The 71,495-nt window shown below is 38.0% G+C and overlaps 5 protein-coding genes and 2 long non-coding RNA genes across 11 annotated transcripts in view; 4 read left to right on the top strand and 3 right to left on the bottom strand.

The window, feature by feature from the left end:
- The first annotated feature begins 7,217 nt into the window (after nucleotides 1-7,217).
- atf5b (activating transcription factor 5b) lies at nucleotides 7,218-11,887 on the top strand. Of its 2 annotated transcripts, none has more exons than XM_058414263.1 (4): nucleotides 7,218-7,453; nucleotides 8,316-8,551; nucleotides 8,894-10,034; nucleotides 10,341-11,887. In XM_058414263.1, the coding sequence occupies exons 3-4, from the start codon at nucleotides 8,899-8,901 to the stop codon at nucleotides 10,525-10,527; spliced, it is 1,323 nt and encodes a 440-aa protein (XP_058270246.1). In that variant the 5' UTR covers nucleotides 7,218-7,453; nucleotides 8,316-8,551; nucleotides 8,894-8,898; the 3' UTR covers nucleotides 10,528-11,887. The 2 variants fall into 2 exon arrangements, with proteins under 2 accessions (XP_058270246.1, XP_058270247.1); XM_058414264.1 differs by lacking the exon at nucleotides 7,218-7,453 and adding an exon at nucleotides 7,479-7,679.
- Nucleotides 11,888-13,941: 2,054 nt separating this feature from the next.
- On the bottom strand, nucleotides 13,942-29,987 carry zgc:113279 (uncharacterized protein LOC553749 homolog). 3 transcript variants are annotated; one of them, XM_058414021.1, is made up of 11 exons: nucleotides 29,563-29,987; nucleotides 29,142-29,263; nucleotides 29,025-29,049; nucleotides 28,895-28,941; nucleotides 28,520-28,817; nucleotides 28,243-28,432; nucleotides 27,539-27,644; nucleotides 23,347-23,493; nucleotides 23,179-23,239; nucleotides 22,551-22,735; nucleotides 13,942-22,099 (listed from the first exon to the last, which is right to left on the bottom strand). In XM_058414021.1, exons 1-11 carry the CDS (start codon nucleotides 29,786-29,788, stop codon nucleotides 22,094-22,096), a joined length of 1,413 nt encoding a protein of 470 aa, XP_058270004.1. In that variant the 5' UTR covers nucleotides 29,789-29,987; the 3' UTR covers nucleotides 13,942-22,093. The 3 variants fall into 3 exon arrangements, with proteins under 3 accessions (XP_058270004.1, XP_058270001.1, XP_058270002.1); XM_058414018.1 differs by having other exon boundaries at nucleotides 28,243-28,817; nucleotides 29,563-29,986; XM_058414019.1 differs by having other exon boundaries at nucleotides 13,943-22,099; nucleotides 22,572-22,735; nucleotides 28,243-28,817; nucleotides 29,563-29,985.
- Nucleotides 29,988-35,503: 5,516 nt separating this feature from the next.
- Nucleotides 35,504-37,417, top strand: LOC131367668 (uncharacterized). The gene is made up of 3 exons (XR_009206956.1): nucleotides 35,504-35,708; nucleotides 36,874-36,967; nucleotides 37,104-37,417. It is a non-coding gene; the product is annotated as an uncharacterized LOC131367668 (long non-coding RNA).
- Nucleotides 37,418-51,545: 14,128 nt separating this feature from the next.
- LOC131367636 (POU domain class 2-associating factor 1) lies at nucleotides 51,546-56,002 on the top strand. The gene is made up of 5 exons (XM_058413057.1): nucleotides 51,546-51,701; nucleotides 54,083-54,198; nucleotides 54,956-54,998; nucleotides 55,096-55,379; nucleotides 55,485-56,002. The coding sequence occupies exons 1-5, from the start codon at nucleotides 51,692-51,694 to the stop codon at nucleotides 55,758-55,760; spliced, it is 729 nt and encodes a 242-aa protein (XP_058269040.1). The 5' UTR covers nucleotides 51,546-51,691; the 3' UTR covers nucleotides 55,761-56,002.
- Nucleotides 56,003-63,534: 7,532 nt separating this feature from the next.
- Nucleotides 63,535-68,376, bottom strand: linc.pou2af1 (lnc RNA pou2af1). Of its 2 annotated transcripts, none has more exons than XM_058412855.1 (5): nucleotides 68,236-68,376; nucleotides 66,331-66,422; nucleotides 65,925-65,973; nucleotides 65,018-65,250; nucleotides 63,535-64,168 (listed from the first exon to the last, which is right to left on the bottom strand). In XM_058412855.1, exons 1-5 carry the CDS (start codon nucleotides 68,240-68,242, stop codon nucleotides 63,833-63,835), a joined length of 717 nt encoding a protein of 238 aa, XP_058268838.1. In that variant the 5' UTR covers nucleotides 68,243-68,376; the 3' UTR covers nucleotides 63,535-63,832. The 2 variants fall into 2 exon arrangements, with proteins under 2 accessions (XP_058268838.1, XP_058268840.1); XM_058412857.1 differs by lacking the exon at nucleotides 68,236-68,376 and adding an exon at nucleotides 66,617-66,638.
- LOC131367524 (uncharacterized) lies at nucleotides 65,358-68,320 on the top strand. The gene is made up of 3 exons (XR_009206945.1): nucleotides 65,358-65,471; nucleotides 66,892-67,031; nucleotides 68,183-68,320. It is a non-coding gene; the product is annotated as an uncharacterized LOC131367524 (long non-coding RNA).
- A 2,418-nt stretch (nucleotides 68,377-70,794) lies between the features above and the next one.
- Nucleotides 70,795-71,495, bottom strand: part of si:ch211-213d14.1 (POU class 2 homeobox associating-factor 2) — a 9,513-nt gene continuing 8,812 nt past the window's right edge. Inside the window, exon 5 of the mRNA XM_058412933.1 lies at nucleotides 70,795-71,495. This exon is cut by the window's right edge and continues 250 nt beyond it. Coding sequence (XP_058268916.1) covers nucleotides 71,386-71,495 — 110 coding nt within the window. The 3' untranslated portion in view covers nucleotides 70,795-71,385.

Raw genomic sequence — 71,495 nt, forward strand, 5'->3', positions numbered from 1 at the left:
CACTCCAAAGTGTTGGAAACATTCCTTTGAGATTCTGGTCCATGTTGACATGATTGCATCACGTAATTGCTGCAGGTTTGTCAGCCGCACATTCATGCTGTGACTCTCCGGTTCTACAACATCTCGAAGATGATATATTGAAGTCAGATCTGCTGACTGGGGAAGACTGTATTACGTTCATGGAACCAGTTTGAGACAACTTTGCAATGTGTTATCATATAATGTAGCCATTGGCTAAAATGTGGCCATGATGGGATGCACATGACCGATAACGATACTCAGATTGGCTGTGGCTTTTGGCAAATGATGCTAAAGTGGTATTACGGTGCCTAGAAAAGTGTCTTCACACATTACACTGACACAAGACAGATTGAGTCCATGGATTCATGATGTTCATGACAAATTCTGACCTTAACATCTGCATGTTGCAGCAGAAATCTTATTTTGCCAGACCAGGCATTCGTGAACCTCGAATTCATGATCTTGGATGACAGGAGTAAAACCCTGGTGTTGTAGCCAATTCCCTTCAAGGCTTGATATGCTTTTCTGCTCCACACAGTTACAAAGAATTATTTGAATTAACCATAACTTTCCCATCATCTCAATCCAGTCTGTTCTCCTCTGACCTCTCTCAGCTACAAGGGATGTTTTTCAGTGGATGTTTTTTCATTTTTCCACCATTCTGTACAAGCTCTAGAGACTGTTTTATATGAGAAACCCAAATCAACCGTTTCTAAAATACTAACACAAGACCATTTGGCACCGATATCCATGCTACTGTCAGATACTGAGATGATATTTTAACAAAATGCAGACCTGGAGACTGCATTGCCAGGAGAAAGGTAAAAAAAAATTGGACAAAGCCCAGCCAATAAGCTGAAATCCATTTGCAACTGATTTTCCACTTAAGGGCATTCATGTAATGTGTGCTATAGGCTCCTGGATTTAGAAATGTTTCCTGAATTGCGAGATCACAATCCGATTCTGTCAAATAGGCCAAACCTGCAGGCGCTGGCAACTAGGTTAGAGAGACTAAATCTTTCTAGTCAAACAGTGCAGCTGATCTTCTCATGGAGAAGCCTTCTGGGGTGTTACAACAACCACTGAAAGTGTGTCGGTGTCAGTGTTTGGGTAGAGTACATCTGACATAGTGTTTTGTCTGGTCGAATTCACAATTGGCTCAATACAGGCATCAACAGGAGGCAAACGTCCACCTGATTGGCCAGAACATGCACCACAGAGCAGTGTGGGTGAAGTGGGGCCTGAGAAGACGTAAAAGGATGTTAATACTCAGACATCATGCTCCGTCTTCAATGTACACTCTCTCAGCTCCTGTGAGCCAAGACATTTTTTCACCTAGACAGCAACTCAGAGCCTCTTGTGGCACTTAGTGGTCATCCCCAGACCTGATTGTTTACGAACAACAGGCTGTTTACATAGAGGACAGATTCAAATCTGCCAGCTGAGCATATGTGTTCTCTCTGGAACTGAAAACACAGCATTCTTAAAAGGGCCGGTGTCAAGGCAGTCTGCAAATAATTGATGGCTAGCATTGTTCACAGGTCCACCCTGCATGAGCTCAACCCTGTAGCAGAGTTAGCACTGACTGCCTACTGAGTACAGTATATGGCTATAGTACAATTCAAACCAATTGTAGAAATGCAGACATAAAAAAAACCCCTGTGAATTAACAGGAATCCAAGCTAAGAATAGCAGAGTCAGCATGGTATGGTATATAGAGTGAGAACCAACTCTATGGTGCTTAGCAGCATGTGTTATTCTCAAGCTTCATTAGCCAGTTAAGTAGCAGGACATATCAGAACGTGGCACGGGAGAAAACAAAATACATGAAAACAACACAAGAATCCAGTCAGTGAATTGGTAAATAATATCCATGTAAAGGAGATGAGGACACTGAGGAGAAAGTGTTCAACTTCCTGGAGCCAGATAAAAGGAATACAACCAACAGAGAGGGCTCTAAGAGCAGTAGAGCATACAAAGGGTAAAAACGGACTCCAGGATTATGAACAGTATGGTGATCAGTAGGGAAAATTTGCGGCCAGTTTGGCTCAGCATGATGCACCAATAAGTCAATCATTTTAATAGCATTTGATATGCTTGTGTCTTTAAGCATTCTTCAAATAAGTGAATTTGTATTGGTAAAACTATTACAGCAGACCCCACTATATCCTCCACCACTGCTCGATCCGCTCCAAGCACTGCTGCCCTGAATATCTTTCAGGGTACAAGAAAGGCAAGCATTAAGACTTTCTCTTCTGGCACCTACAGTAGGTGCTGGAATGAACTTCCCCTAGACGTCCTAGGAAGACGATGTGACACTGACCTCAGTATAAGCACAGTATACAACAGTTTAGTGCCTGAGATTTATACTGATCCATAATAACAATGTAAAGTGTATACTATGTATATATATATATATATATATATATATATATTCACAACCTTAGAAAATAAAAGTGAAAATCAAATGACTTGAAATTTAATCTGAACAGCTCTTTACAATAACAATAGACACTGTCACAAGGCACAGAAATCTGAATGTAGATTTAAATCCCTAATGAGAAAGCCAGCGGCAAGAGCGGCAAAAAAAAGAAAGAGAAGAAAAGAGAAAAAAAAAACCTCCCAGAGACGACATTAGGAAGGAACCTGGAGAGGAACCAGCATGATGGTCTAATCAGGCTAATTATTTTACATTATGGCAACAGAAGATGCAGCGAGGAAACAAACTTTGACAAACTATCGCAAGGTGCGATGTTGCAAAAGGAAACACGAAGGTGGTACGTAGACGAAGAACAAAAAAGCAAACTGAAAATAAATAAATACATAAATAGATAGATAGATGCATGAATCGTATGCACTGATACGTTTATGATGATTAGTTTCTTTATGCTATCAGAAGGTTTAACATTAACGGACACTTTTAATACAAGCTGTATTGAAATACTGCATCATTACAAACCCACTGTATCATTAAAATGAGTATAATTATTACTGTTATAATTATAATGTCACCCAGAATGCTTCATATGGTTACTCTCTTTTTATATTCCCCATTTATACTCACTGTGTCTCTCTTTAAAAGATAAGAGAGAGAGAGAGAGAGAGAGAGAGGTTATACTCATATAACTCATTCACTGGCTATTTTACAGAGCAGTGGAACTGGACTTTGGTGCCTGCTGAAATACTGACAGTCTTGCCGGGGTAAAGTCTATGTGAGAAGCATAGTGATTATAAACCTCATTGATTATGATGCATTTTGGGGTAAGACTATGACCTAGAAAGGAACAATCTTATATGACGCCGCATTTCGATGTTTGAGCGACTGCACATAATATTACAGTTCAATATGTACAACCACTTCAGTGTCCTGCGACTAGGCATGATGGAGTCTATGTGGGTGTGTGACCTTACTCCACATTCTCCATAATGCACCTTTAATGTTAAAAAGACAAAATAATTGTTCAATTTTTCTCCTTGCAGGGTCAGAAAGGGTGGGTCATGACCCCAGAAGAGAAAAGAAAGTCTGCAGAACATCCCGCAGAGGCTCGAAATATTATTTTTTTTAGGTTTCACCTCTCAGGATGTGTGAACTTTCTCACACCCACTCGCTGCAGATGGAGACGTCTGTAAGGGTGTGTAGCAGAACGATCTCGCTCATTCGCTCAGTTGATTTTGGGGTCTGGAGAGGTAATAGGGCGTTTAATAGTAAAGATTAAATGGATTTAAAATTTCACGAGTTACAGGGTGACAGTTAGTGATTCTTACAGCTTCTTAGGATGAATAGATTTTGGTTCTCTATCTGAAAAATTTATACTGGAAAAAGTGAACAGACAAAGCAAAATACAATGCAGTAATAAATCAGTGCAATAAATATATATAAATCACAAATATAAGTCCAATAAATCAAATCAGTATAAATCAGTATATATAGTAATATAAATCGGTGCAAATTTGTGTGGCTAGATTAAAACCACAAATATTGGTGATTGTTATTTTAACAGCAAGATTTTTAAAAAATCAAACAAAATTTTGATGAATATATTTCTGGCCAGTTTTGCTAACACTACTTAGAAAAATATATGTTATATGGTATATATGTGACACCTTTTTTAAAAAAAATATTTGGATTCATTCAGTCATCTTACATCATCTTACACATACACAACTATTTATATTCACCGGTTCTTCAAGGGTGTGTGTCATTTTGTTTAGGTATAAATTATGCAGAGCATAAGCATATGATAAGCGCTGTTAATAGTCAGTGGGCCGTGATCCAGTCCAGTATCATACAAAGATTTTTAAGGCTAAACAAAAGCACATTATTTACAGAACATTATGCTCTATCTATTTTATTTCTTCCTTCCTATATATACATCATGGGCTGTAAAAATTTAACTAATTATATTATATTATATTATATTATATTATATTATATTATATTATATTATATTATATTATATTATATTATATAAAAAAGCTTCACCTTCTAAACAATTTTTTTTATTGTTTATTTTTTTTAATCTTTATTTAAATGTATATTTATAAATCTAAATTATGAGTATTTAAACAGGTAATTCTAAGTAAATGGACTTTGCATTAGAATAAAAAACCGTGTGGGCATTACTATGAGACATTTACATTTTTTTTTCTTTTCAGCTTTTCTTTCCCCCCTCATTGCAATAAATTTTGAGTGATTCATTGCTGTGTTGTCCATACATCATCCTAAATTTGATTCCAGCATTTTATAGCAAAAGGTTATTGCAGCATAACAAAGAACATAACAAAGATTGTTTATCACACCGAAACAAACTCGCTTCGGTTTTCAGAGTTTTCCGACGACTAGACTAGACTACTGACTAAACAGACCGGATAAAAGTTCCACACGGGTTAAATGAAAGGCTGCTGTCTCAAACACACCGCTGCTTTGTTTATTAATAACTTTCATTTAGTCAAGTCAAATAAAAGACTAACCTTACGTGTGATTTCACACCTCATTTCACATGATAAAAACAGCCAACATATTCCCTCGCATATAACGCATTTGTTTGTTAATGGGTAATGATGAAGTTACAAAAATGGCAGCAAATGTCTAATTACACGTTTGGTATAATTGTGCACAATTATATATTATATATAACACGTAACAGGTAATTTGCTACCTAAGAAACAAAGGGTTCTTACAACCCACACGTGCATGTGTAATGTTACTCTGAGTTGCATATAAAACATTAATGGCAGCATGATTCTTTGGGAGCTGGTGATGAAATTATGGTGTAACCTTTATCAATGTACCAGCAAACCAGCGGTGTGCTCTTGCATATCACAGATCAGCTACTCTAGACTACTCTCAGCAATCCAACAATAATGCTATAAGAATATATGTATATATATATGTATATATATATGTGTATATATATATATATATATATATATATATATATATATATATATATATATATATACACAAACACACACACATATATACATATATGTGTGTATACAGATAGATAGATAGATAGATAGATAGATAGATAGATAGATAGATAGATAGATAGATAGATAGATAGATAGATAGATAGACGGAATAAATATAGATAATGCAGAAACAATGACAATGATACTATTGAACAATTATATTAATACTATATACAGTATTTATCTCATTATCGCTACTTCTTCATGAGAACTGAAGCTATATGATTTCTCACTAATGTATCGATGGTGTTATGGATAAGACGAGTAGAGAATAAGCACTGCACTTAGGAGTAGATCCAATTTACTGTAGGGTCAGACTTGCTGCGTAAAAAAATCATTGAGCCCAAATAAATAAGAAAATAGTTATATCTCAGAATAATAGGAATAAATAAATTATGATAATTAATAGAACAAAAGCATGATGATGATGATGAGTGGCAGTGGCAGCAGTAGTGACTTATTATTGCTATATAGTTGCTATTTATGTTGTACAATCATCATCATCATAAGTTTAATAATAATAAAAATAAACATAATAATTATTATTATTAGTAGGAGTGGTATTATTATTATTATTATTTATTAATAATAATAATTAATAATAATAATAATACTGTTATTGTTGTTGTTATACCACACATTTAATTTAATCTAAATTAAATCTAAGGTGTTTACAAAAGTAATCAATGGAAATAAAGTATGAAATGATAAATGAAAATAAAAAAAAATACTTAAATAAAGAAAATAAAATTACAAAATAAGGCATTCACTGAAAATAATGAGAACAGCCGTGAAACAATTACACTTAAAAATAGACAGACAGACAGACAGACAGACAGACAGACAGACAGACAGACAGACAGATAGATAGATAGATAGATAGATAGATAGATAGATAGATAGATAGATAGATAGATAGATAGATAGATAGATAGATAGATAGATAAAAGCCTGCAGGTGTCCTTAAGCCTGTCGTGTTTCCAGATCAGATTTCAGTATTATTTTGAGGTAGAGGTACAAAGTTATTAAGTTTTGGCACTCCATAAAGCGAACCCTATCAAGGCTTAATGTCCAGGATATGTCCGTCGTTTTCACCTATTACTGACCGTCTGGGAGAGTTTGAGGCTTTTAAGACACCATGCCACGTGCCTTGAGCTCGGACAGCCTCCCCCTCAGGCTACACTTCCCCGAGACGGATTGTCACATCAGGGAATGAAAGTAAATTTCCCAAACAAAAACTACTTTTTTTTTTTTTTTTTTCCTAGGGTGATTTTTCACTTCCCAAACAATATACTATAGGAGTGAAACTTCTCAACACGGAAGCGTAGGTTATGGACATGAGTGCCAACAGAGTTTGAACACAGGCAAAACTCCAGCAGATCTGATGCAACACGCCTGCAACCGGCTCCAAACTGTACAGCTACAGTGTCCTTCCTCACAGACGCTCATTAACTAGTCCTCTCTGTCTCACGCCTTTTACACGCACTGCTCTGATTTCTTTGATCAGCAATTACAGGCGTAAACCTGTATCCAAATGACTCCCATTTTTTTAATCATTCGCAATTCAGAAAAGATATACAGTGTTTTTTAATTTCTTCTTGAACTTTTCCTTCCTGACTTAAGCTTCACATATCCGGGATATAAATAGCCCTATAACGCGTTATAACGGAGTGTTGACGGCGGACGCTTACAAGCAGGTCAGTCGACGTTTATTACGGTTCAGAAAGACGCGGATTGATATGAGGGGGCGTGAAAAGGCTGTGTTTGTATAGGCGTTGTGCTCCACGGTGCCGAAAAGTTTTAGAAACGCTTTTTTATTTCCTCCTCCTTTTCAATAGATAGATCGTCTCTAACATCAAATGGTTTGAAGGAGACCGAAGCGATGCTTTATTAATGTGAACTCTTCCTGTTCCTGTGTCGGAGTTTAAGAGCGCACTTCAGCCCACATCAACATGGAGTAAGTGTTCACTTCTGTGTCATTTATTTCCTCCAGGCAGAAACGCCCTAGGTGCGTGTGTCAGGGTTTGTTTTCGCGTTGCGCTTTGTTTTTGCGGTCATTTATTATTTTTATTATATAGATCAGCGTAGGAAAAAAAATTAAACTTTATTGTGGTCATGTTTTGGCTTTGTGATAAAAAACTGGAGTTTGCCCATAGAGCCGATTACAAAGTTCAACCCTTTGGGTAAGTCCCCTCTTCTTCACAGATTTATCCATTACACTGGATACTCATCAGATAGATACGTTCGTCTAAACATGACCTATGTTTGTTTATTTATTTTATTATTTATTTATTATTCAACAGCTGCCCCCCCCTGTAATCTGCTCTTTTTCCGTTAATTACTCTGTTGACAGATAGCGGTTCAGTAACCACGTGACTTCTCTCTGCTCTTTTGGCTCAGATGATTTGTTTGTTCAATCATATGAACATTAATGGGAGTGCTAACAATATAATTAATACACCACAATAAATAAACAAACACTACACCACATCATTTAGCTGTTTTTCTTTTTTTTTTTAAAAAAAAAAAGCTTACATGTTGTGTTCATTTGATTCATTGATTACAACAAACAAACAAAAACAAGAACAGATTTATTATGTGCACTTGAGTAAACCTGGACTTGCTTGCTTTTCTGAAACTCTCTGTTCATGTAATGTACAATAAATATTCAGGCACAGATGAAACTGAATAATGCAAATCCATATCAGCAAGCAAAGCATTTTATGGAAGAGATTTGAACAAAACTATAAACCCCTTTAGAATAACCGTTGTAAGGTTTGTTTAACCCGGTAGGTTTGTTTCATTTTTGTCGTTTCTAGGTATCACTCTTTCTTGCCATTACGCTGTGTGAAGCAACCCTTGAATTCTGACACATTTGAGTACGCGATTGAGTACTTCAAGCAAATCAGAGAACGTTGTGGCAGCATAGATCCTTTTCTTCAAAATTCCCCTCGTTTGCAAAGCCGACCTCCGAATCCTCTCTTTCCCACTGGCTAATGACAGCCAATCCCAGAACGGAGGGGAGGAGTCTACACGGACGTACGGACGTACATTGGTAAGCAGAGAGATGATTTTTTATTTTACCCGATAGTCGGTGGACACCGCACTGCAGTAGATGTGTTAATGGCGTACCGTAAGTAAAGCTAATGACTTTAATTCATATTGTGTGTCCTTTGTTATGCTTTGCTGGTGAATGCATTTCTAGCTATGTGTATTGGATGGACAGTCTGAAACCGGTGATCCGATTACATGTCGGCTGGATAGGAGTTAGTGCATGGGTCTGTTTAGTGGTAGTAAGTCGAAGTGTTTGGACTCAAAAATGTCATTTTCTGCTCTCTAATCTTTCCAACGTGGTTTATAATTCGCCGTTATTCATTGTTCACTTTATCATTTTCAGATTGGATGACAGAACATTTTGACACCTACCCGCTTTCAACATCGACCGAATCGTCTCCTGGCTCATCGATTCCACCTTCCCCCTTGGAACATGATGTCCAGGTGCCCTCAGATTTGGAGGTCATGACCTCCCTCCTAAAAGAAGAACTTGCTCAACTCGAGGATTATTACCTATTTGAATCAGCGCCCATGAAAGCAGAGAAATGGCAGAAATGTGATAAAGGCTACCAAGCAATGTCTGCCCCGTCATACTACCAGTTGCCCTGCACTTCATACAATGTGAACCAGTCCGAATCGAACCCCAGGCTCGTTACCTTGGCAACAGGTGAGCTTGACCTGAGAGGGTTTTGTGGCAGCTCTGTCGGAAGATCTAAAACCTCCAGACCCGCTCCTTACAGCTATGTTCGGACGCACTCCACCAGCCAAAGGATAGCATCAAACGGTTGCAAAGACGTGGAAGTTTTTGAGAAAGAGACATGGACTTTTAAAGGGACTCATTCAGGTTATGCAGAGATGGCTTTAGACCAGTGTGCTGTTGACAAGATTTTTGGGAAGAACCACATCGGTACGAAAAAGGTTCGAGAATGTGCCATATTGTTAAAGGATGAGGAAAAGAGATGTTTCACCGAAGACGTTTTTTACCGGGCAGAGATGGTCAAAAGTTTTGATGGTGGCCCGCCACTGGATGCGCACCATAGAAGAGAAGGTCAGGCTCCTGGAATGAAGATGCCCTGTCACGGTCACGAAGGTGTTGGGATGCCAGTGCTGCACTGTAGTGAAAATGGAAATAGTCCTGCATTTAAACACCCAGAGGTAGCTGAGTGTTACTTCAGTCAGATTACCGCGAATTTAGAACCGTATCACGGCTTCATGAATGAGGTAGATCAGCCAGTCCGCTCTGGAGCTGTCGAGTCTATGAATAGCGGTTACTCAAGCCATGAATGCCTTGTAGATCAAAGCTTCGAATGTCTGTCCGGAGACAGTGTCGGATCTTCTTTGGAGTTTCCTGCACAGAAGCCAATGCAAAGGCTGAGAGAGAACCTGTGTGTGTTCAAGCCGGAGGTCAAAGTAAGTTGCCTGGAAAGGAGCCATGGAGAGCGCAAGCAGAAGAAAAGAGACCAGAACAAGACAGCTGCTTACAGGTAAAGTACCAAAGTTCTTTACCCCATGAGCAATCAAAACATTTTCAGATGTTGGATGGAGCCTTCAAGTAGATCTAATACCGGATGTATGTTCACCTGATTCCATCTGAGTTATTGTATCATTGTGACAATAGGTAGGAACTTTCTTTGGCAAGTGTCGGTTGAATCTCTTTGTTAAGTGAGGATGCTGTTTGTTTTTAAGGTGTTATCGCTCACCCTTCAGGTCTAGTTTGCCAGATTTGATCTATGCATTGTCCACACACACACAACAATAGCGCTGATCTGATCTGAACATATTAACACCAGGTATCGGCAGCGGAAGAGGGCGGAGCAGGACTGCTTGGAGGAAGAGCTTCACGGATTGGAAGGGAGAAACAGAGAGCTGCGAGACAAAGCCGAATCTGTCGAGAGAGAGATCCAGTATGTCAAAGACCTCCTGATTGAAGTGTATAAGGCTCGGAGTCAGCGCCTCAAAGAGGATTCCAGTGCCTAAACCCCGTCCTAAGCACCAGCATCGAAAGATCGAAGGACTTTTCTTTTTTTTTTCTTTTTCTTTTTTTTTTTAAACCAACCTCCGGTAGTGTTTTTTGACGGTCAAAGTAATCGGAAAAGAGCTAACGCTGGGTTTGCTAAATCGAATTTTAGCGAATTATGTAACGAACACTGTGATACCAGCTTTAGGCTGACCAGTATTCTTAGTATTCTAACGAGAGCTAAAGATATTATGCATTTTCATGATTCGGTTTCATTTCTTTCTTTTCAATCCTCTGTGCATATGAAAATCATTTATACCAAAAAAAGGGGGAAACCAACAGCTATACTAACGTATGCTAGCTCAGATGTGTGTTTGTTGTGTGGGGCATGATGGTACAGCTTAATTGAGGACTTTGTACGAATGTGATTACTGCTAATTTTTTTCTTTGCGCTGTAACTATAAAAGCCCTGTAATGTTAAGTGTAATTCATTTAAGTTTTTACCTTACATTTGTTTTGGTATTTTTTAATATTTTATTTCGCGTGTACGTCTTTATTTAACGATGCAGGATAGGTTTTTTGTTTCGTTTTTTCTCAAAATCACATTTAAAACAGTGTACATTATCAGCCAATGTACTGTGGTTTGAAGCACACTAGTAAGCTTTTAGATTTCTTGGTAACTTCACTGGCTCAGGTACTGAATGCATGTCGGAAATATTAAGAAGCATGTTAGGTTTACGATTTACTGCATGACTCTCATGATTATATGACTGCATTGTACATTACGACAGCAAGTAGACTTCGTTTCTTCCATCCAGACCCTTTTTATTGCCATTTACTCCGATCACAAGCTGCCAGATTATTCGTCCGTAAGGCATGGAACTGCATTAATCGGTATGAGAGGCCGTTCGCTTTCTTGTGCGGGTTTGCGGCAAACAATCACTGTCATCTTACGAACCAGCATAACAGACTGTAGGCCTAATGGAATTTATATTTTTAAGATATATATATATATATATATATATATACATATATATATATATACTTCCAGGTGCATATTAGGTCTGCTTTTAAACTCGTCACAATGCCGAGATCGGGAAATGCAGGAAATCCTCTGTGTGATGACTGAGATGAGCATCAGAGTCAAACAGCACAAGTGTGAACCAAATGATCACATTTCTGTATTAAAAATGATTGTTTAATGTCAACAAACACGCAGGATTATTTGTGTTCGAGTCTGGCTGGATTTCTTTCTATTGTTTTCTTCTATTTATGAACAACTCACCTGATTAGGATTATATCATGATTTCATAAACATAAATCAGAAATGTCTGGCCTTTATGGTATTCCTATTTATTCTGATTCACTTACAGATTTATTTTAAAATTTATTTAGTCGCTTACTATTTTAAGAAAAATAAAAATTAATCCGCCAAGCTCTACAAATATGTTCTATTTATAATATTTTTATTCTAATATTATTTATTTTTAATGTATTATTTTATGGAGCAGTAACTCAGGATCGAATCTATTACAAGTTAAGACACGAGTGGTCATAAATCATACAATAATATGGTTTTTGTTTTTTTTTGTTTTTTAAAAAAAGAAAACTCCTGGAATAAGCCGTGTGTAAAAAAGTTCTCTGACCCAAAATGTCGGCAAAAGGCATCAAATGGTCAGTTTAGTGCAGGTCCACAGAGCCAGAGGAAATACAGGCAGCAAATATCTTCATTTATAATCATTGTTCTGAAGGGAATGAGGTCTGTTTTTTCCTGCAGTGAGCAATTTTTTTAAGACAGGAAGAATGTTAGTGGAAGGGGATTGTTTTGTCATCAAAACTCACAGAAAATAATAATAATAATAATAATAATAATAATAATTTCTCCAAACATAAATAGAGAGAATAATGTGTCATCTAACATCTTATTAATTTGTTACAAACCCTTGTAGAGGGATCTTGGACTAATCCCCCAGGTTTACCTAGTAAATAATAACTAATATACCTAATACACTTCCACATATCACTGAAAAAAGAACAGTAAATTATATATAATAATAAATAATAAAAAAGAGGAAGGGAAATTATACCCAAAATTAAATTAAAGTTAAAAAATTAAAGGTAAATTATATATATAAATTTTTATTCCTTTTTACTTATACCTATTTACTTATTATTATTATTATTATTATTATTATTATTATTATTATTATTATTTCTTTTTGTGAAATTGTTCCAGTCTAAAATATTTTCATGTTGACGACCACAATTATGGAAAGTATTTATATATTTCTAACAATAGTAATATTTTTGGTGTGTACAATTATTTTTTGAATTCCGTTGGTGGTAAAAACAAAGAAATCTGTAAGTAAAATAGTGTTTTATCTAACTGATTATTGAGTCTGGTATAAAAATGTATTTTTACATTTTAATCTTGGGGTTTTGTTTCAAAACTAAAGATGCTCTTTGTGGTGAAAATTGGCAAATATAATCTAAATAAATCAGGAATATGACTTATGTTAAATGACCGTAAGTGATCTGAAGGCAATGCATAACTTACATTTACTATAAAAAAACAGCCTTCAATTGACTGTCTAAAATTGTGGACACTATTCATAAGCATAAATATAATTTCGAGTAAATTATTCCACGTTTAATGATGCGAGATCAACAGAGAAGGGTTTGAATCGGTGTTAAAATGGTAATTGTTGTACGTGAGAAACATTAGACCAATTCACAGCAGAGAATAATATCTTCATACTTTATTGTGCTTGGATTAGGGAGAACCTGGGATGAAAGAAGGCTGGGACTTGTTAAAATTGTTGATGAATCTTCTAAGATGCTGCGTTTACATCCTGGTGCAGTTCCTAATTTGTCCGCTAGAGGTCGCTTCTGATTCGGCGCTGTCTCAGCACCGCGCAGGTTGATGCACACAGAACTACACAGTCTGCCTGGGTCACGATCTGTTATGCTGTTTATAATTAAAACAAAGCAATTTTTTATTGATTAAAGAATTTTAAAATATTCTATGGGGTGTGTAGATTAGACTATACTCACTAGTCGGTGTAGGCAGGAAAGAAATTGATGAAACCAGGTACACAGACAAATCCATATTATTTTGGACGATGCTGAGAAAATATTTTGTCTTTTATTTTATTTCATTCATTTATTCTTTATTCCTAATTAGTAAGTAAAGATCTACGTTTAAGAAGAAAATTCTGAATACGTAAGGCTTTCCTTTTTGGTCAAGACTGACTGAAAACGACTTTAATGACCATTTGGAAAGAATTACACAATTTTTCTGAAAACATTTTTAATAATAATTTGGAGAGATTTTTACACAAGCTCTTTCATTTAATCCTCAATGGCTCATTTTAAATAGCATTTATTTAGAGAAAAATGGAGCCGTGCAGAAACATTTCCATAGCATGATAGATAAAAAAAAAAATTTCTCCAGATTTATCATCACATCATATCCTTAAATTATAAGAATCTTCTATGTTTTAGAAAATATTTGTCTTTCCAAATTCCAAACCAGTTGCTTCCAGCATTTAGTGTGAACATATGAAATTAAAAATCATATTGGAAACACACACACACACACACACACAACTCCATCAACTTCAATCTCTAATATTACTTGAAGACTAAACAAAAATACACTAACAAAAAATTGAAGTAAAATGAAAAAATAATAGGCGTAAGTAACTTTAAATACTTAAAGCTATAATGCCTCTGCTTCTTAAGACAATGTTTGATCATTTGCGACATATTGGAAAAGATAAAATTATAAAACGTACACACGTACATATTATTAACTTGATGCTTATTTTTGATTTCAGTTTATTTGTATAGCGCTTTTAACAATGGTCTCAAAGCAGCTTTACAGAAGTATAGAAACTGAGAAAAAATTAGAAATAAAATTGAAAGTAAAGCTGCTATTTTATCCCGAATGAGAAGCCTGAGGCGACGGTGGTGAGGAAAAAAACTCCCTGAGATGATCTGAGGAAGAAACCCTGAGCGGAACCGGGCTCAGAAGGGAACCTTGGGTGACACTGGACAGTAAATAATGTAAATGTAAATAAATAATGTCCTTTCTATACAACAGCATCCAAGAGCTCTTGAGGAACATATCGGTCAGTGTAGTTTCTGAGATCATTCTAGACTTAGCACTAACTCCTTCCTGCTGAAAGCGACGGCATTTTGAAACAGCAGTACAAAAATACAGTAGTGCATCATAAATATGTATAATATATTACTTTGGGATAAAGATATTAATAAGAGAACAGGTCATATTTTAGAGTAACATCATACATTTCTAATGAACAGTATTCCTAAAAAATTTTTTAGATTTCCTAAATCATTCACCAAGATGCTAAAATGTATTTACAGTGTGAAGTGTCAGAAGTGTTAGATTGGTGAAACACTCATGATGATCCAAAATGGACTCTCCTTGGACTCCCTGTCCACTGGTCTCAGACGCAGTTAATAATTTATCCACTAGAGGCCATTTCTTGGCACGGTTTCCCAGCCTCAGTAGTGTATACAGGTCAATGTACACCTACAGGTTAACACTGCATGTAATAAAGCAAGTGACCATGCTCAAAGAATTTAATATGCAAAGGCATTATGAACCCTTTATTAATCCAGTATATACACACTAATCAGGCACAACATTATGCCTAATATTGTGTTGTTCCCCCTTTAACTGCCAAAACAGCCCTGAGCCGTCAAGGCATGGACTCCACTAGATCCCTAAAGGTGTGCTCTGGTATTTGGCACCAAGATGTTAGCAGCAGATCCTTTAAGATTTAAAATTTAAGATTCACCTCCTAACAGGACTTAAAGGACACTTTTGATAGATACTGACCACTGCAGACCGGGAACACCCCACAAGAGCTGCAGTTTTGGAGATGCTCTGATCCAGTGGTCTAGCCATCACAATTTGGCTCTTCGTCAAACTCGCTCAAATCCTTACGCTTGTCCATTTTTCCTGCTTCTAACACATCAAAATTGAGGGCAAAATGTTGACTTGCTGCCTAATATATCCCACCCACTAACAGGTGCCATGATGAGGAGATCATCAGTCTTATTCACTTCGCCTGTCATATATAAATATATGCTCAGTAACCCAAAGACTTAACCGCTGAGGCAAGAGTACAATCCGTCAGTGTTTTATTGGCATGAATGTTATAAATTACTTAGCTGCCAAAGCAAACAGTGCAGGTAAGTTCAACTAAAAATTCTACACCTAATATACATACATCTGCGTTCATGCATGAACATCATCATAACAAACAAGTGGCAAGAACAAAAAGCTGACAGCTAAAAGCGTCTGAACCTATTGTACAGAATGTATATCAGGGCGTGTCTCTCTGTCCCTCAGGCTGTCACGTTCTCACACACACACACACACACACTACTGTGTAATGACGGCTGCAGTGTATGAAGTCTTTCTCCTAAGACGATTTAAAATTTCTCTTCTTCTGTGCAGCAGAGTGCAGCTCTGTCCCAACCTCACGTCTCTACTGTTCCAGGTTCAGCTGTATTCCAGGTTCTCCTTTCTTCAGTTTGCTGTGTTTCAGGTTCTTCTTTGTCAAGGTTCTCCTGTGTTCCAGGTTCTGCTGTATTTTAGGATCTCCTTTGTCCAGGTTCTCCTTTGTTCCATGTTCTGCTGCATTTCACATTTTCCTGTGTTCCAGGTTCTGCTGTGTCTGTGTTCTAGATTCCCCTGTATTCCAGGTTCTGCTGTATTTCAGGTTTTCCTGTGTTCCAGGTTCTGCTTTGTCCAGGTTCTGCTGTGTTCCAGGTTCTGCTGTGTCCAGGTTCTCCAGTGTTTTAGGTTCTGCTGTGTTTCAGGTTCTGCTTTACCCAGGTTTTGCAGTATTCCAGGTTCTCCATTGTCCTGGTTCTTCTGTGTTCCAGGTTCTCCTTTGTCCAGTATATTATTTTTTTATTATAAATGTACATTCTGTAAATATCTAAATGATTTGGAACACTCATGTATCAGCAGAACAGAATGGTTCTGAAAGATGATATTTGTATATTCATTGGACATCAAACCTGCAGGTGGCGCTCAAATCCGCATTAAAGAATTGAACGGTACCTCAGACATCATCAGAGTAGAACAGCTTACCAGCCCATGTCATGTCCCCCTTACACATTTTCTTATTTCCTGCTCTAGCACCACCATTTCCACTCAGCAGGGGCTGTTACTTCACTGATTAGTTGAGGCGAGTATGCACAGGGAAAACACAACATTTGCATAACAAGGACAAAGGGAACTTATGGGAACACAAACTGTGCTTTTAGCGCCATGCCACGGTTTTGAACCAAATAGAGTTATATATTGAGCAATTTAATGCTACAAATCTACAGGCTTAATGCAATCTTCATGCAGGGGGCAGAGCTTTCTCTTACAAAGCCCCAGAGTTATGGAACAGCCTTCCAATTAGTGTTGGGGATTCAGACACAGTCTCAATGTTTAAGTCTAGGCTGAAGACGCATTAATCAAGCTTTCCATGTAGAGTGGAAGGTTCTTGGGCATAGAGTGTTTGGTGTACTGGAATGTTTGGATGCTGTCACCTTATCACCCTCAGGTTTGCTGACTGTGAAGTGGTTGGACGCTTTATGTCCCGGGAAGCCTTTATGTCTGTCACCTTCTGGCTCTCCCTTTTAGTTATGCTGTCATAGCCAGTCTTGCCGGAGTCCCTGCCTGCACTTCACACATAACCTACATTGTCTTAAACATCACGTGATCACAAGCATACTTAACATCCTTCTCTTTCTCTCTCTGTCTTTCTCTGTCGACCTTTACATCCCACTCCTGATCTCCCAGTGTTCAGAGTTCCCAGTGTGACCACTTTTTCTTTCCAGACCTGCCTGATCCACCCAGACACTCTACCCCTGGTCGGAGTCTCGTCGCTCGGTGGGGCTCACTGATGCTGGGGATAGATCTACATGGTTAGCCTGTGACCCTGGGGTCTGCTGTGGACAGAACCACTTGCACACCGTCTCTGTACTGCCGTTGCATCGGTCAGCTTTCAGCAGGAAAGAATAAGTGCTAAGTCTGTAATGATCTCAGAAAACAACACTTACTGATTAGTTCCTCAAGAGCCCTTGGTTGCTGTTGTCAAGAGGACTTTATTTATTTACATTTACTGTCCAGTGCCACACGAATGAGGATGAGGTTTCCTTCTGAGTCTGGTTCCTTTCAATGTTTCTTCCTCATATCATCACAGGGAGTTTTTCCTCACCACCATCGCCTCAGGCTTGCTTTACACTTTATTTATCTTTTTCTGTGTTTCTATACTTCTATAAAACTGCTTTGAGACCATTGTTAAAAGCGCTATACAAATAAATTGAATTCAATAAAAGGAATTGAGTTCATGTCTAATTTATGTGTCGGAAGCTCACTTAATAACTCACCCAGAAATGTTCGTGACAAGCATTTAAAAGAGCATGGCGTGCAAAGCCACACGCCACAATCTACAAAAAAAAAATAATAATAAGTCCAATCTTAATATGTACCAGCTTGAGCGGTTTGAAACACAGCCAAACTTGTTTGGCATCAACGCAGACGTAGACAGTTCCATGTGATCGCCTCCAGGTCTCCGTTTGTCTTTTCACTGACTTACAATTGAAGACTATTACAAAATGCGCTCCTGCATGGTGTGCGGCTGAGGGTGTGTTTACTCGCTTATAGGTCTGTGCAGGTTTCCCATGAAGACGTCAAACAATACGAAAGCAAATTTTTCAAGCACACCTATATTTATTATTTAATTACATTGATTGCACTGGCACAGGTGTCACAAATGTACACAAACATCCAAGATGGTTAAGCTGAAAATAACAACGTGTCACATTTTATTCGATTTTGGAAGGTGAAGCATGGATATGACATGAAATAATATCGCATTCTGCATAAAATCCGAATAACAAATGCACTACAATCCCATTAAAGCAACAAGGCTGACAGTACAAATAAGAAAAATCCCCTTTTCCCCCACTTATTTAAAAAAATAAAAAACACCCCAGAACCAATGAATGTTTCTGTCTTAAATGATTGACAGGTAAATATCTGATATACCGATACAAAAGAAATGCATTTTTAATATATGATTTCAAAGCAAACGTATGCATAACCCCCATTTCACTAAACTAAATGAATATTACAACATTAAAAGTTTTAAAGAAATTAGGTTTTATTTTTATTCATCCCTCTGGGACACATGTTTCCCAATCCTGATCCTACACATTGTAGAGTTTTCCCTGCTCCCAAAACAGTTTATTAAACTAATTAGTAAGAGTAACGGTCAGCAGTCTACTTGGAGACCATGGCAGTGGCTTTGAACCGGGTTTTGCGCTCGGGTCTCGATGGCTTCGAGGAAGGAATTTGTGTCAAAACTATAATAAATTCAGAAATGACGCTAATGCTCATACTTATAAGTTGTTCGAAAGCTCCTGGGTACACAACTGCACTTGAGTAAGTGCACAGTTATAGAAGGGAAATGATTTCTCACTCTCCGGTGTCACTCAGATGAGCATGGGCTCCCTTTTGAATCTGATTCCTCTCAAAGTTTCTTCCTTATTTTGTCTCAGGAAGTTTTTTTTCCTTGCCAAGGTTGCCTCTGGCTTGCTCATTAAGGACTTTTTTCTTCCTGTTCCTTGTAAATCTGCTTTGTAACAAGGTTCATTGTTTAAAAAAAAAAATGCTATATGAATTAAAATCCTAACTGAATTGAGATGTTAGCAGTCACTGAGTTGAGGTGGGAACCTCAACTCAGAGAAAACCCTGCCATGTGTAGAACTCCAGAACTCTGGTGAAAACCTTAAAAGTTCCATGTAGACCCCTGAAGCATGGGGAAAAACTAAGAGAGAGTTGAACCCCTTTACAAAAAATAAAAAAATGAATACAAAGAACCATTTGCTATCCAAATAACCATAGAGGAACCCTTTTCTCTAAGAGTGAAAGCTTTGTATAACATTTCTAACATAAATGAACCGCAGCACCATTATGTGTAGGTGGTTTGACTAGTCTAACTTGCATTGGCGTAAAGGTATGTGTACCCGCATAGTGATGGATTATTTTCCCATCCAAGGTGCTCATCCACTCATGCCTAGTGTCCCTAGATTAGGCTCAGTGTTCACCCTGATTCTGACCAGGATACTGAAGATAACTTTATTTAAACATGGCACTTTAAACAGGAATGTACTCATGCAGTTATCCAATCAGCCAATCATGTGGCAGGCAAAGCTCTTGAGGTTAAGGGCTTCAGTTAATGTTTATGTCATCATAACATCATTATGGGGTAAATGTGTGATCTCTGTGACTGTGAGCAGAAGGTCTGCAGGCGTCAAAAACCTTGTTAAGGACAGGGATCAGAGCAGATTGATCACAGACTGACAGGAAGTCTATAGCAACTCAAATAAATCACTCTCTACAACCGTGGTGAGCAGAAAATCATCACAGAATACACCGAACATCAAACCATGAGGTGGATGAGTTACAACAACAGAAGACCATCAGGATCAGGTTCCACTCCTGTTATTCAAGAACAAGATTCTGAAGCAATCATGGGTACATGTTCACCAAAACTGGCTAGTTGAAGGCTGAAAAAAGCCCAGGTGAATTTTTTCTAATCTTCAAACTGTGCATTTTTGGTAAGTCTGTGTGCATGATAGCCTCAAAATCCTTGACTTGGTGGACAGGAGAGGAACCGTCAGTCTTTTGTAGTTGAAGTCCATCCACCTCAAGGGTAGATGTATGGGCATATGCTGAGATATTTTTCTTTTCACCACAACTGTAGAGTGGTTATTTTAGTTACTTTATCCTTCTTGTCAGCTTACCATTCTGGCTGTTCTCCTGTCGTCTCTTATCATCAAGGCACATCGACCCACAGAACCATCGGTCACTCACTGCTGTTGCTTTCTTACCATTCTATGTAAAATCTAGAGACTTGATTCTGAAATCCTCAAACAACTCAAATTTCCATGCACCATCAAAGTCACAGAGATGATACTTTTCCCCATTCTCATGTTTGATATGAACATTAACTGAAGCTCTTCATCTGCATGGTTAAATAACTGATAAAAATTGTTTTTTTTCTGCCACTAAATAAATTCACAAGAACTCATGACTCACTAGGCCTACAGGCGTTCCTAATAAAGTGGACAGGGTGTGTTTGTTTGCTAGTTTGTTTGTGTATATTGAACATTGAATAGCTACCACAGCAATAAATAAAGCTGAGTTATGGAGAAAGAGCTGCATTTACTTTGTTTCTGGTTGCTTGCAGTTCCACTACGGTAGCTGTGGTGCTAATTTTAACAAAACGTCTCGTAATCAAATCAGCTAACTTATTTAACATCACCTATTTATTCATAAATCATTCTAACTAAATAAATGTTTTTTTTTCTGAAATAAAGCATCGCTCTGATGTATAAATGCTGTATGTATACCGTGTTAAGCAGTTCTCCAAAAATCCATCATGTATATCCAAGACTACAATTCCCGAGACATTCCCAGTCATTACGAATCCCTAAATTACAGTTCATTATCAGGTTAAATGTATTTGTTGTGTTTATGTATTATCATGTATCATGTATTATATGCTATTTAGCCTACAAAGCAAGGATTTACTAATTGAACTAATGCTCAATGCTCTAAATGCAGAGGACGTAGCACTCAACAATGTGAATATATGAAAACGTTACACATGTTCAGGCATAACATTATGACCGCCTGCCTAATATTGTGTTAGTCCCCCTCCTTTTTCTGCCAAAACAGCCCTGACCTGTCGAGGCATGGACTCCAATAGATCCCTGAAGGTTTGCTGTGGTATCTGGCACCAAGATGGATCCTTTAAGATCCTCCGTGGGTCCCACCTTGCAACTTACAGGACGTAAAGGATACTTTTGATAGATACTGACCACCAGACCAGGAAGACCCCACAAGAGCTGCAATTTTGGAGATACTTTGATCCAGTGGTCTAGCCATCACAATATGGCTGTTTACGCTTATCCATTTTTAATGTTTCTAACTCTGAGGACAAAATGTTCACTTGCTGCCTAATATATCCCACCCACTAACCATCATGCCATGATGAGGAGATCATCAGTCTTATTCACATCACCTGAATATTTAAGCCTGACCGGTGTATATATACATATTTCTATACAGATGTTTAAAAAGAACAACAACTCTAATCTAATACAATGGAATCAAACAGACTTTTAAAACTGTTTTGCTATTTTAACATAGCAAACGGTGGAAGTTTCACAGAAACCAGCTGACGCACAACCATTTATGTTATCAACAAACTAAGAGGACTTGAAGGACCCCTTGTCGCAATAACACCAACTGGTTGCATAATACATAGCTTTAACCATACCACGATACAACGTAAACTATTCGTGTTTTTCGGCAGGTTAAAACTTGTATTCACCCAAAAACATTTACCGCCAGGTAACAGCACTGCATTGTTTGACCAATACCCGTCATTCCTGCCCAAAGTAGTTGTGTAACTGGACAAGCCACTTTTTAATTGAACAGGAGAAGAGGATCGTCACAAGCAGCGGCTCTCAATTTCTTTAGTTCTGTACAGGATAAAAGAACAAGATAACATACACAAGGGTTGATGATGAGTGTTTAGTTTGGCAAGAGTTTAAAAAACTTTCTTTTTCTCTTCCTTCTAGTCTAATTCTAGTCTAAGTCTAATATGTTTGTTATCAATGTCAAGGTAATATGATTTCATAAAAAATAGCCAGTGAAAAGATAAAATTCTATCTTAAATAAGTGAATTTAATTCATGTACAGTTTATGCCCTGCGTGTTAACTCTGCAAAGCTTTTGGATCGTTTTCTGGTTACTTTTAGCAGTGATGTTTGATTAAAAACAACAACAATACTTGGTTCACATTTTTAAAATGATGAGAACTGATGAGAACGTCTTGGTATGTGAAAGTAAGGTGTGTTGTTTTTAGCCAGCAAGAAATTCACAAGAACTGTCAGATCATAAATAATTGGTGACTCTCACATATGTGACTCACTTGGCTGACCGCCAGTCTTACCAGGCACTGCTGGTTGCATTCCATCTGCAGGAGGCACTTGAGGGTTTCCATCATTTGCTCTTTACGCAGGGAATGAACTCTGGCCTGGCTCACTGTCACACTCTTCTCCAAATCACCCACTATGCTCTTCAGAGCTACTGATGCAAGCTGCAGTGCACTGAGCCCTGGACAAGACAAAAAAATAAATTAAAAATCACATATGCCATTAACATTTACGCTTAACAACCTGATTCCTGAATCTAAATTTTGCTTAAATAAGGTGTTATTACCTTTAAAAACTCTCTAATCAAACTAGCTCATTGCTTTGCTTGAGTTACTGCTGAATGGCTAAGCAATAAAATGTTTAATTATTGCACCAGAACATGGTTAGTCTAGCCAAAACATGAGCAATAATATTGCAAATGTGGTTAAAAATCACTGCTCTTCTAGTATGAGTAGATTTTTCTGGATGGGTAGAACATGATCACATAAATTAACTAGCCTCTGTTAACTACAAGGTTAACTAGCCTCTGTGGTGGTTTGGAAAATATTTGTTATCCAGGGCAGGCTAGGTATTCTTAATTAAGTTATTGATTTAATTATTACGAAGGAAACCAATAAAATATACCGTTCACATCTTGGGCTTCCACATCTATATATATCCCACTTTTCATGCAGCTTTTCAGAACCTGTTAAAGAGTAAAGACTGTCACTGAATACATCTGTTAAGGTTCAAATCACCTATGGTCATGATGATAAACCGTAGTGTACTTATGTCATCATACAAATGATTTACCTCCAAAACCCTGATGTATCCATTTTCTGCACTGAGATGGAGGCATGTTTTTCCATATTTATCCCTTTCGTTGATGTTTGCACCAAAGGAAATTAAATCAGCAACCATGAGGTGTTGATTCTTCTGCGCAGCTAATTGGAGTGAAGTCTACAGAGAAAGATACGATGATATAAGTGATATGATGATGATGATAATGACATACACTATATTGGCAAAAGTTTTGAGACACCCCTCCAGATCATTGAATTCAGGTGTTGTTTTTCAGGGGTTGGACTCGGCCTCTTAGTTCCAGTGAAAGGAACTCTTAATGCTTCAGCTTCATACCAAGACATTTTGGACAATTTCATGCTCCCATCTTTGTGGGAACAGTTTGGGGATGACCCTTTCCTGTTCCAACATGACTGCACACCAGTGACCAAAGCAAGGTCCATAAAGACATGGATGAGTGATTTTGGTGTGGAGGAACTTGACTGGCCTGCACAGAGTCCTGACCTCAACCTGATAGAACACCTTTGGGGTGAATTAGAGCGGAGACTGTGAGCCAGGCCTTCTTGTCCAGCATCAGTGCCGGACCTCACAAATGCGCTTCTAGAGGAATGGTCAAGAACACACTCCTAAACCTTGTGGAAAGCCTTCCCAGAAGAGTTGAAACTGTTACAGCTGCAAAGGGCGGGACAACTCCATATTACATTCATGTGCATGTAAAGGCAGACGTCCCAAAACTTTTGGCAATATAGTGTATATGACTCTAACAGCCATAATATAAAAAAACATTCAGTGTTCCTGGTATGCAGGGGTTAGTACCTACTGGTGAACCAGTGCCAGGTTCATGGGCACCTACGGCTCACTGATGCATGCAGGGAGTGACGGCTATGTGAGGGTGTGGTAGCTTAGTGGTTAAGGTGTTGGCCTACTGATCTGAAAGTTGTGAGTTCAAATCCCAGGGCCACCAAACTGCCCCTGCTGGCTCCTTGAGCACGGAGCTTAACTGTCAATTGCTCAGTTGTATAAAAATGAGATAAAATGTATGTCGCTCTGGATAAGGGTGTCTGCCAAATGCCAGAAATGTAAATATAAGTCTAGCCCCTCTGTTCTGATCCCACAGAAGAGCTACTGTGGCACATGTTGCTGAAAAAGTTAATACTGGCTCTGAGAGAAAGGTGTCAGAACACACACTGCATCACAGATTGATGTGTATGGGGGCTGTCTGGCTACAGACTGGTCAAAGTGCCAATGCTGACTCCTGTCCACCTCCAGAAGCAAGTACAATATAGGCACATAAGCATCAGTCAAGATGTCAAGAACCTGGTCTTAGACAATCATGGTGCTGCTGACAGTTCACTGCGGTCATTGAGACATCTTGCTGTCATAGACACAATGGTAAACTTCACTCCTCTTTATGAGAGAATATGGGAAGCCATCTGTCCAGCAGCTTAAGGTGGGCAGAAATTGGGTCATGCAACAGGAAGGATGCCAGCAAATAAATTCTGAATGGCTAAAGAAGATGAAATGCAAGGTGTTGGAATGGAAAAGTCCAGACCTCAACCCCTCTTAAGTGAGCTGTGCATAAACAAATGCCCTCAGACATTAATGAACTGAAGCAATGTTTTGAAAAAAATAAAAATCTCCAAAGTTTCTCCAAAACAATGTACAGACCCCAAAAACGTCTACAGAAAATGTCTACTTCAAGTTATTGATGTGGAAGGTGGTTCTACATGTTACAGGATTGTAGGGTGTATTTATTTTTCCCCATCTGGTTTCCAAAATGTTGGTTAAAAAAATTAAACGTATTGAAATCTGTTATGAACCAAGGTTATTTGATTGTTTATAGTAATTGCCGAGGAAACAATTAGCCCTGAGAACTGAAGGAGGATGTAATTTCTTTTTCCATGACTAAGACTATTAAAACCATACTTCAGAGCTCTGCGTAGTAATAACTCTAAAGCTAAATGTGGCATAAAATGTTTATGTGGTTATTATTGTATATATTAAGTGGCAGTATATCCATAGGTATCCCTCATATATTTTAGTTTACATACATATATCAGGCACAACATTATGACCACCTGCCTAATATTGTGTTGGTCCTCCTTTTGACAGCCCTGACCTGTCAAAGCATGGACTCCACTAGATCCCAGAAGGTGTGTTGTGGTATCTGGCACCAAGAGGTTAGCAGCAGATCCTTTAAGTGCTGTAAGACTTAAAGGATAATTGTGGTAGATAGTGACCACTGCAGACCGGGAACAACCCACAAGAGCTGCAGTTTTGGAGATACTCTGATCCAATGGTCTAGCCATCACAATTTGGCCCTTTGGCAAACTCGCTCAAATCCTTATGCTTGTCCATTTTTCCTGCTTCTAACACATCAACTTTGAGGACAAAATGTTCACATGCTGCCTAATATATCCCACCCACTAACAGGTGCCATGATGAGGAGATAGACTTATTCACTTCACCTGGTCAGAATGTTATGCCTGATCGGTGTATATTGCATTTCACTGTAACAAATAAAATGTGAATGTGATTGATTTGAAAACTTCCCTGATGTTATAATGACTAATGTCCAGTATTGAGCAGAAAATCAGATAGAAGTGGCAAGATCAGCATTTAGAATGGATTCATGTAATTGTAAAATGGGATATTATTATTCAATTCAAAAGTGGATGAGATGAGAGGAAGGAAAAAAGATGTGGTGAGGGAGAAAAAATGATCACATATTCCCAAGTGTTTGGGAAGACTACGGAAAAAAATGAAAAAAAGGTATGGCACTGGCACTGGGGCATTAAGTAATCGGAGCAGTTGATATGAACTGGAACACAGAGATCCTAGAGTCTAGAGGAATAGCTGACAAGGACAGGCTGCAATGTTCTGGAAGAAAGCTGTGAAATGTCTGTGGGTAGCTCCTGCATCCAGATGAATACAAAATGTCAACTAAACTGGATGCAATCAGAGTACCCTAGAAGTACCAAATGGTGATAAATAAAGCATATGTGTATAAATGAATAGCTTCGGACATCAATGAACTGAAGCAATGTTGTAAAAAAAAGAGTGGGTCAAAATGTCTCTGATAAACTCTTACAGAAAAGGTTTACTTTAAGTTGTTAATGTTAAAGGTGTTTCTAAATGTTATATTATTATATAGTGGATTATATTTTCCTCCAAATTGGTTTCTGAAAAAAATCCTGGTCAGGGCTGTAGTAGATGTGGTGAACAATGGGAACAGTTTGGAATGCACCCTGGATAGGATTCATAAAACCAATTCATGTGTAGGGTTAGCATATAGTAGTCTGTCCACCTACTGGCTTGTTGTTGGAGGTCTGGAGAGTGGAGGTTCAGAGGTGTAGTCTTTATTTGTCACATATACATTACTGCACAGTGAAATTCTTTCTTTGCATATGCCATCTTCGGGGTTGGGGTCAGAGCGCAGGGTCAGCCATGATGCCGCACCCCTGGAGCAGGGTGGTTGGGGGCCTTGCTCAGTGGCCAAACAGCGGCAGCTTGGTGGTGCTGGGGCTTGAACCCTGAGCTTCCGCTCAACGACCCAGAGCGTTAACCACCCAAACTTGCCCTACTGATCAGTTGCCTTACTGATCCCAGTTTGCCACTGCTGTGCCCTTGAACAAGGCCATTACCCTTCAAATGCTCAATTGTATAAATGATATAAAAGTAAGTCACTCTGGATAAGGGCGTTTACCAAATGCTGTAAATTACATTAATTAGGACGATACCAGAGATCCCAGAGGAAACCAACAGAGATACTGGAAGTTCATGCGAAACTTCACACAGGGAGCTCAGCGTCGACCTGTGGATTAGGCAGCAATGCTATCCATCGCATCATTGATTTGCTTTCTAGCTGTTCGACATGTGGCAAGAATGTGCTAACTAGTAATAACAAGCTGTGTTGTGCAATTATATTTAAGACTGCAGTTAGTATGGGCAAGGGTAGTTTTTAAAACTACCATACTCATCCAGACTCATCCATCTCTGCCCTTGTCCAGATATTTAAGTGGTAATCAATAAATCTTACAAAATTGTGTTGTTCAAAATGAAAAAACAAAACACTAATTAGCCAAGTACAGTTGCAGAAGCCAGGCAAGTGTGTGTGTCTGTACACAAGGGTATGTAAGACAAGAGAGTGTATATACAGTAAGAGAGTCCTTATAGAATGTGTATGAGTTTGTCATAACATTACCCTTCCCTCTGCATCTTTGCTGTCCAGTTTGTTTAGATCTGCCATCCGTCTGGCAACAACATACACAAAAGATCGTTTTCCCTCATCAACAGCTCGGTGGAGGAGTCTGTTAAAGAGAAGGTATACAAATCATGGTACACAACACTGACGATATTATTCTGGTACTAGTATTCACTGAGCAGCAATAACAGTCCTCCATGGAAAATCTGTCACTTTGAAAGACACCCAAGAATGTGATCTTTGTGCCATGACTTGCAGCTTTACTCATTAGAAATCTCTCTCTCTCTCTCTCTCTCTATGTCTCTATGTCTCTATGTGCATGTGTAATCAAAGTTCAATATCAAACGCAGCATCAGTATGTACATCATGTTGTTTTCGCTTTAGGAGTGAAATTGCCAGACAAAGGATGTGTTATCCCATTGTTATTACTCATCTGGAAGGATCATCTGAGGATCTGGAAGTTTGCTAAGCGTTAAAGAATGAGCAAAGAAAATCTCTGTCATTACTCTTATTTGCCCATGGGCCATTCCAAATAATTCTCAATTATATCAAACAGACCAAGCACAAATCTGTCATGTCTGTTTAATCTTGTAAGATATCCAGCAAGAAAGGCTAATAGATGGCGAGCAGTCATGAGGGCTTGTTCGTAACTTAAAACTTGCGAAAAAAAAAACAGATTCACGTTAAAAAGTGGACAAACTTACATTCTTCCCTTTTCATCCTGCGTAAGAAGCTCTTGGTTGGAGATATTGTTCAGTACATGCATCTCTCTATTCAACTGGGTCCAGGAGTACGTCATGCTGTTCCACTGCTCCTGCACTGTGTAGGAATATGACAGACTTCCTATTTTGTGTGGTGAACCCCACCAGTCCATCTTGGTGCTGAAATAGATTTCTTGCGGAGACGGGACATGAACTTTGCTGTCACTTGAAGAGCAGGTTATTTCATGCTGCCTTTGGTGTATATAGTAATCTGACTCACCGCTGCTGGTTTTGACCTTAGTGTCTGTGGAGAGAGAAGCAGCCTGGCTACATGCCGAGCCATAAATTTCCACAGACTGCATAGGGAACTTTTTAGTGGCTGCATAGCAACTGGTTGGAGTTGAAGGTGGTTCACAGAGATGTTCTTGCTGGAGGACATTCTTGGACCAGAACTTGTTTCCTAGCTCTGGGGTGAAGGTAGCCAGGTGGTTACTTGACTGTCTGGAGGTCTTAAGATCTTCTTCCAACACCTCCACAATAAAAGCAAGCTCCTCTAAACTCTTTGTTTGCCAGTTTTTCTGTAACACAGACATATATCAAGCACTAGCAGTACAGCAATAATGCGAACAACGCAATTTGTGAAGAATGTACTTACCAGCTTGTTTCTCCGACAGCTACTGATATTTACTCGTTTTTTATCCCCTAAAAAGTATTTTAATATTAGAAGCAAAGTATTCAGACGGAAAAGTGCGTTAACTTTGTATACCCTTTGAATTTATTCTGACCTTTTGATCCATGGTTTTCTTTCTTCTAGAGAAAAACAAAACAGCTAAAGTGAGCTGAATGTCATTATTCAAGTGTATACTGCATGATGGTGTAATAATTAAAGAGCTTATTAATACCTGCATTTCTTTGGGGTCCATTCCCTTTGCTATGCGAATATCTCTGAGCATATCTTTTACTGGCATTCTCACTCTGACACCCAGGTATGTCCGATCAGATTTTGCTTTCTGAGCCTTTGTACCTGAAAGAATACGTTTTATAATCAGTAAAACTCTTATGGAGTCAGTAGAAAGCTGCTGGGTCTTTTGTGCAGTTATATAAGCATACTTCAGTATCCAGAAGCTGGCTAATCAAATACGGACCATTAGTTCTATTGTTAGAGTTAGCTAGATATGTTAAGTATGATATGTTAAGTATGAACATGTCATTCCATTCCCATTTCATAAACACAGACGTGACTGATATAATCATTATCACGCAAGCAAAAGTAAAGGTCTAGACGACCCTGGTGCACTACAGAAAGCGTCTGTTTTTACTCACCTTTTGGAGAAGATGATGCTTGCTCTGTATTTTCATTGGGGCTACACATTTCCACATTCAGTGCTGTAAGTGCTGATGTCGGTGAATTTGTTCTGTTCATGTTCAATGCAAGTGCCCCGGGAAGTGGTGAATGGTTGCATGCACAGGCTCCATAGTCTTTCTCGTCCCCCTCACAACTTACTGGTATCCTTTTATATCCCTCGTTCTCCTCTCGACTTCTTACCATGTTTAGCTTACCTTTACAGTGTACAAAAAAGTTTGGTGTTTTCTCGAAGCGCTTAAAATGTAAGAATATCCTTCATTAAGCAGAAAAAAAAACGATGCAGATATCGTAAAGGCTTCTTTATGCCATTGTTATTCTATGTGTGTGTTTGTGTGTGTTGGTGTGTGTGTGTGTGCGTGTGTGAAAAAGAGAGAGAGAGAGAGAGAGAGAGAGAGAGAGAGAGAGAGAAAGAGAGAGAGAGAGTAAAACCACATTTTTATGAGAGGTTGGTACCTGCCTGAAATGGCTTGTGAAGGTGTGACTGAAATATAAAGCTAAAAGAATGTTGAACAGCCTGCAGGGTATAAAACCTGTCTTGTCAGGACAATACACTGATAGAGAACAAAAAAAAACATTTCAGAACTAATAAGCTAAAAATCAAATGAGAAATTCAAGCTAATAAACGGTTCAATCAGTTCAGCTATTACATAGGTAAAAGGTCAGGTATAACGTTCTGAGCCGTGAGAGGTGAAGTGAATAAGACTAATTATCTCCTCATCATGGTACCTGTTAGTGGGTGGGATATAAAAGGGAGCAAGTTTGACAAAGGGCCAAACTGTGATGGCTAGACCACTGGATCAGAGCATCTCCAAAACTGTAGCTCTTGTGGGGTGTTCCCGGTCTGCAGTGGTCAGTATCTAACAAAAGTGGTCCAAAGAAGGAACAGTGGTGAGCAGGCTCATTGATGCATGTGGGGAGGGACTGTCATCCAGCAGATGAGCTACTATTGCTCAAATTGCTGAAGAAGTTAATGCTGGTTCTGATAGAAAGGTGTCAGAATACATAGTGTATGATGGGTCAGGGCTGTTTTGGCAGCAAAAGGGGGACCAGCACAATATTAGGCCGGTGGTCATAATGTTATGCCTGGTCAGTATATGTGGTGAATGGTTGAAAGCATGGACTCCACTAGGTCCCAGAAGGTGTGCTGTGGTATCTGGCACCAAGATGTTAGCAGCAGATCCTTTCAGTCCTGTAAGACTTAAAGGATACTTGTGATAGATAGTGACCACTGCAGACCGGGAACACCCCAGTCTCTTTTGTGTTGTGTGTTTTTTATTCTGTTTCACCTGAGTGGCTTGTGACTATTGATTTTGGTTGGGCAGAACAAACATTTTACATGTGTACTTTAAAAATGTATTTGAATTAAAGAGCTTGAAATTAAATAACAGCAATAACATTATTTACAAGGAAGTAAATGAATTAAAGCATTTACAAACCATGGAAATTTTGGAAAAGCGGCTAGAATCCTAGCATCTGGCAGTAGATAAATATCCAGGTAGAGAAATCGCATTTACAAATGAAAATTTTTTATTATTTGCTTATTAATAAGAAACGGTTATTTTATTATGATGAAGTCACCAAGTACCTGTGGAGAAATGCTGTAGGCAGGCAGCCAGTTTTTATGGATTAAAGCTGCTTAACATAAATATACCCTGTCTCTAGACAAATACCTAAAAAATGGTTTAAAGTGAATTGAAAAGAATACACTGATTATTTCCATTTGTGACAATGTTTTGCTTTCTCTTGAGCAGTTCTAACAAGACTGGAGCCTCTACAGGCCTTGATTCGCTTCCTGTGTCCTTGCTTGTTATCTGTTTGGCCTCATCTTATCTCTTGTTCTGCCAGCTCTTACAAAACGGTGTATTAACCCGTAGTACAGGTGTGTGTGTGTGTGTGTGTGTGTGTTTAAGTGTGTGTGTGTCCTTGGCAGATTTACTGGCAACACATACACCTGCTATAGAATAGATTCAGACACTATGTCAAAAAATTACTTCATGTCAGAGAAAAGCAAGGTTGCGTGAGATGGTCAAAAACAAGTTACACCATGACACCTAGTGGTGGAGATGTTTTACAGTCAATCAGTCTTAGGAAATGAGATCCCTTCATGACAGTTCCAGTGAAAATAATTCAAGCAACATGTTAGTAAAACCCCATAAGGCTTATTTATTTATAATGCATACATTATATGTATATATGATTGACTCCTGCAACTAAATAATAATGAAATAACGTTCAAAACATGTACAGAGTTCTTCATTTAATCACTTAACCAGCCATAACATTAAAGTCTTGTAGTGTGAACTAGCCTTAAACCTTGCCTAATAGGGGACGGACTAGGGCCAGGTGAAATCACAGGACCCCAAATCAAGTCCTGGAATACCCCAATGTTTAAAATATTTTAATGTTTTCCCTGCAAGTTGAATCTGAGTAGTTGAATCAGGTTTGTTAGAGGAGGGAAAACACTAAAATAAGACAGGGGACAGATCCTAACAGTAAATATTGGAATATATTCAGACACAGTATGTGAACAACAGTGCAAAAAGGAATAAAAATTATGCTGTCATTAATAAGCATTTCAAAAAGTAGCATTTAAAAATGTAAAACATTTACAAACAAGAACATAAAAATGCATAAATTAAATGTATTATGTATGATTAATATAACTTTATAACACAGAATTTGTCCTTAGCAGCAGTAGTAAAGTGGTAATAGTGCCCATAGAAATATTGCAACATGCCCAAAAGTGACAGAAACATGTAAAGAGATTGTCCATGAACTGTCAGTGAGGTGACCAGTGTGTGGGTGTAAGGGTGTGGGTGGTAGTAGAGGCATGAGTGTACAAGTGCAAGAAGGAGTAATGACTGGATTATAGTTTATTCAGGATCCTGATGGCCTGCAGGTAGAAACTGTTTATCAGCCTGCTGGCTCCGGATTGAGTGCTGTGGTAACGTCTTCCTGAATGCTGGCACTGGGAAACAGCATGTGTGCTGGGAGACTGGATCTGTGTACCGCGGTGATTTTGTGATCCTTTGTCAGACATTGTGTTTGGAAGGTATTAGTGAATGGGTTTGCTTTAAACTAATATATGAGCATTGCTTTTAATTATACAGTGTTAAATGTTAGCCGCTGCCTTCAGTGTTGAAAAATATTTTCAAGGCATTGGAATCCACAAAGGATTGTGTGTCACAATACATTACACTGAAAGAGTGTCACTAGATGTAGATCAGTCTGTTGCCTATGCTGACTTCTGTCCTCCACCAACAGTGGACACATGAGCATAAGAACTGGACCATGGAGTAGTGGAAGAAGGTAGCTTGGTCTGTTGAGTCATGTTTTCTTTAACATCAAGTGGATAGCCAGGTGTGTATATATATCTTTTACCTGGTGAATAGGTGGCACCAGGGTGCACTGCTGGGAAACCTTGAGTCCTGGTATTCATGTGAATGTTACTTTAACACACACCACCTACCTAAACATTGTTGCAGACCAAGTCCACCCCTTCATGACAGCAATGTTCACTAATTCCCTAATACAGTGATCTCTTTCAGCAGTATAATGTGCAGTGGTGGCTGGTGCTAAAAAATGTTTTTCGGGGGTGCAAACAAACTTAAAATCAAATGGTTAGTAATGCAGGACTGTAAATAGCCATTTATCTGGTGATTATGTATCATTACTGCTAAGATAAAATATTGAAAATGTCACTGTTAAAGTCAACTGAAAGCATGCAATGAATATACTATGAATCGGTGAATTTGAGTTCAATGTGGGTTTATTATCAGTAATGATGTAATGAAGGTAATCATTAAACACACACCGGAAAGTTGCCTAATCACAGGCCAGTAGCACTATTTGAAAAGAAATTTTTGCTCTCCTTTCTTTCTGGCTTGCAAATTTCTCAATGAGCTTCTGGTTAAAGTCAGTCATCTCAGTGACCAGTCTCTTTTCCATCGACAGCATGGCCAATGCATTCAATAAGAAGTGCTGGAAACGCACAGCAAAAATGGTTCAGGAATGGTTTGAGGAACAGGTGTTGACTTGACCTCCAAATTCCCCAAATGTCAATCTGTTCAAGTATCTGTGGGATGTGCTGGACAAACAAGTCCGATCCATGTCCTACATCACAACTTACAGGACGGGACTGCGGCTAACGTCTTGGTACCAGATACCACAGCACACCTTCAGAGCTCTTGTGGAGTCCATGCCTCAATGGATCAGAGCTGTTTTGATGGCACAAGGTTACCTGCTGCTATCTGAAGAAGGATGTGACAGATAACTCTTTAGACTCCAAGACAAAAGATTTTGGAAATTATCACATGATTAGAAGTTATGAGGAACCTCCCTTTTAATTGAGTTCTCTCAATTATCATATCATAGAAGTTGTCCATGCATGACAAATAAAGAGTTCACTGACCAATAAACACTGATTTTTAAAATTTTCTAAGCAGAACCCAGAGGCAAACGCTCCCAGACATGTACAGCTTCAAAATAAAGGGTTAACAAAACCCATGGCCCATTGAGGGTTAATTTTTCATCCCATTAAAACACGCTATACTTGAATCCTCCAGAGGGCCCCAGAGATGCTCCTCAGAGTGAATAAGTGCTGAATAGTGTGTTGAAGCCTTCAAAGGAGATTTTCATGCAGGCTGCACTGTCTGCCAAAAGCAGTGTGAGCTGAACAAACAGAATGATATTATACTGAGATATTTCATCACTGGATTCATTAAAATATTGAATTCTGCTGAGAGTGATGAATAATATATACGCTAATATTTAAATACCGCATTTTAATGACATTTTAGGGAAAGCCGGGATTCCCATGTAGTCTTAAAGCAATTGCCTGTGATCCTAGTAACATGATCTATGCCAGCATCAAAGGAGAGACTTCAGTACTTCAAGTACTTCGATCTTGTCAGGAAGAAGTTACTCAATCTCCGGTGTCTAATGTCTTTAACATGTTCCTCAGCTGGTGTTTGTCATCTGGGTTTGATTTGAGTGTGCTGTACATAACTGTGTGTCATCGGCATAGTGTAGAAGCTTATAATGTGCTTAGGAATAATTGTACCCAGAGTTACAGAGAAAAGAAAAGAGCAGTGAGCCTGGAACAGAGCCTTGTGGAACACCATAATTACATTTGTGAAGTTTTACATGTACCAGCTGATAATTTTCTGGGTCAGGAATGTAATACTGAACCAATAGCAGCAGAGAAAATAGAAAAGACACTAACATCTACCTAGGTTCGGAGAGAGGAATCCCTCAAGAATAGTTTACAAGCTAATAAAATTCACCAGAACTTTAACTTCACTTGAGTTGTACAGCTGACAATTTAATTGCCAGTGAACAACAGTGCTAGATAAGATGCACTCCAAAAAAGAAGAAGCCTTTATTATCGCCACATGGGCTATGATACAGCACCCCTGCAGCAGAATGGGTTAAGGCCCTAGCTTAAGGGTGGTGGTGGTGCAAGTGTTTAAGGCTCTGGGTCCTTGACCAGCAGGTCAAGGGTTCAAGCCCCAGCACTGCCAAGTTTCCTCTGTTGAGCCCTTGAGCAAGGCCCTTAATCCTCTCTGCTCCAGGGGCAGTGTATCATGGCTGACCCTGCGCTCTGACCCCAACCTCCAAGGATGGGATATGTGACAAACTATTTCTTCTTTTTTTTAAGCTCAATTGCCCAACAGTGGCAGCTTGGTGATGCTGGGACTTGAACCGTGATCCTCAGATCAACAACCCAACGCCTTGGCCACTTGAGCTACCACTATAACAATAAATAAGTAAAATAAAAGGAAGTGGTCTTCAACATAAGCTACAAGAAAATTGAAGAGAATTTCCCCCGTTTTGTTCAGTCCCACCTCATGTCCTAACCCTAGTATGTTGTACCAAAGAGTTGGGTTCTGTGGATGTGTGTGTTTCAGTTGAATGAAAGAGCCTACTGTGTGTGTGAACTGTCTTATTCGGTACTTTCAATACAAAATCAAGATTCCTCTTTTGGCAGATCAGCGACTGGCCACTCTGTTTCAAAGATCGTCAACGTTCGGCTCGTCGGGCTAGACTCACCATCTTGGTTCACCCAGACTTCCCCTAGAAAAAAATACCAATCTGCTAAATGGTACAGACAATAAGTATTCTGGTCTCCTTTTCTATTACTTTTCTAACGTCATTAACTTCTTTATCCTTTCTTATTCATAGCACCAATTTGAAAGAATACACTCCAAACATATTAGACATGTTACATTACTAACATCCAGCACTGACACTTATTTGGAATAACAATTCTGGAGGTCTTTTTTACACCTCAAGGAGTTTAGCAGAAATCTGTAAATTATTTCTCTTCTGTTCTGTAATACATTCTATTTTAGCATGGACATGAATGAAACTACTAATATGCACAAAATATACAATTCAGTATAAGGTATTCTGTTAATACTCCATAACTATGAAAGTATGAAAATTGCAGGTGGAGAAAAATGCTGGCAATTAGAGATTCTACTCTACTCTCAGACTCATAGTGCCCCCTTTAGTGGGAAGTGAAATTACAGTACATTTAGTAGCCCTTATTTTATCTATGGGTTACAGGTGCAAATAAATTTCACATGATTTGAAGGGTTTTAATATGAGTGTACAGGATTGTCTTCCATCTAGCCTTTCTATCTAGAAATCATTGATCCTTCAGACAAGTTCCTCGATTTCTGCAGAGACGTCTAATGTCCTGTTAGTGTGGTCACTGGGTTTTTTGGTCATCAAGGCTGAATGGCTGACTTGAGTCCTGGTGCTTCCAGAACTTCATTTCACAATGATGGGATCCAGTGTGCTCCTGGGAATATTCATTTTATAGATTATTTATATCTTTGTCTATAACTATGTTGCAACACTGTTTGATCTCTGAGCTCCAGGGAGAGTTCTTTAGACTTGATTGGTTTTGTCAGACATCCAAGGATCTTATTGTAGGATCTGTTGCTCTGGACCCAAAGGACATCTTTGACTTTTCCTTTATAGTTCACTATAGATGGCCCTAGTAGTGTCAGAACTTTCTCCTACAACATTAAATTGGAACATCTTAGTTAGTAGGCCTCAATGATGTAGAAAAGTAAATTACAATACAATACGTACATGTTGTTTAATGCACTGACTCACAGTAGCTGAATGCTAGATAGCTAATAATTGCTAGTTTATGTGATAGCCAGCTAAGCATGTTCACACACTGATAAATGTAATAACAGCTAACATTTTCATGCACTAGTCAGAAAATTAATCCGATTTTTTTATTTTCATAGAGAACAAACCTGTTTGTGTGTTTGGTTTTGGTTAATTTCATCCAAATTCTCCAGGGATGACGCAGCAGTACTGCTCTGCATGCAGGACAAAACTGTGAGTGTCTTAACAGAGATGTTTCAATTCAGTTTCATTTTAATTGTATTGTGCTTTTAGCAGTGGACATTGTCACAAAGTGGCTTTAGAGAAATATAAAAATTTTGAATTGTCGTTGTTCTTCCTCTGTTCACAGTCGCCACAGCGGATCATTTGGTCCTCATGTTTCGATTTGGCACAGGTTTTACGCCAGATGCCCTTCCTGACACAACCCTCACTTTTAATCCGGGCTTGGGAGAGTTAACTCATCAGTGGTTGGGTTAGCTCCCTGCCTGGAAATCGAACCCGGGCCGAGGCAATGAAAGCGCGGTATCCTGCCACTGGATCACCAGGAGGCTGAAATGAAAATTACAAAGTTTTACATTTTAATCAGTTTAATATTTTAACTAGCTAGATGAAGACATTTATTGCACTGGAAACTGTTCTCATCTACTTTTAAAAACTATAGCCTGACTGCATCATCTACCAAACCATGCCTCAAGGCTAGTCGGACTCAGAAGTTGTTTTTTTTATTTTCTCAGCTTTTTATTTACATTTTTTAAATAGTTAATCATCCTTTGTGATGTATTTTCATAAGCAGTAAACAGGAATGTTTTGAAGACTCTTTGGCACTCATTAGTACAGTAAAGATTTGGTTGGTTGTTGCACCAGCTCTATCATGATACATTATGAGATTTGCTTCAGTGTTAGAGAACTATTTTTAAGAGTTCAGCTTTATGAGGATAAGCTATAAGATGAGGATTAACTATATTTATACCTGTCAGAGAAATAAGGCAACAGCAGATACAAGTGCAGTGTTAAGTATATGGAGTGTTAACAAAGCAACAAAGACCATATACATCAACTGTGGTCACGAAACAAAGAACACACAGACTACGAGAGCGCACTACGTGTGTCATACACGCGACAACTCAAAAACCTTCTAACAACAAAAGCTTGAAAGAGACACACAGAAACAAGAACTTAAATAAGGCTGCTAATGGGGAGTAACAGGAGACACTTCTGAGGGATCAGTGGGTCATGTGATATGCTTCGCCATAGCCGTGATCGTAGATCTCTTATATACTTCTATATAGATTAGAAAATGTTTTTAGAGTTAATGTGATGTAGTAATCAAGAAAATTCAAGCGAAAAACAAATACAAATGTTGTTGTTCTTCAGCAGGATCCCACACTCTCACTGCTGTGACCAGGGTTCGATTCCCGGGCAGGGAGCTAACCCAGCTACTGAAAAACAAATAGAAATATTTTAGGAAAGAAATGATCAAAGATTAGTTGCTTCTGTAGGATTTTCTTGACATCCTTTTGGTTTTAAAACCAAAAGTCATGGCTAACAAAAAGCCTACAAAGCAGAAGAATTTCCAAAACATTAGATACTCCATAGAGCACCATGAAGGCCTGGAAGATCAAGAAACTGCCTGTGAGGCTTCAAGATGAAGTTCCTATGAGGTAAAAAGGTGGATGTGGTAGTTAAAAATTAGCTAGCTATGAACTACCAAACTGAGTGGTCAGGAAAGGAGGGTAATAGTCAGAGAAGTGACTATGAGCTGAGCTACAATGCAGAAGGTGTTACAGACCTCAACAATCTCATCAGATTCTTCACTGATATGGTCTCTATGGGACAGAATCACCAGAAGGATCCACTTCTAAGAAAGGTGTGTCATGTTAGAAACTTTAGGAGCCTTTGGAGAAGGAATTTACGGTTTGGTGAAACTAAAGCCAACCCTTTTGGTCCAAAGCATAATGTTTGGGGCAAATCAGATAGAGCCCAACACCCAGGTAATTATTCTTGTGAATAATTGGAGGGAGCATTATGTTCTAGAATTGCTTTTAAGCAGGAAAAACTGAAAACCTTTTTGACATCAAAGGTACAACAGAATAGGGTCGAGCAGACATCTGCAATTAGGGCAAAAATAGATGTTCCAACAGGATACAAAGCTAAAACTACAGGGTAAAAGATACAAAGGAATGGCTCGAGGGAAAGAAAAACAAAAACAAATGCAAATCCAACTGAAAAACTGAAAAACCTGAAAATAACCTGATCATTTGAAGATTATGAAAGATTCTAATCTGAATGAAATCTGAAAATCCTTGTGAATGAAAAGTTTTTAGATTAGAAATGTCCCAATGCAAGGATTTGACAGGTTTTATGGAGGTTTCGGACAATTCACCCACACTTGGAATCTATTACATGATCTAGCTAATATGACTTATGAGTAGGTTGGTGTATCAGCATAACATTATGACCACCTGCCTAATATTGTGTTGGTCCCTCTTTTGCTGACCCGTCCTGCACTGTGTATTCTGACACCTTTCTATCAGAACCAGCATAAACTTCTTCAGCAATTTGAGCAACAGTAGCTCGTCTGTTGGATCGGATCACACGGGCCAGCCTTCGCTCCCAACATGCATCAATGAGCCTTGGCTACCGATGACCCTGTCACCGGTTCACCACTGTTCCTTCCTTGGACCTCTTTTGATAGATACTGACCACTGCAGACTGGGAACACCCCACAAGAGCTGCAGTTTTGGAGATGCTCTGATCCAGTGGTCTAGCCATCACAATTTGGCCCTTCGTCAAACTCGCTCAAATCCTTACACTTGTCCATTTTTCCTGTTTCTAACACATCAACTTTGAGGACAAAATGTTCACTTGCTGCCTAATATATCCCACCCACTAACAGGTGCCATGATGAGGAGATCATCAGTCTTATTCACCTCACCTCTCACTGATCAGAATGTTATACCTGATCGGTGAACACTTGTTGGTGATACTCTTGAACAATTTTTCCCAAATACATGCTGTTTTAATTCTTAACCTGTAGCCTCGCTGTATCATTATATATTACTATGTGTATAGCAGGCTGCTTTGACTCTGTTAATAGCTGCTGGCTTCTGGATACCACCATATTTGAACGTCTGATGTGTTCCCTCATGAATGGATTTACGAACACATCCACCCTCCAATCACACATTTTGGAAATCTCTGACGCACCGTTCATTGGCATGAAGTTCAATGAGATTACTGGCCACTCTGTAAAGAGTGGCGGATATTACATCTGCCAGTCATATTCAGCCAGCTGCCACATCCAGCTGGTGTTGACATCTGTAGAGAATGCTCAGACTAATGAACCACAGAAGTGGCTTGCTAGTACTGTAGATTATCCTGAAGTGGGTTATTAGTCTGCAGCTGGAATCCTAAATGCCACACACTAAACCATGGCTAAGTGAAAAGAGCACAAATATCAGCACACGATATTGGATGTGCTAAATAATGCATTTCCCCACCTGATGGAAATCATCATAGGTCGATTTCTCATAGGCTGGGGGTGGTGTGATGCCATAGGGGTACAGGATGTAAGGTCAACCACCTGGAGTTAAGAGTGGTCCACCTGGCCTTAAAATTTTAGTTGCAGGATCTCAGAAGTCTCTACATGATGTACTACTGTATCAACTGCCATAGTGTTGAGTGGCTTTATCTGAATCTCCTCAGTTTAGGGCGTTAAAAATAAATAAATAAATAAATAAATAAATAAATAAATAAATAAATAAAAATAATAATAATTATTATTATTATTATTATTATTATTATTAATCGTTGACCTTACAGAGAATGTTAGTGGTTGAAGATAAAACCTTCAAATTTCATTAACTTATGAACAAGCACATGGGACATCTCAGACAGTAGAAATAGGATTAATATCAGCATTTACTTTGAAGATATACATACAAATCTAGCACCTAGTAGGCTGGGTAAAAACAGAAATGCTTATGAGAAACTATTATTTTAAAATAAACTCTTAAATCCCTGAGTATCTACTTTCATATGAGCCACTAATCACCACCGTGGAGTGCGACATGACAAAGACATTCGGTGCTCAACATGGGCTGAACAATAAAACAAGTGATCACTCCATTTTTGGGCCTCTGTTAAAAAGTGTCCTGTTCACAACAGTGACGTTATGTGGATTATTTTAATCAGAAGTCCTAACTTTGCATTGCAGACCGAATCGAACAAGTGCATTGTGGTAAAATGTTGAACTATTTTATTACTCAGTGTATATAGTGTATGTAAGCGTAGTTCTAGCTTAAATGATTAATAGAAAAAGTCATAGACATATGCATGCAGCCACATTTCTAAATGCTTTATTATGGCCCTCATGGTACTCAATAGTTTTATTTAACCACAGCTTTATTATTCTTTAATGCATCTTTCATTGATTCAATCTAATGCTATAAGGGATGTAAATTATTTCTCAAAAATAAGTTCTTTGTCAGCTATCCAGCCATGAATCGTAGTCCTGAAGAGTGTCATACTCACACAAGTGCTTTCCTGCCCTCTCAAACTGACAGACCTCTGATAGGAAGCTTGACTATGACAACATTCACAAAAGACAGGGGTTAAATATGCACTATTTACACAACGTCGGCTTTGCATAGCTGATTTAGGGACTTTCAGGGGTCTGCTACTCTTTTTTAAAACTTTCTCTAAATTGGAGAATATAGACAGCAGCAGCACTGGACCTCAGTAGAGATTAGTAAACTTATTATTAACATTGACCACTAGATGGCAGTAATATACTGCACGGTTCATACAGTAGCCTAATCTTTGCATGATTTTAGATCGGTTTGTTAACTATTAGCACTTAATTGAACTTTTTTTTAGATATATAGTTGCATGTAATTGAATTAGTTTGTCCACTAAGTAAAAGGTTTAATCCCATTGTACCCTGCTTGTTTGAGACCATGGGATGGTTAAGGTCCTTTAACATCTGGCCCTCATGTAACCTGTACTATATAAGATTTCATCAGCTAGGCTGTGGGGAAAATTTGTACTTTAGGACTCAATACCTGAATAAAAGGTTTTCATCTTTGAAAATCTATAGCACTGGGGTAGATTGTGTACGATGCAAATAGAAAGTAAAACAATTCAGCCCTGGTACAATTCACTCCCCGGATACATTCAATTTTTTTTCACTCACTTTTGCTCAAAGTTTCAATCTCATCCAAATTTCCCCAAATTTAAGCAGACACAGAGACGGTTGAACAGGTTTGATGAGAGCTGCTGGTGGTGGCGGCGACGATGGAGGTGGGGGTGAGATAGGCTGGGGAGAAAAAAAACTGAAATATTTTCTCATAAAGCAATTCTACATTATGGACACACCCTGTATGGCGGCAGGTTTAGGATTATCCGTGACGTTCATATGATTCGATTTCTGTTGTGGTACATTGATTGATAACTAGCTATTGTGAAAACAAACACAACCTGCATTGTGAACATACTCATGTACTTTTAAGAGGCCTGTGATTCATGGTTATAGGTGAGACATGCCCATGCTTGCAGCTGCCACACGGGTTACAACCTAGTCACCCTAGTCGTGGCTTTAACGTTCTGTGAAGAGCATGAATAGATTTCTAAAAAAATATCTCTAGTAAACTTCTGTGGAAAAGAAAACTTTTGTGTATTTTCTTGCATGAATGAGTGCATGTGAACATAAAAAACAATCGAAATAACAATTATGGTTGCTGGTAAACAGGGTGACGGGAGTCAGCTGGAAACAGCGCACATAAAAGTTTGACCTGATCCATGAAAGGGTTCACAAATCTTAACACTGAGGAACAGTTGTACCTTGTGACTCATAATTCAAACAACAATAAAGGAAAAAGGCCACGACCTGAGCAACGTCTTGTAGTAAAATACTTTTCTTACCCTTTTACCCACCTTTCACCTACATAATCATGTGTATGTCCTTACTAATGTTCCCCTATGCATGACCTCATCAGTCAGAGTCTATCTGTGAGAGGAGGATTGCGAGACTTGTGTACAGACCACAGTTACCACGGTCTGATGGTGTTAAAGATATGTAGGCCCAAACTGATCTCAATCATCCCAAGCGGCTGCCTTTTCAACCCCATCGTGTAGAATAGATGTTTATTGTGTGACAAGTGAAAGTTGCCTACAGTACAGAACCTTGAACAAGAAACTGGGATTGCTTGATGCCACTGATTTAAAAGGACATGGAAAACAATCTCTGTTAGAAACCTGTATTAGAGATCGACTCGAATCGACTCCTTCACCATCCCTGAGTGCTTATTGCATAGCTTCGAAAATCTTTAGAAATCCCTTCATCTTTTAGCATGCCAGCAATAAAAATGTATTGCCCTGACATGGAGCATTCCTGACTGATTAAATGACTTGGCAGATTTAAAACCCAAAAGAGCACACAGGTTTGCCTTGCTAAAGCGAAACGTGTCTACACAGGCATAAGCGAGCACTGTCAGGTAATATGTCAAAGCACATGGGGACATTACAGTACTTTAAGAACTATGTATCATGTAAACTGGTATTCAGATGGATAGAAGAAATAAAATTTGTTGCAGATTTTTTTTTACATACATTACATATGTTTTTGTAATACAGACCGCTCCATAAGTATTTAGACCAGGACATCGTTTTTGTTGATTTGTTTCACTGACACAATGGATTTTAAATTATTTCTATTCAAAAATATTATATCAACAGTTTAGAAATGACAGCATAGTCCCTCCATTTTCACAGGCTCAAAAGTATTTGGACAAATAATAAGAAATGCAAGGATTATTTTAAACACGGATGCAAATCTAGAAGCCTAGAAATCTAGAAGAAGGAGGTCTTAGAATCATCTAGAGGCCCTAGGAATCATCAAGTATTAGGTTTCCTCCCTTGAAGTGCTTTGCTAGACCTTTACTGCAGCCACCTTTCAGTTTGTGGGTCTTTCTGCCATCAGTGTTGTCTTCAATAAGTGAACTTTGGAGTTAAGGTCAAATGACTGACTTGGCCATTTAAAAACATTCCATTTCTTTGCCTTAAAGCTCTTGGGTTGTTTTGGGTCATGCGAAGTCGATCGGTTTTGTAGCATTTGACTGAATCTGAGCAGAAAGTTTAGCTTGAGCTTCACACTTCAGAATTCACCCCACTACATCTATCAGCAGTCGATGAAAACGATACGCCTTCCTCCTCCGGAGTGTCCTTGACTTGGCTAGATGTTGTGAAGAGGTTTTTCTTCACCAAGAAAAGAGTTCTCTTCTGTGATCTTTTGTTGTTGCTGAGCTCAACAGTGCATCCCTTCCTAATAGATAAAATATTGATTCATTTTTTTTCAGCTTAATGAATGACCTCATTGACTTGCGTAGACACCTCTTCAGAGAGCAATTTCAACACTTGAAAGATATTTATGTGCTTAATTTGTCGTGAAATAATGACAGGCCATATCAGTCAATTGTCTAATTTCTTCTGAGTCTGTGAAAATGGAGAAGCGATGTAAAAAATGTAATAATTCCTAAACAGATAAAGCAATATTTTACTTTTTTTTTTTTGTTGAAAGTCTGCAATTTAATCACATCTTGATTACTTTATTTCAAATCCATTGTGGTGGTGACAAAAATGTGTCCAAATATTTATGGAGCTGACTGTATATTTAAGTCTACACCTGGCATAACATTATGACCACCCTCCTAATATTGTGTTGGTCCCCCTTTTGCTGCCAAAACAGCCCTGACCCGTCATGCACTGTGTATTCTGACAGCTTTCTATCAGAATCAGCATTAAATTCTTCAGCAATTTGAGCAACAGTAACTCGTCTGTCATGGTCGTCCATGACCCTGTCTCCGGTTCACCACTGTTCCTTCTTTGGACCACTTTTGATAGATACTGACCACTGAAGACCGGGAACACCCCACAAGAGCTGCAGTTTTGGAGATGCTCTGATCCAGTGGTCTAGCCATCACAATTTGGCCTTTTGTCAAACTCGCTCAAATCCTTACGCTTGTCCATTTTTCCTGCTTCTAACATCAACTTTGAGGACAAAATGTTGACTTGCTGTCTAATATATCCCACCCACTAACAGGTGCCATGATGAGGAGATCATCAGTGTTATTCACTTCACCTCTCACTGCTCACAATGTTATTATACCTGATCAGTGTGTATGTGTAAGTGTTTTATAAATCCTAATACATTGCTGTACACCAGCATATTTCTCAGTAAGCTGTTGTCACAGAACCCCTAACAGGTTTGACTTCAGTCTGCTTCACGTTTGTACATCGACTCTCATGCCATATTTTGATCAGTAAAATGACACTCGAATGAAATCAAAATGTCATTTCTATACACAGTATAACGCTGAAATGCATAGAACATTTCACCTGTACTGCATACAGTAATGATACAATTTCTTGTTAGTTCATTAAAAAATTAACCTGGGACTGTGTAATGCCTGTTTACAGCTTTAATGCTGAAAAGCAGAAAAGCTACACAAGAATTTGTGGTGTGAAATGAAATGGCCAGGCAAAGGGTTAAGAGCTTTTAAACAGAACTACTGAACACACACACACTCATAAACAAAAGCCTGGATAAAGGATAGAGGAAGAAGAGAGTGTAGACGTCTGCTCTTGTTGATGTATATAACAATGACAACATCATACACAGTTTACATACTGTCAGCTTTGCTAAGTGTTCAGTGTGAAACAAAAACCACGGTTTGTTGTTGAAATTCATATCAGAAGTGGGTCTGCTTTTTTGATGTCTTGTGCCTTTTTTGTGTGGTGAATGTTTATGCTTGTGGAGCTAATGTTACACTTCTCTTAATGTATGTGTGTGTGTGTGTTGGGGGGGTTTGCTCTCTTTAACAGCTGTTCCCTTTTGATGTGATTGATCTATTGTTGTTATTATATATCGCTATTGTGTGTAAAAGTGTTAGCCTTTTTTGAAATTATAGGCTTGTATCATTAAAAAGTTGATGCCTCCTTTTGTTTGCGACAAAGGTTTCCGGGCACACCTGAGTGTGACCAAACATTTGTGAACCATCACAAATACAACATGTGGGGTTTTAGCTATAAATGCCCCATAATGGTAGTGATACCTAAGAATTTGTGGCCTCATAAAACAACACATGCAAACGAAAAAAGTTTTTTTCGCCTGTGATATCACACACAAGAAAAAGTTCAGCAGATACAAAACACAATGCTTTCACATCCCAAACATTTTCAGGGTCTGCTAGTTACAAGAGGCTGTAAGGATGACTTCCAGGAAGACATAATTACGCATGTTAAACAGTTCCATGGAAGAAAGCCGGTCCAAGCAGTGTGCCATGACAGAGTACATTGGAAGGGGCACATGCTGTAGTTCAAAGCTGTTGTTTAACCTAGATAAGCTTAAAAAATCCCTGGCACAGCGCCAACCGTTGTTGAGCTGCCGAAAGAGGAAGTCTGTCTTACTTTAGGTTGAAAAAATGTCCCCTTCAGAATGCTGAGCAAGTCTACAATGATTAAGCGGTTCGTTAAAACGACTAACTAAATCGGATGAGAGAATTATCACCGACAGACTCGTTCGTAATAAGGTTATATGTGTTCACTGTAAACACCTATCGTGTACGCCCGTGCAAAAACTGCAACTTCAGCAGTCTATTAGACGAGCCAAGACACCAGTTGAAGGTGTGGTTTACTTTGAAAGAAGGGGTCAAAAAGCTCTGTCGAGGTATACAGTGAAATCTCTCAGGATGGCATTCATCTGCAGTCATCCATAATATGGGAACGCCACACCTTTGTCACGTACATTCGTTTTCTTTAGAACATGTGCCTGAACTCTCTATTGATAAAAGTCAATAGGCAAACAAATCACATGTCCAGCAGTAAATGAACACAACTACAGCGCTCTGTTCAGAGGACACGTACGATCATTATCTTTTTCCCGGCTGGAGAAGATAATATAAGTTGTTACTTTCGACACATGACGGTAGTGTCATGCCAGCAGAGGGCATCTACTTCAGCATGCATGGGAAACTATTTGGGAAAAAAAAATAGTTTGGAGATGAAACAAAAAATGAGCTGTTATATGAATTCATTTAGTGTTTTAAATGTATAATGCTGGCTTTTGCAAATTTATTAGATATATTTTAATGCATGGGATCATTTGTTTACTTTGTAATCACTTGTTTATTTTACATCCACCCCTCTTTATGGTTATTGTTTTAAAATTCTTGCGCTTCAATCCAGTATGGAGTAGAGGCCGTATTATTTTGTCAGGTGTACTTCCCTGCTCTGGGCTATTTTGCAGTATGATTTTAAATGGATTGACAGAAATGAATAGATTCCTTCATAGCCCCAGGGCAAAAAGTGTTAGTTTTCATCAAGTTACAGAGGGAGGGCCAGCATTGGTGTTATGTCTTTCCTTTATATCCTTTGGTTAGCTGATTGATATTGCGCTTATGGTGAGAGAGCAATTATTTGCAAGGTTTGTTTGTCGAGCAGGTCAGGGCCTGCGCTAGTGCTCGTAGATGTGGCAATGCACACAAGTTGCAGTTTTGTTGAAACAAAACCTTGCATCCAAAACGCTGTGTTAGACAAGTTGCGGGGAAAAAAACATTAAAATGAATTTAATTTATATAAAGATGTGCAATAATATTTATATAAAACAGATTGATAAACTAGCAATATCCAGGCTAAAGCTATAAGCCATAAACTTGATACAGAATCTCCGCAGTATCTGGGCACTCAGCAGAGCCAAGTTTCGTGGAAGGGAACTTGCCGCTGCTTGTAACAGTGTTGGCTGCATGTTGATATGGGAAGTCCCAGTGCTTGTTTGTTCAAATGTGAATATGTGTATGGGTTTGCCCTAGTGACAAGGACATGTGTTCAGATATCTTTTTTATGAACTCTGTAGAACACTGAAACCTAAATTAATGTTTATAAGGGTTATTCCTTTTGAAGGTTGGTTTTTGAGCAATGTATACATTCAATACACACACACCTCTCTCTCTCTCTCTCTCTCTCTACCCATATATATATATATATATATATATATATATATATATATACTGTATATATATATATAACACAGGAAACTGATTATTTTGCAGTGGTTTTGCAGAGCTCCATCTCATAACTTACAGGACTTTTAGGACACTTGATAGATACTGACCACTGCAGACCAGGAACACCCCACAAGAGCTGCAGTTTTGGAGATGCTGTGATCCAGTGGTCTAGCCATCACACTGCTTAGAATGTCATGGCTGATCGTTATATACATTACATATGTATATATGTTATATATATATATATAAACATTCTATGCTGTAGCTTCACTTTACCTTTACTGGAGCTAAGAGGCCCAAACAACCTTTTTCAACATGGCCATGCACATGGGCACAAAGTGAAGCCCATGAAGACATGATTTGTCCAGGCTAATGTGGAGGAACTCGAGTGACCTGCACAGGTCCCTGACCTCAACCCCACTGAACACCTTTAGGATGACATGGAACACTGTCTGCACACCTGACCTCAGTGCTTGACCTCACAAATGCTTTTCAATGGTCACAATTGCCCACAGACCTGCTCCAAAATCTAGTGGAAAGTTCTATTCTATTAAAGTAAAGTAAAGTATTCTATTCTATTCTATTCTATTCTATTCTATTCTATTTGCTTCTTTTGACTGCAATGTGATTTCAAACTTTTGACAGTTCCCTTTATTTTCTTGCCATTTTAGATGTTATGTAATTTGCAGGTTAGTGAGCTCACTGCCATCCCTTTTGTAGACAGAGTTACTATTTCACCTAGTGGTCTAAATGGAAACTGTAACATATGCTAATAGAGGCCCACAGGGACAGTAGTAGTTTTGCCCTGTGCTGTCCAGAACTGTGGTCTGATTAGACTGGTTTAAAAACATTCCACAAAGGCCACCAAAATCTTGTTTCAAAGCAAATCATTGAATTAAAGCTAATGAATTTCCAAAAAGCAAGGGGCATGGTGGTTTAGTTGTTAGCATGCTTGCCTTACACCCTTGCAGCTGTGGGTTCTATTCCTGCCTCCGCCTTGTGTGCACAAAGTTTGCATATTCTCCCCATGCTTCAGGGTTACTCTGGTTACTCCAGCTTCCTCCCCCAGTCCAAAGATATGTGTACTGTAGGCTGATTAGCATCTCTGAATTGTCTGTCGTGATTGTGCCCTGTGATGGTGTGGCACTGGATCTAGGGTGCCTTGAGTCCCCAGGCTTCCCACAACCCTAAGTAGGATAACAAGAGAAGGAAATGATTGTATGAATTTCCATAAATGGTCAAAGGTGTAAGTGTATATTGCTAACATTGAGAGAGGAAAGGGGGATTAGGGAATGGTGCATGTCCATGTTTAATGGACTAGTCTCGAGTCCTTTGTGTGGTTTTTGCGATGTGATTGCAATTTTGCTAAAACCTGTAAATCCTGTTTAATGATATTATCCCAAAGACATTTGAACACGGTACATGAGTAAGCATGTCATTCATGCTAACTGTTTGCTGTCAGCTTACAACTGCCTGTTAATTAAAACTGACAAGGTAACAGCCTATAGCCTGAGTCAAGTGTGAAAACCTTTAGTTAGAGGTTATTTGAGGTAATGAATTTTTGCCCTGGCCCTCGGATCAATGCTCCCAAGCCTCTGCTGCTATACTATGAAACAGATAATTCTTTATTACACAAGAATGTCTGATCTCTGGTAAATATTGTAAATGCTAAACTTAATTCCTGCCTGAACGTATACATCTATCATAAGAATATCCATAATGTTGTAATAATACAGAAGGTGGAAATAATTTCTTTGCATGAAGCATCAGTGCCTCGTTCAGTATTATACTCACCCCAAAAAATGAACTGCCCTCATTTTAATTGCTTCGTACTCACCTAAGATAAATACGACAGCTATTAGAGCTGTCAATCATTTTCAGCTTGAGGTCGCATTTTCTAATGGCTTTTTGCTTTCACTGTTGGTCACTTACATGCGATTACATGCTCCGAGGACCTCTCAGGTCTGCCTCCACCCCTTCCTCGAGTAGTGCTTCAGGTGAAGAAGATCACAGTAGATAAGACGCTTTCATTTTCCTCTCCCGTCTGCTGATTGGTGGCCTGATACACCACTTGACTATGTTAAATCAATTAAGCCTGCAAGCAAGAAACTTTTCGAGCTTGTAGTAAAACGGGACACTTGCCTGTGCATCATTTTTCCCTAGGGAGAGTCATCAATCAGCATGAAAGAAATCACTTGAAAATGTCTTACAGTATCCCAGGGGGTCAGAAGGCTTTATCTATCAGTTGACCTCTTGATTTGACTTGACCTCTGTACACACAAGGCGTCTGTTAACTGACAGTATAACAAATCAACACGGAAAAGTTTATAAAGCTTTAACCCTTTGGAAAGGCAGAATGGAAATCGACATAGACATGAGATTAATTATTTTATCACCGCAAGTCTGATTTTAAGTGAGTCAGGACGCTGTTGACTTTCACTGTAAGATGTGTGTTTTTCCCTCTGTTGGATAAACTTACACAGAAATTTAGTGGTTGAAGATAAACACCTTCAAATTTTTTAAACTTGGGGCATCTCAGAGAGCAGAAAGGGGTTTGATATCTCCATTTACTTTAAAGGTAGGAACATTTATTTGGAATATAACTAACCGTTCAATGAAATTCTTGCCTCTAGTTGGCTAGGTAAAAAAAGAAATGCTTATGAAAGAGTAGAAACTCTTAAAATCCAGAGTGTCTACTTACATATGAGCCTTTAACCATCACTGTGGAGTGTGGCATGACAAAGAAATTCAATGCTGAACACTTGGCACCACAAAACAGGAGCATTTCATAAAAAAGCCCATTAGTTTTTTTGTTTCACAAAACCTCTATTTATACTGTATTGTTTTGTTTCATATCCACTGAAGCCTATGGAAATTGCCTCTTTGCATTGGGCCACCACTGCACTTTGCATTAGACAATTTTCAAATGCATCTGTTTAGTGCTGTGGTGTGTTTCATTTGAGTGCTGGGGGTAAAGTGGACATTCACACCCTGCTAAACTACAGTAAGTGTCCGATTTCTTCTACATTTTCTGTCGCATCCGACTTTATGGATGATCATGGGTGGTGTCAGTCCGACTAGTTTTTTGTCTATTGACATGCTAATGCCTGTCATTATAAAATTACTCCCAGTGATGATTTTAAAGTAAGAAGTTGTCTGCTACATTGCCTTATTATTAGTCCATTACATTGCTGAAGCTATTCTGCTTTTATTTTGTTCGTGTTAAGACTTTTGATCGCTTGCTGCCGAATTAAGAGCAAAGCTGCGAAAGGATGTGTTTGCACATTCAAGAGTTCGGATGGTCAGTGAACCTCAAAATTGAAGCAGGTGCTTCCTTTTCGACACTGATAAATTGACTTGTACAGAGGTTTCAGCTGGGTGCGAAACTTTCACAAACATCATCTAGGCACCTGATTTGAACAGCATTATCTGCTTTAAGAATAGATATATAGTGCAGTTTACCAAACTACACGTAATTTCTATGCAATATGTAAATAAATAAATATCCAGATTATTGCTTAGCCTGTAAATCTACAGTACACAACGTATCATGTAACCGAATGTATGTGACTGTGAGCTGCTTTTAATTGCATCCTAAATTCAAAATGGTGTAAAAAAAGATAATTATATAGGTTTTCTGTTTTATGTGTTCCAGATATTAAAACACTATATTAAAACTCTAGCCCTTTTCTAAAGCAAGAAGTATTTAAGCATTTAAATTAAATGGAGGAAACTCGTGATCTGCATTGTGGTGACATCACTTGAAACTGCGTTTGCTGTTGCTTTTATAAAGCAGCCCTCTCAGGCGATCAGTTTGCATTCGGAGGTGAATTAGTGTGTCAGTGGTCATCTAAATGATTAAAACCATATTAAGCACATGGGAAAATGTAAGTACCAAATTTTTAAATATGTACATTTACATGCTTTTCCATCATATACACTTTACATATTTCTTTCCAGAAACACTCATGATACATTATGTCATTATGCCATTATGTTAAATACATATAAATTCATTTATGAGCTAATAGAATATTTTAATGAAATAATTTTGCAACAGCAGTTAGACATGGACCGAGGAAATCCATGCAACATGTGCATTAATATCCTACTGGGAAATCTTCCAGTAATAAAACTGTTTCTGCGAATATTAATTTTATGTGAAAACATTTGTATAATCTTATATTAATCTATAGCAAAGCTACACTAATATAACACGGCCTTGCTTCTCTTACGGTCAGCGTTTTTATGTGAAAAATTTTTTAAGTGAAACTTAAAAAGCAGTAATGCATGCCTGGGGAAAAAGAAAGTTCAAAGCATCTTCTGTTGAACTGAGAATATGAATTATTTATTTTTTGTGCTGTTGAATGTCATCCTCCTGTTAAAAGACCGTTTCTGCAGACTATGCGATAGTTGTGACAGCTGATTGTGGATATTAGCAAGTTTATCTTTGACAGTTATTCCTTTCATTTGGAAGATGATCATGAAAATATGATCATGAATATGCATATTTTGTATTTTATTATTTTAAAAAATCTCATACTGACAGGAAATGTTTATATATATATATATATATATATATATATATACATATAGACTAATAATTATGGAGGCCTGTCCTCATGTTGGGGGTTGAGGGTTGGTGGCTTAATCTTGATATGCAAAACATGATAATTACCGCCCTTCTGCCAAAAAAAGAAGGGTGCACAGCTGCAACGCTTCCTCTTTTTGATGCCCCTGAAATCCTGTCACGTCTGTCATTTGCAGAATGACTACTTGCTCTTATGAGTGTAATAAAGTGCAACTGTTAGTTCACGTTTCAGTCGAATTAACCAAACATTCCCACAAATCTGAAATACAGAAAAATGTTACTCAGATTGTCCAGTAATTAACAGAACTGTGAGTACAAATAGCATAAGATACAATCAGACATTTATTTTTAAACAGTTTACTTTAATTTTATGTCATTTGTATATGTGTCTGGTGCAAGCTTACTCTTATATTCAGATGCTAAATATATTTATTCCATAAGAAATAAGGTACTAGTTAAAACAGCTTAAAGAAAGAATTATACTATGCACATGTTATTATTTCCTGTATTAGTCATCCAATACAATAGAAAGATGTCTGACAAGTAGGGTTTTTTAGCTTGATTTCATTGGAAATCATTTCAGTTAGATGATTCACATAATAAATGAAGCAAATGTGCGAGATGTCTCCATGTAATAAGCAGCTTGCTTTATTTCTTGACTGTCTTTCTTGCTCTGAATGTGTCAGGGGTCAAGTGTGCTAAATCCGAGGCTCCTATATGAAACCTTTGTAATTAAGGTTTCATGTGATAAATTACGTAACCCATGTAGGAAAAGTATGCAGATTTCTCAGCAATACCAGTGCAAACACATAACGTAGCTGATCAGAAATATTTATCAATAGATTATCCAAATTATTGACTGTGTGAAACTTGTGTATTTACGGGTTATACAGTCAGACAGAAGAATTAAACGTGTCATTACATTTGCACTTTATTCCTGCAATCTCACAATTCAGGGGTGTCGTTAAAATAAATACACAAGATTTGAAAGTAGGCAAAAAAACAAGAACCTTCGACAATTTTCTGCTCCTTAACAAACTTTTCTCAGAACTCAGCAAAGCCTTTAATATGAGCACAATAAATAGGTGCATGAAACAGGGAAGTCCAAGTGAGTTCAGAGGCTCATTATTCTTCCCACTTACTCTGTTACTTTATAATGAAGCGAATAGCTGCTGGATATTGGGAGCAAAGTGCAAAGTTCGCTCAGTTATATGAGGCGTTGGCCAAGTTAGTCTTAACATGTCTGTGTTTCCTTGCACAGTCTGCATGCAGAAAAGGGTTTTATCAGTAGGCCAAAATGAGTAGAGAAAATCAATTCCTTTATTTGATCAAATAAAAAAAGATTGCTCAAGAAAGTAAATGTTGACCAATCGAGATTCTTTCTAAGGGCGGGTGAGACCTTGTTTTACTACAGCAGGATATAGTGTTCCACAAACAATGAGTCATGAAGTGATTGCAGTTTAAATCACTAACTGAGATGCACTTGGATTAATCACCAATACTGATTATAAGCGGATGTCTGTCAGTGAATGTGTTTTATAATGTTACGTACTGTGCAGCCAAGTCCTCCTGAAATACCCAGCGCCAACTCCTGCCCTTACATTCAACTCATGCTAGTATATCTGGACAAATGCAGATCTTCTAACATGAATGTGTGTTGTTGCTTTCTTTTCATAGCACTGTCAGAGCAGGCTGCATCAAAACCATACCAGGGTGTGAGAGTCAAAGACCCTGTGAAAGAGCTGCTGCGTAGAAAGAGAGGAAATACAGCCAAAACAGTGCCCCCAACTGCAGTAAAAACAACCACACACACACACACACACACACACGGTTGGGCAATTCCCTGTCACCAAAAAGGCATAAAACAATGACCTGTTCCAGATAATCTAGAGATTATATCCTGTTCAGATTAGCAAGAAGAAAATTCTGTTTAGTGTCAGATTTCCTTTATCGTAAGTTTAGAGAAGTAACATGGACAAAGGTTCCTTTTCATCTAATTCAAGACATGCCCTGGTGAGAATCAGCTGGACATTAGTTTCATTTGTTAAAGGAAGGTACGCTGTAAAGCAGCCAAACTCCAGGGGGATTTTGTCCTTATATAATCCAGGTGTTTTTCCATGACAGTTAAACAATTCCCCCATTTTGCCACAGGGCAATAGACCTATGCAAATCAGCACGCAACCTTGCCAAGAGTCTTGTCTGCCAACTTCATTATTATACCTGGCAACTCGTAAAAACATAAATATACACGCGCGTATTAGATTCGTATAAAAAGAGAGTCCCATTCGATCCCATTCCACACGGAATTGCTCACACCCTCTCCTGCACTTCTTCTGCATGTTTTCTCTTTAACATTTTTTTTTCCTCAGAGATTTCCACACACTCCGTCCCCTTTGCACACACACCCCGGCTCTATTTCATTCTACTTTAAATCATTTTTCACAAGAGACTCAGAAAGATTTTTTTTTGTTGTTTTCAGATATACTGTATATTAGATCATTTTATTTTACATACTGAAGACACATACTCTTTTTATACAATCTTCTACAGGTGGTGATTCCCAACAATACTTTGCCAACGTATACACATGTTGGTGAGTAATATCAGAACAAGATAGTGATTATTCAGAACAAGATAGTTTGGTTTACCACAGAGCTACAGATATCTCACACCATGTTTATTGTCTGAAGGGTCTTCTGGTTTCCCGGGATGCAGCCAAAGTGCTCTGAATGACTCATCTCTAGATGTTGGAGCTCTGTGTCCTGGATGGGTTGCTCAGCCCGGCAGCACAGCTGCTTTTCAGCCCCTGGGTCACTGGGCTCCTCCAGAGTATTTCCAACATGAGCAGAGCCTCTCCACCCTCCCCTCCCTTACAAGTGACATGTATGTCCAGCCTGTGTGTCCCAGCTATGCAGTGGTGGGCCCGTCCTCTGTTCTGACGCTGGCCCACGCCCCTCTCTTCACCAACCTCGGGGTAAGAAATAACCCGACGATGAACTCTTTACTCTAAATGCTTGGCAAGTGTTAACTCAGTCCTTACCTCTCCCTTCTCTGTCTCTTATCCCTATATCTGCTCCAGACCATAAGCTCGTCCAGCTCAGGCCTGCCCCAGATAGATGTCCAAGATGGCTCACTGGCATACATTCCATGGGCCCCACCCATGTCCCCCTGCCCACAAAATGTTGCTCCCCAGCCCCTGGCCATGCCTGTGTCTGTGCCAGAACCAGAACCTCAGCAGAAAGAACCTGCTCCAACCTCAGAGGGAACCCTTGCTTTGGAGAAACTTCTGGAACAGGAGGAAGATCACAAAGAGCCCTATACCTGCAGTCCTTCACTGTTTACACAAGACATTTAGAATGCCTCGATCCATTGTCATACCTTTGCTCTTCTAAGCACTGAAATGTCACCTGTGAAGTATGGAGTCTGCCTTTAAACCATAAACATAAAATCATATGTTTTCATAATTAATAAGAAAAGTGCCTTTTTGTGCGTACAGAAAGGATTTTTTTTTTTTCTGGAGGCACAGGTTTTAGCTTGTTGGGGCAAAATAAAGACACCAACTTGTTTTGTAAATACAAAAAACACTTAAATGTTCAAGTCAGTGATATTCCTATGTTTCTATGTGTTTGAGTTCAAACAAATTTCATCTGAGAATCATTTCACTCTTCTACTCTGCTCTGTTTTTCCTATACCTGAAAAAGAAAAACCCACTTTTGTTTGTTTTCCTGCAAATATATCCTATCCTTTCATATCCTGTAAGAAGAGATATATTTTCTCAGCAGGTGACACATAAATCTTATGAGAGCCCTAGGAGTCCATCAGGATTCCAGGGCAAATGTCTCTCACTAGACGAGATGTTTGAGGGGGAAACAAACGATTTGCTGTAGAGACTTTTATCTCATCATCTTGACACAGCCATTGTCCTTTACCTAGGGGTTCCAGTATTACAGTGTGTTCCCACAACATTTTCTCTGGGCTTAGCTGTCAGCCCTGCACCTGCCCTTCAGCTGTCAACTTAACCAAGCTTTCATTATAAATAAGTGAAGCATACACACAAAGACAATAATGAAATTATTATTTCTGTCTCGAGTCTTTGAAAACAAATATTATTTTACAAGAATAAGTTAAGATTAGGATTAAATGTAAATACCGAGGCAATGAAGGAACATTTCCCAGATCTGCATGTCAGAGACTACTTTACAAATAAAACATAATAACGGCATGTCATTTGAGGACAAAACAGACTATCAAATTGCTGCTGTACACGGATCATTTCTTCATTTCCTTACAGGAACACATCATCGTCATCATACTGAACCCGTACAATTTAAAGCTACCACATGACACCACTAGTGCAATGGGGCGACTAACTTTGCTTTCTAACCTTTAGCTAAGAAATTCTATAACTTTTTAACTGCAGTAAGAGTACTTCATGTTCAAAGTTTAACAGCAACACCCTCAAAGCTCGACTAAGGAAGCTGCAACTTATTAATCTCCTTTTGTGTTGCTCCAACATTCACAAATTGACCAACGAAAACTTTCATGACACCTTTCATGTTGAAATCTTTATTTATTTATTTATTTTGCAGGGGTGGGGGGGGGGGATTGTTTCTTTAAGAACAATTCAAGCTTTAATAACCAGCACGACTTCCTTTCGTAGAATTGTTGACTTTGGAAATCAAACATAGGTGGTTGTAGGGATTTTTGGAAATTAACCATAACTCTTCACTTCCTCCTTGATCCGCTGCCCTTCTTTTTTTTTCTTTTTTTTTCGTGAAACCTGAATAATTGCAATAGGTCCTGTCACGCCAATAACATGTTGAAACTCCTGCTTTTGGTTCAGCTCGGTGTAGATGAGAAAAACTATTTCTTATGCATGATACTGCCAAGACCAAGATCTGCACAACATGTAGTCAACAGGATCCAGGCAAGTCTGAGTCTGAAAGAAAGGAATTTAATTTGTCTGCCAAGGAAAGGTAATGCTGGAGGCATCCAGGATCTGGAGCTCTCACACATGGGATGAGCCAAGGATTTCGAGCATTGTGTTAAATTCTTTAGAATTAAATGTCAGTTTACATGCACTGAAAGACCACGTTGCTTAAACCAACAGTTGAAAGGTTGTTATACCTAATTACCTTGAGATCTGGAACACTTTGGTCTAAGCCACTGTCCCTTGGATAAACTGGTACTGTTTTTGTGAAATGGTACTCGCTAATCTCACTGATGTGTCACAGAGGCTTATGTCAAATAAACTGTGGGTTCACAATCCGACAATTTATTGAACAATGTCGTATTCTGTTATTTATTCTGCATGAACTGAACAAATTATTAGTGAGTTAGTGTGTAGTGAGTAATGCACCATGATTCTGAAATGAAAGGTGGGTGTGGTGGTGGTGGTGGGCTAGAAGTATGACAATTTGGTTATGTCTTAAGAGATCATGGATTTGATCCTCTGTGCATAACATCTTTGAGTGTGGTGCTCAACCCCAAGTCTGCACAATTGTTAAATATACATGCCTTTGGCATGAGTGTCAGCTACATGCAAAACTTTAACACCTCTCCCAGTGTAACCAGATCTTTAGGATTATCTGTGTTGAATAAGCTGCCTGTAAGTTTAAGTGTTAAACACCACAAATGGCATGTCCACATTTTGTGTGTTTTACACGTCAGTGAATCTTGGCAAATAACTCAGTTTGTCATCAACAACCTCAAGGTTTCACAGGTAAAACTGTCCATTAAAATCTTCTGTGAATCAGGTGTGGAATGATAGAGATGTTAGGGTGCACATGCACACATGCAAGTGTCATAATAATTTGCAAAGTGCATTTTAATCTGCAGTCCTGACCTTACAGGTGGGTTTCTAAAAGTATCCCCAAGTCATCAGGAATTGCATAAACAGGCTGCTCTTATCAAATGTTGTTATTCTCTCCAAGAAAAGCTTCAATGGATATTAATTGTATGGTTTCAGCCCTAATATCTGAAACAATACAGTGCCTGTTATATTTTTGAATATAACTTATTGCACGTTTTAACTATGTATGGCTATTTATCAGAGCTGCCAGGGTCAGTTGCAGTTACATGTACCTTATTAAGATAAAGTCCGGGATTTCTGTACCTGGCTATAAGGAAACAGAACCGGCCAGTCTGGTTTAAAGAAACATAGGGGAAAACCCCCAGTCTGTGAGCTTAAACGAACAGGTCCTTATAACCTGTCAAATTTCCAGAGGATTTGATTTAAATACGAGTTTAAGGTCAACAGTGGGTCCTCTGTTGTCTGTGTTAAAAAACTGTAAATTGATATATTCAGCATGCGTGTGCTGAGATAACCTGAGAATGAACTCCTATTTCATAAACCCTTTAAACATTTCTGAGGTCATAAGTCGTGGGATTTATGTCTAAAAACCTGAATAGCAGGTGTCATCTTATTTCGTCTTCATGCTTTCCTTTACTAACTTACTGCTGCAGTGCTCTGTCTCTTTTCATAAAATGAGTAATATGAGTAATATGAATTTTTATTTTATTTTATTTTAATCATTCTCGCAATAGACTAACCAACACAGGTCAACAAACAGTGGCTCTCGATTAAGAAGGGGAAAAGTCTTTTCCCAAAGCACTGAAACAGGTTCAGGCCAATCCATACTGGATGAGAACGCAATCGCTGCAAGCAAAGAAACAGCATGCAGTGGCTTGCCCTCTCTTTAAGCATGCAGGCTAACCTCTACCACACTTGGTGTGACAGTGGTGTTAATAAATTCTGGCAAAAAAAATGTTTTAAACTACACTAGTTCCATTACTGTTTTGAATATTATCACACCACCTAAAGCTTTTTATTTGTGGGTATTTTATTTAAATTCAGTAAAACTAATGTGTAAAACCTGCCCAAGCTAGATCCTTCACTGCATTACATCAGTAAGCTATTTTTCGCTGTTATAGAGTGATGATAGGGATGTAACTCCACATGCTTACTGTTTATCTCTTGAATCATGACACATTTTTCACAGTTATTATTAACCAGAAATTTCCAAACAGGTTAAAAGCCCTTATTCACTCTTATTTGTTCTTTTTATTAACCCTGAAACCCAGTGTGAGTACAATACATTGCCGAAAGTCATGACAAATTGTCAGTTGTGCCTTGGCTACATACCTCAAATCTAACGTCTAGCATTTCTTATGACTTCAACTCTACACAGTTTACCGAATTTCTCTCAGCTGTTGCTTGAGGCCACCAGATGACAATAATAAATTGGGTCGACTTATTTATGGGGGGTTAACATAACACATCAGGGTGTATATGTGGGCCTCCTTGCTCATACATGCTTTTTTCAGGTCAGTCTCTTAATGGTGGCTGGACATAATTTGCTACCTGTTGCCTTCAACTCCTTTACAAGTTCTTTTGTTGTTGTTTTGGAATACAGTTGAACCTTTCGGACTAGAGTTCATCCATCGGTGGGATTTAATATTTGTGCCTTTTTCCTGAACAATGCAACATCTGTGTGGTCCTAAAATGTTTATATTTGCATACAGTTGTTTGTACAGATGCCCATGGTACCTTCAGTTGATTGCACATTGCTCCTGTGGAGGAAACTGTCCTGAGTCCTGGAGGTCCACTTTCTTTTTTGAGGTCTTGGCTAGGCTGCTTGGATTTTTCCATAGGCTCTAAAGGTAAGGCCTTTTACAGCCACAGGTGTGTGTTCTTTAACTCCGAATTGTGGTGATTGGCCACACAGAAGCACCTAAAAGACGAAGCAATTTCTGGAACCTTCCATACTGTTTAATGAGACAGTCAACTGTATGTATGTGTATGAAAACGTTTGACCCACTGTAATTCCGATATGCTGAATTCAAGTCTCATATCAATTATTTAAAATAAAAAAAAACCTTTTATGTAATAAGTAGATATCCTAATTGACTTGCCAATTTGTATATTAACATAAAATGTATGAAAAACTGATGAATGTTGACCAAGTTCGGGTTTGTTGTACTCTCAAGTGTTAGAAAGCACTTAGTACCAAGTTACTATTACTCTACAAACACCATTACATATCACTTTTGTTCAGGCAGGTTTCAATATCCTTATAAGACAAAGTGCTTAACATTACGAACCATTCAGGAAATACTCACCAATTTAGCAACTACATCAGACAAATGGGTCTGGCTCACTGCCATTAATTTGATATAGCTGTGTATGCAGGATGTAGAGAAAACCCTAAGGGCACTGAATATGTTGATTCTGCTGTTTCATTTCACCAGTAATATTTGGTGTAGCCCAAAGAGGATAGTGTTATTTTGAACACTTCCATGTGAAGCATTAACGCTTTTAGGTCCATGCATGTGGGCTGAAACTGTGATACTTGTTGCTAAAACACTGCTTTTGTTTTGGATGCATGTGTTGGGGAATCCTCCTTGATTTTTTTTTTCTGGCAGATGCAATCAGGTTGTAGGCAAAAACATTTTGCTATCAACCTTTACAAGCACAAGGACCATGAATTAGATCAAATAAATGATAAAATGTTACTTAAGCCAACTTTTTTAATCATGTTATTGAGATTTGATTTGCTCATGCTATGAGTAGGTATACAATATATACAAATAAAGTCTAATCTAATTGGGGATGGAAATAAAAGCCAAAATCTGAATTTTGAAATATACCAATATCAGATATGTCATATAAGTGGTTCTCAGTTTTAACAAGAGGGCTAAGCCATGTTTCACATATATAAATACCCAACTCAACATTTTGTATATTACTATCTCAAATTGTATGAAACATTACTCAAGTACACAAACACAATCAGTCGTGTATCTGTTACAGCGGTGTTCAGCTCTATAAAACTATTAGGTAATAAACTTTATGTCCTTGGCTTAAGTCTCGGATCTTAAGTCTATACAAAGCACTGATGGTAATAAACAGTGCTGTTTAGAATGTAGTCGAAATCAAGGTAAGGCAAGAATTTAATGACCATGGGCAGGTGTGTGGTGCTTGTAAATCATGTTGAATCGACACGAAAGGTAACACGAAATCAATTTTTACTTTGTATAAGTGAACATTTTTAAAACATTTAACAGGTATTCACTTGGAGCTTGTGATTAACAGGCTTCACAGAGGATGGGGATTCCCTGAACAGAACAGTGACAGGAAAGAAATTAATTTCTTTCCCATGAAACACTTTAATTCAGCATATGTGGTGTTGTTTAATGAATAAACATATGATTTAATTAAAAAGCAAACAAGTTAAATTATGATATTGAGTCAGTAAAAATGATATATTATTTAAAAAAAAAACTATAAATAAGATTATGAAGTAATGTGACTTATTTATTTATTTATTTATTCATCTGTGTAGGCTATCTATTAATTACTTTAGGCATACATGATCATTTTCACTGTTTTGCCAACCTCCTTTGGACACAAGCCATAGCTGTACTGGCTAAGTTCCTTGAGGCTAAGAAACTCCTAATCTTCTCCTAAAACCCGCTGATGATGGGAGTTTCCATCATTCCTGCACCTCATTTTTTTTTCATCAGTGTGATTAATCTAGGTAGCATCACATGACAGCTATGGCCACACCTCTTACTGACTTCACTACTTTTGTGTCCTGCCGCTGGCAAAACATCAACAGGTACAGCCCTGTCTATTTTTCTTGTCCTGTTTCTAATGCTGCAGTAAATAAAAAAAAGGGAACTGTGTGAACTCGCATGGCTATCCGCATGGAATAAACGTAGTTTTTAGGTTGTGCCCTGCTCTCACTTATCATTTATATCGTTTGTGTTGGTAGAATACAACCACAGTGTTTTAGTTATGTTTACAGCTGGTCCACTTTTCAAAATGCATGTATCTAAAATCAATCCCTATTGGCCCAAATTTCTTCATTTAAAATAACAAGGAAAAATCAGCTCCATCAGGACAGCCAGCTAAACCAGCACTAACAGTAAGCTTGGAATAACATGGATCTTGTTCATGAGCTTAACATGAAACACCACAGAGGTAACATTTAACTTGGACATTTTGCTGAGTATGCAATTCCAGGTGCATCTGTGAGCCACTATCAGCAATCAGATCTATTTCTTGGAGATACGGGGCCTCTGGCTGAATGACAGAAGCAGCAGAAGTGTGGATGGATGAGGATTTCAACACCTGATCCTTAAAAAGGGAATTTCCACTAAGGTGCAGCAGAATCGTGGCACATGAAACACACCCACTTGTTTGTGAAACATTGGCTTTCAATGGAGTTAATATGTACACACTGTTCAGTGACCCATTCAGTGATTACGCTGAAACATACTGAAGCACCAGGACCGGTGTAATGAGACGGCTTCATATCAACTAAGGGGATGAATGTTTCTTATTAAAGCATATCTCAAGTAACAGACAAAGAACATTTGCATTTTGAGAAATAGGGTTTGTTTTCATAGCTACAATATGAGACAACTGTGTCTGTGATTTTTCACATTCAGACTTGATCATTGTTTTGTGTGGGATAGCTTACATGAAATCATATCCCGAGATAAAGCTTGTTTTCATTTCACACTGACACTCTAAACATTAAAAAAATATTCTGGATTCAAGCAGATAGAGCTTTTGGGGCATCTGTTATTTCATAGATCATATTCATCCATTCATTCATTCATAGGAAGCACAGTATTACATTATTCATCATATCAGCTCTGCATATTAAGCCACTTTTTCAATGGCTGTTCATACACTTTAAAAAATAGCTTCCTTTTGGCTTCATTAAAAGGTTTCTGCTTTCTAAAAAAGATTGTATTTTGAACATTTTCCAAATAGTTAACGCCCACTTCCTACTGTTCCTTCCTAAGATCCTTAATGGTTCTCCTAGAAATTATAAAGCAAAGAGAACTTTAAGATGCTGTAGATGATACCTCCATTAGACTGCTGAGATCAGTGACTGCTTTCGGTCAGAAAGATGTTAGGGTTCAAACAAACAAACAAACAAACAAACAAACAAACAAACAAACAAACAAACAAATAAATAAATAAATAAATAAATAAATAAATATTTTTTTTCTTTTCTGAATGCTATTTACGCATGCTCAGGTACATCTCTCTCTCGTTTGTTTTCCTATTTTGTGTGAAAAAACGGTGGAAGAAGAAAAAAAACATCAAGGAATTACGAAAAATAGTATTTTATTGAAAAAGAAAAAAAGAAAAAAATAATAATAATAAATGAACAATTTGTTCGTCATCGATACTGACCAGCGTTTCAACAAAGTTTCCATAAAACTGATAATGTAACTTTGAACCTGTAATAGGTTACGACAATACCAAAACCAAGCATGACCATTTTTTATGTTTTTTAGACGATTTCTGAAAATTTTCAAAACAATCAGCAGAACAAAATAAAAATAAAAATAAAATATTGAAATGCTTTCTGGCGCTGTACAAACAATGCTTAAGACAAAGTGCTCTTATAAGTAACACAGCTGTGAGCTGGAGGAATCTCTTCTACAGTAAGCTTCATCTCCCAGGGATTGGTAAAAACAGTCTGAGGGGCTGTAGTGAGGAGACGTGTAGTCTGCGGCCATGGTGCCATCCTGCAGACTGGGCCAGTGCGACAGGCAAAAGCAGTGCTGTACGGTGCAATGCTGGTAGTGGTAGTTTTCTGAAGTAAAGCTGGAGCTCATGTCCATGCGTGTCGGTGAGTTGTAGCATGAGGAAGACGAGGAGTGAGACTCAGGTGGAGTGTAGCTGTTATAATCGCCCGGACTGGGAAGGCTGAGCGAGTGTGTTGGAGAACTGGATTCCTGGAAGAAAAGGAAACGTTACACCGTTAGACGTTATCTAAACACACAGCAAGAAAGAAAAAATATCACATAACACTTAATTAACACCTACAACTTAAAAAACAAACAAACACCTAGAGTGTTAAAATAACACCTGTAATGTATTGTAATGTAACAGTGCTGCAGTAACGCCTACAGTGCTGTAACGTGGAATTATAATTATTACACTGTTTATTTTGTACTCCATGGTGCTGACTAAACACCCTTAGTATTGAATTAACCCTTAACACGGTCAAATTCCTATACTAATACACCTTGTAATTCAGTTTTTGGAAACGAACTTTTGGAAAGTGCCTACACTATTTATTTCTGCTGAATGAACTCTTCATGATGTATATTATACAACTACAGTGTTTAACTGAACTATCAAAGACTGCTGGATAATTTCCTACAAAGATTCATTTTACCCTTACAGTATCCAGTGTGTCCATTTTGTCCAATTTATGGATTTATGGGCTATTTTCATTTAGCTTTTTGTTTTTTTTTTCTTCTTCTTTTGGTAAAGAAAAACCTTAATAGTTCCAATTTGTTCCAAATTTGTGTTCTTTGTTGGACTGTTTCACCAACAACAACAAAAAACTTAAATAAAGACTTAGTAACCGAAAGAAATTAGATTATCAAGTAAAAGATATATATCCCTATATATAGCTCTATAATTATATATTTTAGCTTGTATTGATTTTTTTTTCTATGCTAATATATATTTATTTAAAAAAATGCGAATCCATGCTGCCTTAAACGAGTCAAGCCGGGCAGCAGAAACTTAAATGAAACATGGCTTTGGTTAGCAGGTGTAGAAATAATACATACTAAGCTGTTAGTGTAATAGTCCGTGCATGAAGGGAAGTATCCGTGCGGCCACTGCGCAGGGGCAGTCGCACACACCGCTGCGCTGGAGCTGAAGTTCTCTGCAGGGATCATGTTCATCAGCAGCTGATCATCAAACATGTCCTCCATGACCATATGCACATTTTCTGCAAACTGTCGAGGCTGGAAATAAGCATCCTGTGCCGAGTTCCCACAGAGAACATCGAGATGACCCGCTGGAAAAGATGGAGAACAAAAAAATACTACATAAGCACAGCAGGGTATTTAAATTGGGCATGTAAAGACTTGAGATGATGTCACGAGAGGAACAGCCAACAGCTAAATCACATTTGAATAGAAGTTTATAAAAGGAGTCCTTACACATTTTAAGGAATCTTGGTGTCTTTTTTTCCCCAACTGTTCTGCATGACGGTGGAATGGTTTCATTTTGGACTTAGTAAGTGGGAATAAGGTTTTGCTATTGATTTGTGATCAACATCTATCGAAATAGATAAAGAAGGCTTGCTTTGAGGGGAGTTGCATCCTAAGGCTGGTTCATTAATGTCGCTGCTTTTTTTTTATATATATATATATATTTATTCTGTGCAGCTGAAGACTACCATCATTAACCAAAAGACAGAGCCGGTGTGTGACTTAATGCAGAGACATTGCATCTATCCGTGCCATTTATTCACTGTAACTGAAATGAACTTAATAGTTATGGTTTCATCTGGGATTTTAATGATTAATGGATGCTCAATATTCCCTCAGTAGCCAAAGTTTTTTGGTGCTTGGTGGGGTTGTTTTCCCAGGCAAGGATGTTATTTTGGATGCTCAGGCTGCTTTATTATTACGATGTGTTCTCTTTGGTTAGTCTGTGTTGTAACAGAAGACACACTGATGAACCTACCAGTCACTGGTGTAGAACAGACGTCGTGAGTCGTGACAGCTTGTGTTTTCTTTGGTTGCGAGGGAGGAGGTGGGACGGGGTGGAGAGAGAGAGAGAGAGAGAGAGAGAGAGAGAGAGAGAGAGAGATTAGCACTCAGTATTTAATCTCTGTGGTTTTAACATGCTTTATGCCTATCCAGTGTAAATATATACTGCCAATGTTTGCTCACTCATCAGCCATCCACATAATGTACAAGAGCAGGTGTGGCCATGTCGTGGCCAGCTTTGTAACAGTTAGTTTCTGATTCATTCTAGCTACTGATTAAACACCAATCCCCTGACTCTGATTCGCATGAGACATCTTGTATGCTGTTACATGATTTGTGCTGTAAAGAAAAAAAGGAAAAAGAAAAACAACACGTCTTACTCTCGATTCAGCTGCCTGAAGTGCCCTGCGCTTCTGAAGCAACTCCTTGACTGTGGTTTTCACCCGCACACCCTGGTACACTTTAGGTTTGTCTGGGGATGAAGAGAAAAACACAAATCACTCAAGTGTCCTGAATGCCATGAATACATATTACACAGTTATTTATTTATTTATTTATTTATTTATTTATTTATTTATAATTTGCCCCACTTTTCTTTCATTTTTTCCTCTTTTTTTATACTCCTCCTTTGATACATTTTTTTTTAAAGTAAAGTATCTACCTAACCTTTCATATAGAAGCCTGTTTACATAGTGCAGCAGTCACTCAATAGTTCTTTGTAAGCAGAGGCGCCAGGTAATGGTTTTAAACGCTGCGCATTACAATAGGCGCACGCGCAGACACGCAGAGATATTTTGTAATAAATCTGATTTTTTTTTTTTTTAACTAATGCATTTTCATTTGATAAGAGTCTAAACCATAGTTTTATGCACAAAAAAAGTTGTTAAAAAAAAAAAAAGTCAGCATTTCCGAAACTAACTCCAGCACCCTGCTGTGACTAGTGGTGCAAAGTTGGTATGCAGGCATGTTAAGTGCAGGGGAAAAAAAGCACCGCACCCACCCAGGAACATACAACTAAATCCTGCATGTGATCTGGAGGGAGAGAGAAATCTCGTAGAATCTTATCAAAAACTACTCTACGGTAAGTTGCATAAGTTATATACATCTATGTGATGGGTTAAATAAAAATGCGCGTGAAAATCAGCAGGGTAATGGGCAAACCTTGGTAAAAGTCTGTGAAACGAAGCTCTTTGTGTTCGGTCGCTACTTTGTGGCTAAAAATGGTGTGTGTGTTGATTTAGACTGCTTGCTACAGAAATGCAAGATAATCGATCAATCTCGTTTAATTGCGAGCAGGATGCTTAGTTTGAAGCGCGAGATTAATAAATGCACTGACTCCGACCTGTGTAGGCTAAATAGAAAAATTCTTAAACGGCACGTGGAATTCAGTAGAAAATTAAAAAAAAAAAAAAAAAAAGCTTGTATAAGCACACAGCCGATCTAAACAGCATTAAGTCAGGATTTTTTTTCTTTTTTAATTGGCCATGTAGCTGATATTCGGTCAGTGGGCGTCTTCTTGAAATCTTTAAAATATGTCTAAAAGTTTCAGACAAGGTGGGAAAAAAAGGCTAAGATTAAAAACAACGCCACGCCATGGCGGAGCTGATAGAGGCAGCAGAGGTGAAACTGGCACTGATGCTGATAAGATTGCGACAGGTTCGGCGCACACTCACACTTACTCTCATATAACTATTCATATGACTTATACCGACACCTCAAATCGTTTTGGAGTTGGAAAAATATTCAGATTAGTCTGCGCTGAGTTAGCAGATTAAAAAAAAAACTCTGGCCTTTATTCAAAGGAGAGACAGAAAAAACCCTTGGGCAAGATACATATTTAACACGCTAAATCAAATATCATATTAAAACGAGTAGCCTGTTACATCCAGGTGAAATCATAAATGCGCCCAATAATTCGAAATACAGAAAGAGGAGAGGTGTGTGAAACTTCTATGAAAACATCCATATGAACACAACACGTGGTCTGCTTACTGTAAAAAAAAAATAATAATAATAAATTAAAGTGCATTAAAGCTATTCCCTAACACAGGAACAAAAATGCTTTCCCAAGTAAATTTTAAAAAATAAAAAAATATTGCCACACTGCAGGTCAGAGAATGAATGAGCTTGTTGGTCAGATGCATGCTGTACCTTTTTTGACCCGTTTGAATTGAATTATTTAATGAAAGCTCAGTTTTTTAATCCATCTGCCTTTTGCATGTGTTTTTACAGGTCCCATAGGAAAAAGAATAAAACGAGAAGAAAGAAGAAGAAGATTGACTCACCAGACATTATTGGCGTGAAGAGGAGCAGGACCCAGTGAAACACCCCAAGCGCCTGTTCTTGGCTCTATTATATGGGCAAGAACGAAATATTGCTAAAATTGCCACAAAATCTCAATTCATCACCCTCAGAACACTCTCACTATATACAATTATGCAGTAATATAGCCAGGGAAGCATTAGTTTGAGTTTTTCTGCCCTCATCCCTACTATTTAAAGTCCCAAGAACTCAATGATTTGACAATGATTTGATTGCGCGATACTTTCAATTTGAATATTCAAAGACTTCGCAAAAATACTTATATCTTCGCGATATTCGCCATCAGAGCGCATGTAAGAGTACCCCCTTTAATAGAATATTGCATCATTTCACACTTTGACTCAAAAATAAAAATATATTTTTGACATTTTATCACCCTTTTGATATTGATGCCAAGAGGCTGGCTGTGGGGCTCTCTTTGCACTTTACAATGTCATTTAGCGAATAGTTTTCATTTCAAACATCACACAACACCATAAATATATCCCAGAGTGCATAAATATATAAATAAATATGAAATAACATGTTCTGTGGCTTGACTGTAAACCATTTTTCCAGAAATGTAGACATGGTGGGCGTGGCATATAGTGGCAGCCATTTTGACCATCAGAGCATGGGGAGCTTGTGCTCTCTGACACACACCTCACACATGTTCACAGTTCTGTAATGAATATTAGTTTTGCTATGATCATATGGAACTTGAATGTTAGATAAATGAAGAATTTTAGATGAATTTGCCCTGAAAGAATTGTATTTGTTGTAATCTTTATTCCTTATCTCAAATATAAAAAAAAAAATAATAGTAATAATCAAATGCTGTTATTACAATACTGATAATATGACAGGTTTTATACATTATTTATATTTTACATACTGTATAATTTTAAAACAAAAGAACGTTTAACAAATAAATATGGTTAAAGATCGTCCTAGTATTTTTCATTTATTTATTTATTTATTCTCGTTTTTCTGCTGATGGAAGTCTATTAGAGTCTGCTTACCATATGAACCCTAGTATCTAATATTAATATTATTCCATTAATGACCTATTAACAAAATATTCTAATACAGGACCAAACTTGTCAATCGTCTGCAAAATTGTAAAAAATAATAATAATATGTTAACTTTTAAGGTGTAATAGATGTGTGTTTTTTGTTTGGCGTTTATAATTTTATTATATTGATATTTTCTTATTATTTCTGAGCAGTACCTCCATCCAGTCTTTCAGCGTGGTTTATCCTAAGGCATTAGATGCCAGGTATTTGCGCATCATGTGTCTTATGTTTTGTGCACATGATCCGCGCATATATATATATATATATATATATATATATATATATATATATATATATATATATATATATATATATATATATATATATATATATATGTATGTACATAATTATTATTTTATCTTTATATTTTTGGCTTCTTTTTTTTTCTTGTGGCATTTCTCAGTAAGCTTGTGTTTAAAAGATATTACTACTACCTACCTGAAATGTTTAATAATGCCCGTGAGCGTGCATAAATATTTTAATATATATTTAATATTTCAAAATTCAACATAATATTTATTATTTTCTTTAGTTTTTTTGTGAGTATGGAAGCTTTCCCTAGTCGGAATAGGTTCTTCACTCCTATCGCCACCACGTGGTTCGAATTATGATCAGCAGGTCAGGAGCAGGACAAAGAACATAGACACTACAGCATAAACGTGACTACAGAGCAAAGTGGCCTTTACTGCTGGGATAGTTATGATGTTTTTTATTTCGTGATTATTTCTGAAAGATATTTAGAAGTGTCTTCATGAACTTATCTAAACCCTTGTGCATTATTTTACGAAGAACATGGTCACTAAAGCATGATAACAGAGCAAAGTGGCCTTTACTGCTCAGCTAGTTTGTTTGTTTGTTTGTTTTTGTGATTATTCTTGAAAGACATTTCGAAGTATCTTCATGAACCTACCTAAAACCTTGTGTGTTATTTTCCATATATATCGTTTAATTGAACTAATATTACTTCAGTAAATCAACATTATAGTGCTAACCTTTCAGTAAACTTAAGTATTCAGATATGAAGTAGTATATTAAAGACACTGACAGGTCTATTAGTTATCCCAAATTCATGTACAAAGCCTAATGACTTTTATCTAGCTTTTTAAACTAAAACAGTTGTAATGATATTTTGTGCAAATTGTTAGAATTTAGGAAGAATGCATTAACCATGAAGTCAGTACAAAAATTCAGCCATGCATTTTACACAGAAGTAAAAAAAAATCAGATATTCTATAAATTCATATTTGCCCTATATGTAATTCAGTAGTCTTGATACTCCTGGTTGCCTTTTACCAAACCTGTTCAAAACTTAGACACTCCACTGATTTGTTTATGTGCTTTGTTTCCAGCAAAATATTCCAGCATTTTCTATCTAATCTATTAAACACTAGCAAAGTAGCCTAAAGTGAGTCCTGTCTAAAAATGATAGCAATCAGACTAACCAAAAGTTCAAGAAAAAACACATGTTCAGTTTCAGTTTCCGGTTTCAGTTTATTAAACACAAAGCCATCGTTGTCATGACATCACAAACTCCTTTTGAAAGTAGACTGATATAAAATCATTTATATTTTTGTAAGCATACAAGCAAACATTACAATACAATAAAACATGAAACGTACAATAAACAGCGCCTCACTTTACGGAGCAGGTTCCACGAGTTTCATTTTTTTTCTGCTTTAAAAAGACACATTACAGTAGTGTCTACTCCTTTCGATAATAGATTAGCAACATATCAGTCAATATATCTATATAATATTATATTAAACGCAATTTAAAAAAGAAAAAGATAAAGGAATGCCCAGTGTCTCTCCTCTATTCAGCGTCATCTTATTAAGACGTCTTGTCCTCTTGCTAAAGAGTTTGGTTTTTGTTGAGTAGAAATGCTTTAATATCCAATAGTGTTATTGAAGTGTGTTCAAGTCTAAGCACTTTTATTTGAACCGATCCACCAAAAATAAGTTTTTAACTCCTGATGTCTTAAAAGTTGGAGTGGACTGTCCTTTTGTTCCTTCTATGTACACCAAGCATTGCCATGTTTGCAATTCAAATGCTCTGCATCAGAAAGTCCTCCTTATTTCACAGTGTGACCAGGCTCCAGTGGCATCTTCTTTGACCCATGGCAACATGTCATTCAGGGCAGATGGGGCATTTTCGGTGTCCTCTGTGG

Source organism: Hemibagrus wyckioides, linkage group LG17 (genome assembly GCF_019097595.1).
Source record: "Hemibagrus wyckioides isolate EC202008001 linkage group LG17, SWU_Hwy_1.0, whole genome shotgun sequence".
Classification (NCBI taxonomy): Eukaryota; Metazoa; Chordata; class Actinopteri; order Siluriformes; family Bagridae; genus Hemibagrus; species Hemibagrus wyckioides.

Coding starts and splice junctions, on each gene's coding strand:
- LOC131367636 (XM_058413057.1), top strand. Junction 54,999..55,095: donor GCCAACGTATACACATGTTG/GTGAGTAATATC, acceptor TATTGTCTGAAG/GGTCTTCTGGTTTCCCGGGA. Junction 55,380..55,484: donor CTCTCTTCACCAACCTCGGG/GTAAGAAATAAC, acceptor TATCTGCTCCAG/ACCATAAGCTCGTCCAGCTC.
- atf5b (XM_058414263.1), top strand. CDS start 8,899: ATGACAGAACATTTTGACACCTACCCGCTTTCAACATCGACCGAATCG. Junction 10,035..10,340: donor AACAAGACAGCTGCTTACAG/GTAAAGTACCAA, acceptor TATTAACACCAG/GTATCGGCAGCGGAAGAGGG.
- zgc:113279 (XM_058414018.1), bottom strand. CDS start 29,788: ATGGTAAGAAGTCGAGAGGAGAACGAGGGATATAAAAGGATACCAGTA. Junction 29,050..29,141: donor TGGACCCCAAAGAAATGCAG/GTATTAATAAGC, acceptor GTTTTTCTCTAG/AAGAAAGAAAACCATGGATC. Junction 23,240..23,346: donor GATACATCAGGGTTTTGGAG/GTAAATCATTTG, acceptor ACTCTTTAACAG/GTTCTGAAAAGCTGCATGAA.
- linc.pou2af1 (XM_058412855.1), bottom strand. Junction 65,974..66,330: donor TTCAGGCAGCTGAATCGAGA/GTAAGACGTGTT, acceptor TCGCAACCAAAG/AAAACACAAGCTGTCACGAC. Junction 65,251..65,924: donor CTGTTCTACACCAGTGACTG/GTAGGTTCATCA, acceptor CATCTTTTCCAG/CGGGTCATCTCGATGTTCTC.